This window comes from Scomber scombrus, chromosome 16, assembly GCF_963691925.1.
Source record: "Scomber scombrus chromosome 16, fScoSco1.1, whole genome shotgun sequence".
NCBI lineage: Eukaryota > Metazoa > Chordata > Actinopteri > Scombriformes > Scombridae > Scomber > Scomber scombrus.
In genome coordinates, this window is record NC_084985.1 from 15,770,589 (window position 1) to 15,841,928 (window position 71,340).

General features: G+C 41.2%; 1 protein-coding gene across 1 annotated transcript; it reads left to right on the forward strand.

Moving 5' to 3' along the window:
* The first annotated feature begins 927 nt into the window (after window positions 1–927).
* Window positions 928–54,873, forward strand: runx1t1 (RUNX1 partner transcriptional co-repressor 1). The gene is made up of 11 exons (XM_062435592.1): window positions 928–1,057; window positions 34,822–34,959; window positions 37,040–37,281; window positions 39,650–39,739; window positions 44,001–44,182; window positions 47,963–48,225; window positions 48,951–49,039; window positions 49,691–49,886; window positions 51,062–51,130; window positions 53,484–53,674; window positions 54,553–54,873. The coding sequence occupies exons 1-11, from the start codon at window positions 1,030–1,032 to the stop codon at window positions 54,871–54,873; spliced, it is 1,809 nt and encodes a 602-aa protein (XP_062291576.1). The 5' UTR covers window positions 928–1,029.
* Window positions 54,874–71,340: the final 16,467 nt, after the last annotated feature.

The following is a 71,340-nucleotide window of genomic DNA, read 5'->3' on the forward strand; positions in this document are numbered from 1 at the left end:
CTGAGAGAGATAGAGATACATTGTGTGTGTGTGTGTGTGTGTGTGTGTGTGTGTGTGTGTGTGTGTGTGTGTGTGTGTGTGTGTGTGTGTGTGTGTGTGTGTGTGTACTGTATAGTGTGTGGCCATGCATTACACAGTACTACTTTTTGCACACACATGCACTCTTTTGGTCCTTGTCCATGACACTTCACTGCTGTCTATACGAGTGCTAATGAGAAGACTAATGACTCCCCACATAAAGTAAAAAATATACTAATTCCTAACGAAATCATATATGATGGTAGGCTTGGGCTTGTGCCCTTGGGTAAAAACTCACTGGGAGCTCTTGACCCGAAAAGCTTCGTGAGTCGCTGATACAGTAGAAAACACTTCGACTTGACCTGACCCTGCATTTTCCAACCTGTTTTAGGACATACAGATGCTGGCTGCTGCCCAGTCGCCTCCTCCTCCTCCTCCTCCTCCTCCTCAGCAGCGCTTCAGTCCCGCCCACCGCCACCTGGCTCAGCTGCTCATCGCCGACTGGAGGCAGAGCGCCGCTACTCCTCTTCCTCACGCCAACGGAGAAGCAGAAAACAAGGAGCTGAAATCAAGGGTGTATGCATGTATCTTCTCATATTAAAAAAATGATTTCTACAATCTAGATCGTCTCGACGCTTAAAGGATTCTTGAGGAAAGTGCGAAAGACGGGTCGATATCAGACGGGTGTCCTGCGCACCACAGCATCCTCCCCTCTCCATCTCTTTCTCATCTTTCCTCCTTCTCTGCCTCTACGCTTTTACAAGACTCCCGGCTCTCTCATCCTGAATTTCCCCAGTGACTGATCACTTATCGCAAGCCGTGAGCTACCCTTTTTCTTTTGTCGGAGTTTGAACCACATTTCCAAGCTGCTGGAAGTACACCGCCAGAGCCCCTGAGAGCTGGCTGGACTCTGTAGCGTTCGTGTTCCCGACACAAGCGGATCATCGAGGGGACCTTGAGTGGAGTCAAAAGGACTGGAAATTATTTAGCCCTCTCACATCAACGTACCGCATGGTGGGAATTTCTGACTCCTTTCAGTGTAAGTGGCCTCTTTTAACTGCCCCTCTTGTCATATTGACTATATTTACCAATTTCGTCTTGGCTGAGTTTTGTGCCCTCATATAGATATCTGTGCGTCAAAATTTAAATAAGAACACATGAAATGCCTGCTGGGCTTTAACAGTATTTCACACTTTTGATTTGTGCTTTTCTTTCATACATTTGAATGCGAAGTAAGCATCTGTGCTGCTCCAGATGTGAATTGATATGTATAAAAACACAATGCATATCTGAACAACTACATTATCTCATAAAATACTTAATCAAATTTGTTTATTGCATTTTTATGATCTGCGATGACAAATCTATCGCACAAGCGAACAATGCGCGTCTCTGTTGTGCGTAATAATGTGTATGTTATTGTTACCTACACATTTTATTGTAATTGGAGATTTAGTCTGAGCTGTAAACATTATTTTTTATTTATTGAATTTACTGCCATTAAAGGAATTTAAGTTGTAGATTGGCTGCATGACTAACCTTACACTATTTATATCATCTTCCTTACTGCAACAACAGTATCAACTAAAACCCACTATTGTGTTTAAGGACAATTTTGAAGAGCAGTTCTTTCTGTTTGTATAATAAAAAAACAATTGCCTCTCTAGACAGAAATTACCGGTTTAGTTTGTTTAAATATGGACACCAGCTTGCGGCTGTCGCTGTCTCCATAAAAACTGATATGAATTCATGGGCTTGCGCCCTGGTTGGAGAGTTGTTCTCGGGCAACAGGCAACTTAAGTTCACGGATCAAGTTTAGTGACTCCCTGTCGACTTCTTACGACCCATTTCTAAGTGAAATAGACCTCACATCAGCTGACAATCCCCAGAAGGCACCGACATGGTCAGTTTTATGTAGGATGGCGTATGTCGCCACTCCTCAGACCGGGTTAGACAATGTTGTGTCACTGCTGAGGCAGGTTTTAAAATCAAAACATAAAAATTACACTCGATGATTTCACTAATTACTTCTCCCTGAATGAACAGAACCAATATTCAAAAAATTCCTGACCATTGGTTAACACATTATTAAAGCAGCTCAACAAAATAATATTTGGTCATAATTCATTCTGTTCCAAGAAATTGTGGTTGTGGATGTTTTCAGTTTTGGTGGAAAGATTTTGGATGCAGCCACATTGTAAATCCTCTCAATTTAGAGAAGAGCCTCCCCTGCTCCTCTCCTCTCCTCTCCTCTCCTCTCCAGCCCTCTCCTCTTCTTTCCTCTCCTCTGCTCGGGCGTCCTGGAAAGCATTTATAGAGACTTTGCTTTTGAAAACATTCTCCGGGGCTCTGTCACAACTGTCAAATGCATCTCCTCAAAGCCATGTGAACTTTCTATCTTCACCCGCTGCGACTTTGTCATCATCACATAACTGAAAAGCGTAAAAAAGAAAGAAAAAAGCCAGACAACTGTTTTTTTTTATGTAATTGCGTAGGGTTGAAATTAAGGGGTTTGGGCTATATTTTACTCCAAGTGGGAATCTTTTCCACCGACTGGGAAAAGAGGAGACATGCGTTAGGGAGGGAGGCTGTTGGGGCACAACCTGCTGTAGATACCCGACGGTTCTCACGACTCGGATTAAAGAGGAAGGAAAATACATCTCGCAAACCCACAGGGTTTTGGATATATTTTTTTACGCATGCCAAATGGTCCCATGCAAAGATTTATAGGCTTCTTAGAGAGTGATTGTTAAGTTATCTTACTGTAAAAGCGTGACCCACTGCAGATGTAACATTTGCTGAGTGAGTAAAAAGGAATAAAATGTGCACATATTACAATGCAAAAACGAAAAAGGTAAAAAAAGGAAAAGGAGTAGAAATCAAATAAATAAATTGTCTTCTGTGATTCGAAGACACTCGCATTTTTATTAGGGTCGTAGCATAATTATGCCTATTTGTAACCTAATTACTAAGCACATATAAGAGATCAGAATTCAGATTCAGTATTATCAAGGTGCTTTTTTAATCATCATTAATTATAGTTGTAATATTGATTGCAGTGATCATACTTTTCTGATTAGTTACCCTGACTGTCATTTTCGGTGTCATTTGTTGTTTTCTTTCCATTCTTTAACAACTGGGACCTCCATTAAAGTAGTGACTTGACTGAAAAGACCATTACCTGGAGTGTGTGTGTTTACAGAGATAAAGAGAGAGAGAGACAGAGAGAGAGAAGGAGTAAATGAAAAGTAAACAAAGCTGGTGATGAGGGGAGAGTAAATGATAAGTGCTGTTTGCAGGTTATCACTGTGTGTGTGTGTGTGTGTGTGTGTGTGTGTGTGTGTGTGTGTGTGTGTGTGTGTGTGTGTGTGTGTGTGTGTGTGTGTGTGTGTGTGTGTGTGTGTGTGTGTTTTGGTGCATCCACATGCACGTCTGTGCACACTGTATAAACAGGCTTGTATTAATGTTAGTTGCTAACTCTCTGTGGTCCAGGCTCTGCAGCATCAGCTAGCACTTCCAGGGGCCATCTGCCCAGCCACCAGCCTGCCTCACACCTGTTCTCCCACCCCCCTCCCCTCCCACCTCCTCCTCCTCTCAGCTCTCAGGCTACAGGGTCAAATGCATCAGACCGCTGCTCACAGACACGGACGTGGCCTTGCAAAAATGATGGCAGCCATTTTATTCTCGCCTTCACACATACACACACAGCCACAGAAACACACACAAACACGTATATACCTCTGGTAGGCAGGTTTGAACAACTGATGCAGAAAAAGACTGTTTGTGTGTGTCATACGTTTGATGTAGTCTTTCCTTTATGCAGCCACGGTGCTGTTTTATGCTAACCACATCTAATAGCTTTGTAGTGGTTTATACTGCATCCAAACACAACTTTTAGATGTGACTCAAACAATGATTTACTATTATTTCAGAGAGGGAAAAACAAAACTCTGATTTCCCCTTTAGCATCAGAGTCATATTGAAGCTCCAGTGCAGTGATGTAATTACAAAGCATTTCTTTTAAGTATGACACACAGACGCTTGGACGTGATCCAGGTTTGCTATACGGTGAATAAGTGATGATGACTCAACAGAGTTAATATGCCAGCTACATCATGAAGCCCCCTTGTGTATTTCCACATCAGCTGTAAGGCTTTACTCTCTCTTAGCTACAGTATACACTCTCGCCCAAGCCTGTTAGGTTAGATGATGTAGTGGGAAAACGTCCTGATGCCCAGAAAAATGGTATCACCTGTATTGTTTCAATATGCCCTTTTAGTTTTTTAGCAAAGGTAATTAGAAAGTTCAAACAGTGCAAAATGATCAGCATCTTTTGCTTGGAAGTTGGAAGTTCTTGCCTCTGATAAGCTACTTAATTTATGGACTGGCTACAATATTCTCCAATGGTTGGATCATCTTAGTTGTTTATTTACTTGGAAAAGGTGAGCTCTAAACTTTAAATGTGTTTCAATTGGCTAATGTGCACATCACATAACTGCAATGTCTTGACTTGAGTACAGTCTGGAGGGTTTGTTGCTATCCTGTTAAAGAATAAGTGAGGAAAACTTTCAATATCTATTTTTGATTTAATTTAGGGGGCTGCCGGGGGGGGGGGGGGCAAATGTCATCTGTAGAATGAATACTAAAAATCCACTTCACCATGCACTCCTTCAAGATGTATAGATCTGTTCTGATTATTCAGACCCATCTATTACCAAGTCTCAGAGTGAATTATAGATGGAATCAGGGCATGTGTTTGCATGCACATTCATACGTACACACAGATGCCCTTGTCAATCGATAGGCCCATTGATGGTTATCAGCGAGAGGGCAGTTCTCTTCACTGCTTATTGAATTTCATCACCCATGAAAGAGCAGCAGTGGTATAAAAGGACTTGCAGGTATGTGTGTGACTTTCTGCGTTTGTGTGTGTGTGCTCACAAAAAGCAAGAGGTCTTTGTTTTATTGTAGTTGCGAGTTGGCCTTTACACCAGCTTATTTAATGTCAGAGTCAACAGTGAGCACTGCAAACTGATTTTTATTGGCCTTGTTCGTGTTTTTACTTCAGATAACATGAGACTTATAGGGCAAGTGAAGAAGAGGCCAATAGTGCAGCGTCTGACAATTCATCAAGTTTCATGGTCGCATTAATTCTTTATAGGTTTTATATCGTCATTTCAAGCCATTTAGGAAACAAATAGTGAATTGATAATTGATCAGCTCCTGAATATAGCCAAATCCAACTTCTTCTTCTAATATAAATATGGTTGTATTACAGACGTGCAGCTGGGTAATATGGTTTTTCAGTTGTTATGATAGACAGCTAACTGTATCTACCACATAGTTCACTGCTCTTGGGCTAAAGCAAACACTTACAGACGTGAAAGACAACACACACGATCTTTCACACATACACTGCTCTCGCTTTCCTCATATAGACTGGGATTGAGTTGCTAATTAACTTCACTTTCTTTAACTGTATCGCACACAGGCAGTCTACTACACACACATTCACACACGCACACACACACACGCACACACATGCACACACACAGAATCTCTCTCTTAGGCTCCTTCTCATGATATCTGTCCCCCCTCTCTCTCTCCCACTGTTTATTTTCCTGCCTCCATCTGGAGTCTGCTGATATTGTAATCGCCCTAATGCACATTGCCTTCCCCTCTCTCTCTCCCCCTGTCCCCCCTCTCCCTCTCTCTCTCTTTCTCTCTCTCTCTCTCTCTCTCTCGTTCTCTCTCTCTCTCTCTCTCTCTCTCTCTCTCTCTCTCTCTCTCTCTCTCTCTCTCTCTCTCTCTCTCTCTCTCTCCTCTCTCTCTCTCTTAACACACACACACACACACACACACACACACACAATGTGCCATCCTGACAAGCTCCTTTTCTTATTCCAAAAGATAAGCTACTAGATGTGGTTCTGTGTGTGTGTGTGTGTGTGTGTGTGTGTGTGTGTGTGTGTGTGTGTGTGTGTGTGTGTGTGTGTGTGTGTGTGTGTGTGTGTGTGTGTGTGTGTGTGTGTGTGCGTGTGTGTGCGTGTGTGGGTGGGTGAGAGTGCACATGCAGGTGTCTATACAGTAAGCTTAATGAATACACACACTCTGCCAAAGGTAACGATAGTTAGTGATGTGGAGAAGCGATAGTGTGGCCAAGTGAAGATGTTAGCTGTTATCTCTCACCTCCTCGATATTCACCTGTCACCCAATTTACATTTAAAGATTAGACAGGGGAAGGGAAGGGAATTCAGCAATGGTTGGGGATGTGTGTGTGTGGTTTTGTGTGTAACTGTGTATATATGTGTAGTTACATGTCTTTTGTGAAGGTTGGTACCAAAAGGAAAAGTGTGTACGTGTGTGGGCACACGTGAAAGAAGATTACTGCACTGCCATCTCTAATAGCTTTTGTTTTGTGATTCAGGAGAGGTTTGGGATGTTGCACAAACACACACATGCTCACACACATGCTGAGGACACACAGACGGGTTTGATTGATGGCAAGTATGAGCTGTGAAGCTGTGCGATTAGGAGGCTTTTTTCTCGCTAGTTCACGAGAGGACAATTGTTGAAGAATAGACTAGCTTGCTTTGCTACCAGTCCATAAAACCTGACCATAACATTTGTTTTTGTCCTTTGTGTATGTATGTGTGTGTGTGTGTGTGTGTGTGTGTGTGTGTGTGTGTGTGTGTGTGTGTGTGTGCGTGCGTGTGTGTGTGTGTGTGTGTGTGTGTGTGTGTGTGTGTGTGTGTGTGTGTGTGTGTGTGTGTGTGTGTGTGTGTGAGAGAGAGAGAGAGAAAGAGGTGAAGGGGTGAGCACAGACAGACGGCTCTTAAAAACAAACAAACAGGCAGGCAGAAAATCTGAGAAATTGACAAAGAAAGACACAAAGAAAGAGGAAGTAGATGAGAAGGAGGGAGGGTGAGGGCTGGGAGAAACCTCACCTAAGCCCCGTCACGCTTTAGCAGTTTTAATCACCTAAACCAAGGTTGCTTCCTCCATAAAAATTTTACATTGCTAACGCTGACCTGCATGTGAAAATAATTCTCTTTCTATCTTTCTCTTTCTGTGCATGTTTTTTTTAATTTATTTTTTTTAAAGGATATAATTTATGATCTCCATCCCATCTTATCAGCTCGGATACCCCCAATATTTGATTTACAGCTACGTTCTCTCCCATTAATTTTGATGTATGGATTTGGAAGGTACACTTTATGAAAAGGGCAGCCGCTGGAGTGCAGCCCCGGCTAGCCTGGTAAAAGAAGTGTAATTAAGATCAGCAGATAGGGAGAGAGAGAAAGAGAGAAGCATGGATCAATAGATGCAGACAGTGGCCCCTCTGTTTTTTTCTCTCAGAATATTGACGTGTTCAGTCAATTACAGCTGGAGAGAGAAGAAGGAGAGAAAAGAAGAGAGGTGGATGTTGGAGGCTGTGTGTTATGTGTGTGTTAAAAGATGGGCGCATGCATGTGTTTGCATACAGTGAGTGTGTACACTCTATGTGTGTGTATATAAATGCGAGGAGGTGCAAACAGCCAACGCACATCTGCATTTAAGATGTGTTTCTTTAATATTTCTAATAAAATACAGCCGACAAGTGTGGAACAGACACATGCACTGTTGTTTTAGGACTTCCAATTGCGTCAAGCCTTTTATCTACCATCAGCCGATACAACTAAATCATTGTTTCCTTTCTTTGCTGGTTAAAATCACACCACTACAGCCAAATAATGAGGCCCTTTTCTTTTGTGGCTGAATTTGACTTGCATGATGGGTGTTGTAGGAAGAGAGGGCTTCCAGCTGTTGTCAGTTAGTGTCACAGACAAACAGGGAGATGGCACAATGGGATGACGGTCGCTCCCTCCGTCCGATTGTCTTGTTGTCAAACCGACAGCAGGTGCCTCAAATGATAAACGCCAAGTGTCAATTATTTCGAGGAAGGGCCATTATTGAAATTGGTTCAAAGAGAAAGAGGGAGAGAGAAGGAGAGTAGCAGAGGAGACAGTGGGGGTTACATAAAGAAATGGATGGAGCTGATCCATTTTCTCAAAATGGGGCCAAGTAAAAGCCCTATTTTGTTTAACTTCTGGTGCATCCTGTCCTCTAGTATTTTCTTCCTCACATATCCCCCCAGTATCAATGAATAGATAGAGATCTCAAGAGCTACCTCCCGTCAGATGTGTATAAGTGTTTGTGTGTATGTTTGTTACAGAAAACCATAGAATTAGGAGACATACTGCAGTATAAAGCATGTCTGTCTCTGTCTGTCTGTCTGTCTGTCTGTCTGTCTGTCTGTCTGTCTGTCTGTCTGTCTGTCTGTCTGTCTGTCTGTCTGTCTGTCTATTTATCTATCTATCTATCTATCTATCTATCTATCTATCTATCTATCTATCTATCTATCTATCTATCTATCTATCTATCTATCTATCTATCTATCTATCTATCTATCTATCTATCTGTTTGTCTGTCTGTATCTGTAGTGTCATCTGATATACATTCATGACCCCAGCTGCTCTTATAGATTTGCGATTGACAGCCCTTTCATCAAAGCATCTGTTCTTCCCCTCTGTCATACTCTCACCATATGGACATGTCATCCTCAACTGCGCGTTTCATAGTAGCATAGATGATGTGTCTCCATGGTAACCAAACTCCTCTTTTAGAAATATGATATGAATTTTTTTTTTTGGTCCCACACGTACAAGAATGTCTACACACCCTGGTGTCTGTATTGCAATGTACCTTGACATTTATAGTGTTTCATATCGAGTTGGTCGGCGTGATAGTGAACTCGTGCAGACTCGATACTGCGGCACTCTCTGAAGTTTTATGGCTCCTACAGAGTATGGACGTGTTTGTCTTCTCTACATGATAAAGCCATTTGTGGAAGAATCCAGGCTTTTTCCAGGATTTAAACAGCTCCAGATTGCGGCAAAACTCTTTAGTCCTGGTAACACTGAGAATAGGTTAGAACAGACGAGGGAGAATGGCTCTCACGGAGCAATAAAAATCCAGGAGAGAGCATAAATCCATCTCCCCTTGTAAGGTCCAAAATTTTTTTGCAGATGTTTCAAGATGTTTGGCCCAAGTGATGGTAATTTCTTGCCCATCTGTCTTCTCTCCTCCCCCTATGTCTCTTTATCAACATCTGGTTTTTGGTGCGGCAGGGAAACAAGTATCCTTTATAAGCCAAGGGTTCCCAGTTCCCCCTCTGCTTGTGCTATTAACTTAGCCTCAACTACTGCTCTCTCTCTGTGCACACATATTCACATATGCTAACCATTAGAAAGTCATACCATTCAGAAAATGTAATAACTTTCAGTTAGAGGGGGAGATAAAGTATTTTGCTTTTTTGTTCTCTCCACTTTTTCCATAACTGCAAAGAATTTTTGGGTTCTGTTTTTTATGCCTCCCCTATGAGAGAACAAATTACTGCCTAGATGTTAGTTTGAGGATGCTTTAGTGAGAGGAAAGCCCCTTCCCTTTAACCATTTGAGTTGGACCCTTGGGTCGCTGTCTGCACCTCTACAACCCACTGAGGGTTGAAGAACATAAAGCTGCTACTCGGGGCGATAGAAGCAGAGACACATCGCATCAATTCACTCGTTGCAAGAGGACACGTTTATTTGGGATTCTGTCTTTGAAATGAATACGCAAAAACATTTCGTTGCACACTTAAGCAGTACAGCAAAACTAAGATCTTAATTTGCGATTTCCTCTTTGGCAGTATTAAATTGTCCACATAATAATTCACAGCTGCACAGGGATTGCATATTGTGGCGCAGCTGCAACTTTATGTTTGCGAATTCAACCACCTCTCACACATAGAGCTGAACTGCACATCTTATCCAAACACACACATCTATAAGCACACGCACACACACACAGGTGTGCACTCACAAAATCGCTCTCTCACATGCTCTCAGACATTATAGTAAGAAGTTGAATATGCAGACAAAGACATACAGCTCAGCACCATATGGCAGGGTTGTCAGTCTAAAATGAAGGCCTGCCGAGTGCGCTTTGAGTGTGCCATGTAAGATGGGGTACAATGTTCCTGATGTGTGTGTTTGATAGGGAGAACAGCATTTTGTGGATTATACAACATTTCACATTAACACTGATATACACATGCACACAAATAATCCCTTGATTTCTGTGTCTGTTTCTTATAAGCACAAACACAACATCTGCATGCTCTCATTCCACCACATACCCTTGTCCTCCTTTTTTTTTCATTACCCGCTTTACAAAAGCATGTTCATTCTCTCTGCCAATTAGGTTCTATTAAATCAGTGCTCTTACTGTAACACAACAGTCCTCGTTGAATTTTAACACTAAAATGCAATGTCAAATACATTTTAAATACACAGCATGTACTATTCTCACATTATGTTTAAGCAAATAAAAAATATATTATAAGCAACTAAATTTACATAATTTCACTAAACCAGAAGTTAATGATAAAATATGGTTTTCATCATAGTTAAGCATTCAAAACTGTGCACAAAATGTTTGCGGACAAACCTGCATGTGTGTTTTTGTTATACCACACACACACACACACACACACACACACACACACACACATACACACACAGGCTTTTTGGATAAAACAGGAGTCTTTGGTTTTGCCACTTTGCCCAAGGCTACAAGACACAATCAGACAAAAACATGTACCCGCACGCGACAGATGCCCCTAACTGCCAAAGACACTAATGCATTAGTCGTGCACTGCCCCCGGGCTTTTGCCTGGTAGGACAATAACAAGACCAAGTCACCAGCTGATCAAGGGTGCAGGACACGCACACAAACATGCTGGTCTGAGCACATGTGTGTGTTTCTGTGTGTTTATCCCAATCCCATGTTTGTTTTCCATTACCATATGAAAAGGACTACACTTGTGGCTAAATCTATTCAGTTGGTTTTAATAATTGAGTACAGCCTCCCTAAAAGGACACATTTACCTGTTGTCTGTTTCGATAGATCTCTATATTTCAACCTGAAATATTGGAATATGTCATTATTTTACATGTTTTTTATTTAAGTGTTTAGTCTGTCTGCATGTTTGTAGGTACCGGTGCAACCACCATGTTACCAAAAATCAGTAGGAGAATTTCTTTGCAGGTAATAATGGTGTGTTGATATGAGAATTGATCCTGGTGTTGACTGCTTTCGTGTTTTGTAGACATATGTTTGCTCACTGCATTGTGTGTTTGGCGTGCGTGCGTGCTTTGTGATTACAAAGAGGTGGGGAGCTGAGAGTTGAGACTAGGGAAGAAGGAAGGTGAATGTTGACAAGGACAGAGGTGAGATGAAACGAGATGAGGAAAGAGATTAAGATTGTTACCAAAGGAAGATATCCATCATGTCAGAAAAGGATGTAGACATTGCCAAAGTCATTGAACAACTTATCCATATTATCAACTTTTTTAGCATGTGTGAAATACTTAATATAGATTTTTGGGTGATAATTAGGATTTAACATTAGTTGTCCATCGTCTGTTATTGATTTGTCATTTAATTCTTGTAGACTGGACAGACTGTCAGACTTTAGGAACCAGTTTTGAGTGAGACCCGTGGGAACAGTCCAAAATGGGATTCTTGTGTTTTGGAATGAAATCCAGCTTATTAGGCCGGGTGAGTGAGGTTGTGTGTTTGTGGCTCTGATGTAAGCCTGTTTGCCCGTGCCAGTTGGAGAACAAGACACTGCAAAATAGACTAAGTGGGATACAGAGAGAAAAGCAAGTGGGACACATTTGTGAGAGACTCTAAAAACCGCTGGAGACCGATGCCAGAAGCCACAGAGTCAAGCAATGGAGACGGAGGTAGTGACAGACGACTGAAAGAAAGAAAGAGAGAGATACCTCGTACAAGATGTTAAAAAACATTTATGACTTTCTAAATTGCTGAGCTCAGATACAAGCTTCAGCCTTCAGACCTCTAATGTATTTTTGAGATTCTCTGTCTCTCTTTTATCCAGCCACTAATGCTAAACTGCTAAACTGAGGCATTTGAGCATTTGGGGAAAAATAACACATGAAATCAGTCAACCTATATTTAACTAGTCCATGTCAAGGAGTTCACACAGAGAGTCTTAACCACAGCTACATGTGAGCCACAGTACACACTATATATAGTTGCTCTACTGTAATAGAAAATTATAGTGCAAGTGGGGATTAAGAGGTTGGGAAAAATGCTGTATTCATGGTATGTGGAAGAAAGCTTTTAAAATGTGACATATCCTGCAGCTACAAGAACTTCTTGCTTTACAATTGATTGCTGGTGTGAGGCTGTCTCATTTCATGAAGATAGATATAGAGGCATACAGATTCTTTTTATTTTTTAGAGGGCAAAGACAAAGCAACTCCTGCGCGCTTATGTGTGTCTGCGCACTGCGAGGGGAGCAATTTTCAATGTATTCCTTCTTCTCATTTGAAATGTGACAGTGTTTTCATTCACACCCTGCAAATTAAATCAGAATATATACCAGAATATGAATGTAACACAGTACAGTAGGTAAACTGTATTAAATTCATGAATTCACAGTGCCTAAATAGGGATTTAAAGAAAATGAAATGAGATTCGTAATTTGATCAATTTCCCTGAATGTATGTGTTGCTAGACTAATATAGAACTGATTCTCTTTCAGAAAAGACAGCAACGATATTTCAAATCCCTACATAATACTCAGGTAATGACTGTTCAACATGAATACATACACACAAGCATATAGACTTTGACATCCCTCTGTCCCCACAAAAATCATCAATTCTGATACTGCTGAGTGGTTTTGATTCAGGAAAGGTCATACAGTCTCTCTCCAGCATCTGAGAGCAGCAGTAATGGTGCTCTTATGCCAGAGGAAAAGGCAAGGACACAGTGTTTTATTTTACCAGCCTGAAACTGTCATGGCTCGTCTGGTTCAGGGCAAGAGAGGTGAAGAACAAAAGTTGGTGAGAGGAGAGTTACTTTAATGATGCAGGCACATATATCTTATTAAAGGGTAGCCTCCGGTTTTCTTCAAGTGTATCTTAATACAATACCCATGTGCCATACTGGATGTATATCAAAAGAGATAATGGTCACTGCAATCATTCCTCATGATCATAACAAGCTTCTTTCTTTCTGTTTCTGTTTCTCTTTCCATCACTTAAGTGTCGACAGTAGGCTTCTTCTTTTTTCTTTTTTTCTTTTTTTTAGCAATTTTTAGTTCTCACCCTTTCCATGCACTCAGACTTGTATGCGCATACCTGTGTGTGTGTCCTTTGACAGTTTGGAGACCATAGGTGCTATACTTGTTGTCATGGAAACAGGGGGCACTGTGTGTATGTATGTGTTTCAATGGAGACCCCCAAAATAGAGCAGGGAGCAAGTTTGGTCAGTAAGACCACGCAGGGCCACATTCAGACCTCTGTCTGTCTCTTGCTTAATTCATTTCTTCCACTTTTTGGCATTTGTCTCTGTCTCCCTTCCATTGATAAGGGAATCTGTGCAGACTGTTCTGACTCACTGTTTGATGCCCCAGGCAGTGTCTGAGGAAGCTAGATAGGACAGTCCACTTACCCAGGGCAGGAGCCAGGACTGTGGGGTCAGGCCCAGGGCTAACGGCCCCACCGCCACCTTCCTCCCTTCCCTCCTCCATCATTTATCCTCCATCCGCCTTTCATGCCACAATTGCTGTTCTAACTTTAGTTACCTGAAAATAAGCAAGCAAAAAATCCTGGCCCCGGAGAGAGAGAACTAGTAAATGAGTCCATATTGTGTGTGCGTGCTGTTGTGTTTGCATGAGACACACAAAACTGTCCCCTTCACACACATCCTGACCCCGACCAGCCAACTATCCCCACCCTTCTCTTCTCTCTCGCTCCTCTTGTGTCTCACACACACACCACCGCCCCCCTCACCCCCCGAGGTTCCTTCTGGTTCCCTTTCTGGTTCCTGACCAGTGGGGCTATCTCTGGATGGCCAGCGGTTCCTCTCATTCTGACGGCCCATTGTGTGGCGAGTTGGGCTGGGCTCTGGGCCCCGGAGGCCGGGAGGGGAGCCAGGAATGGCCTGGTTCCTGTTGCTGTACTAGTTAAAGGAACTGTGGCACCGTTTCCATTAGTCTATCATAACTGCTTTGAAACTGATTGTACAGTAGGGTTATTTTTGTGGAAACAGCTACATCCCTGTGAGTTGTTTCCTTTGCTTTTGGAGATCTGTTTAATTGGATGCCTTGGGTGTTCAAATATTTTAATAACAAAATTGGTTTCACAGATCTGGGTTTACAGGTAGAAAATCTGGTCCAAAAATGGATGGCTTTCCTCTGTCCTGCAGAGTCAAACTAGTGATGACAGATGTTTTTTAAAATTATACCACTCTCAAAATACAGCAGCCACCACTTAGTCACTGAGTACACAATCTAATGATCACACACAATTTAGTACATGCGTGTGTCCCTCAAATGTCCGCACAGAGTGTGTAGAATCTGGTATGAAGGAAAACACACACAAGACCAATGTACATTGTTGCAGCTCTAACAGGGAGTTCAGTCCACTTTGTACCTTGTGAGTTTCTCTCCTTTAGATAACTGACTCACTGTGATGTGTTTTATGGAGTTCTAGTGTACTCTGTTAATTATGAGTGCCAAGTCAAGCTGTCACAGTGTTTCACTATGAAAAGAGAGAGACAGAAAGAGAGAGAGAGAGATAGAGATAGAGAGAGAGAGAAGATGGGAGAGAGTTGGCAGGTGTACAGATGTGTCGTTAGCGCCACCTAGTGTGACAGAAAGAAGAGAATAGTAACTCCTCCCTAAGACAGACTTGCATTACTACATTTTTTTCTTGCCACCTTCCTCTTCGTTTTCTTGTTCTCAACCACCTTTATCTATTCCTCTCCTTCTCTCCAGTTTCAATCTTGCACCTCAATCTTTCAACACCCTGGCACTCCTTTTTTTTGTCTGCTTGTTTTGTTTTGTTTTTTTCTCTCTTTCTTGCTGGTGCCACTTCTCTCACCAATGTCAGTCGTGCTGTCTTGTGTACTCTTGCGAAAAATCAAAAGCTCCATTCTTCTCGTGTCATCTGTGTTACAGAGGAGTGGAGATGTGAGCTCTCTCCTCTCCTCTGTCTCCACTGACAGCCACCTCTCCACTTTATCATTGCCAAGCAGATCAAATTGGAAATGGAAGGTGGCCATGAGTGAGGATTCATAGAACTGGTTGAGTTTGCCAAGAAATGAAAAAAGTTAGCGCCCTATTGTGATCATATGGTTTATTTGCTATAGATCCTTGAGACGCAGGGTAAGTGCTTTCAAATTACAGTTCCTTAGATGTTAAAATATACATATTGATATTGCAGAGAGTCTTCTGTTTTTAGGCACACATAAATCAAGCATCTGTGTGAAAAGATATTGGATTATCTGCCAGTAATCTGCAGCTATTTAGTGCCTTCAGGTGAGAAAACAAAAATGGTTTCTGCATAACCATTAACACATCTTGCAGCAGTTAAGCGAGTGGTTTGGTAGTGAGCCGCTGAGATTGGAAGAATTCAGCAACCCATCCACCCACTCACATACACATGCAAGCACACACACACACACACACACACAAACACAAACACACACACACACACACACACAGGCCCGCACACATGCATGCACCCCCTCGCAAAAAAGTCATTTGTTCTACCTCATTAGCATGTATTGTGGTGAGCGGGCGTAACACACTGAAAGGTGAAATGGGTCCGCCATGAATAGCACACCAGTCGGCAGAGGAGAGGAGAGGAAAGGGAGGTGGGAGGAGAGCGGGGGGGGGAGGGAGGGAGGAGAGTGTCCAGATGGCTGGGGACCTGCCGCACACGGGGGGAGTCTCTCGCTCTTTTTTTTTTCTCCGCTGATTGCACCGTTTCGACTACACTCACTTCCACTTGCTCTCTTTCTGCAGCTCCCTCTTTTTCTCACTTCCATCAACACACACATACACACAAAGGCCAGGCCCATATGTAACATCCCTTCCTCCAGAATTGTTGTTCACATGCAGCCCTTGTGCACACGTACGTACGTATATATACACACACACACACACACACACACACACACACACACACACACACACACACACACACACACACACACACACACACACACACACACAGCTTCTTAAGCTTCTTTGCTTACAAATAGCAATATGTGACCAGGAGGCAGAGAGCAGTTGAGTGCAGCCCAGTGGAGCATCTGATGTGGCCCATTGCACTTCTAGACAAGCTGGTTTCTTTCTTTCCTTTTTCGTGTCTTTTAACCACCTCATTCTTTCTCTTCATCCATCCTTCTACCTTCCACCTTGTCATTTGACCCTCTTTTTTCAATTGCTGTCTCTTTTATGTCCTGCTTTCCTCCTCTCCTCTAGTACATGTAAGTAAATAATGACTTACATGTACTAGAGTTTGTTACATATACTAAATGCTTACCATAAAGTCTTACACAATGTGGACATATTTCACATAGCCTCCTTTTTCAATTCGGTGGCTAGCCTATAACTACGTTTGATATGCAATATTGAGACTCTGTTTCTGGCGAGTTACATCAGATTGCACTAAAGCTGAGGCCATCTTTGGTCGATCCTTTGACTGAGAAAGAGCAGAGCGAGAGAGAGAGAATCACAGAGAGGAAGAGTACTGACATTTGCCCCGATGTTCCCTTTTCCTTTTTTCTCAGGATTGTGTGATGCTGCCAGAATATCTGTTAATGTATCTTCCCATCTGTGTGTGTCTGTAAATCAGTCTCCCAGTCAGTCACTAACTCTGTCTTTCTCATCCTTCTCCTGTGATTCTGTCTCCACATCCATCCCTCTCCCACTCTACTCTACACTTCTGCCTCTTTTCTTATGTCTCTCTCATATGATGTCTTCCCTGGGTGTCTGGTAGAGAATCACTAATGGTGTCCACTGGGGTGTAGACTGTGTGGGGTTGTGTATTCTGTAGGCTGTGTGCACACGCACGCACACGCACACGCACGCACGCACGCACGCACGCACACACACACACACACACACACACACACACACACACACACACACACATCCATTTTAGATAGCACACAAGCAGGGGTTAGTGGGTAAAGAGACAAAAAAGGGAATAGAGGGAAGAAGGCAGACATGTCGGGGTGTGTGGTGATGTGGTCTGCTGCTGAGCGAGTCCAAACACAACCCTGTATTTACATCCTTTTGCATGTCCTCTTTTTGCATATAGCTAGAGCTCTTCCTGCTTCCATTCCTCTTTTTTCTCACACACATCCCTCAGTGCCATTAAACCTACATATGTCAAGTGGCCAGAGGCTCATGGGACTTCAGCGTGTGTGTGTGTGTGTGTGTGTGTGTGTGTGTGTGTGTGATTGTGTGTGTGTGTGTGTGTGTGTGTGTGTGTGTGTGCGTGCGTGCGTGTGTGCGTGCATGTGAGCGTGCATGTGTGTGTGTGTGGTGTGTGTGGTGTGTGTGTGTGTGTGTGTGTGTGTGTGTGTGTGTGTGTGTGTGTGTGTGTGTGTGTGTGTGTGTGTGTGTGTGTGTGTGTGTGTGTGTGTGTGTGTGTGTTTCACTCCATCACCCCCACTATTCAAGTCCACCTCATTGACTCATCATTGAGTGGGCTCTCCAAAGCCCTATTGAGTTTATCAAGTCTTCCACAAAAAAGTCACTCCCATTCTTTCTTAGTGAAGCCAGCTACCCCCCGTACACACACACACACACACACACACACACACACACACACACACACACACACACACACACACACACACACACACACACACACACACACACACACACACACACACACACACACACACACACACACACACACACATACACTGACACACACAAGATGGCTCTGTCCCACACAAAACAGCCTCCGCTCTCCATTGAAATCCCCTTAGCAAAACGTTTTCTCCTCATCAGCATTGTGTGACTATTCAGTTTGTTAATGCGCCTGTACGAAGAAAGCCTTTTATTTGACTGTTTTGAATTTAAGCACATATATTAACTCATATATTGAGAATGACTCTTTAATTGCCTGAACAGGAGGTGAGTGTGTGTGTGTGTGTGTGTGTGTGTGTGTGTGTGTGTGTGTGTGTGTGTGTGTGTGTGTGTGTGTGTGTGTGTGTGTGTGTGTGTGTGTGTGTGTGTGTGTGTGTGCGGGGAGGGGGGTTAGGAGGCAGGAGAGAAGATGAGAGGATCTATGCTTAGGATGTAGCAAGCTTGCTTAAAGTCACAGTGTTTGCAGTATCTTGACAAGTTGACTTGTTTAATATTTGAATAAAGTAAGCCCTTGATGCTCATTCACAGACACACTCACACAGAGAGAGAGTAATTTAACACAGCACGAGTCATATCCCACACAATTGTAAATGTGGTATTTGTAGTGCGAGTGCCTTGAATGTATTTGTCCTGTTAGTGCTCCCCTTTTTAACAAAAGTGTTCAATTGGCAGGGAATGCCATTATAACAAACAGGTGAAATTATAGGTATTACAAAACATAAACCAATGCAAACAATCATCACTATTTGGCCGGAGAGTTTTGCAAAGCTTTTGTCGCTGTAAGTTGGATTATGTGTTTTGGCAAGCCGCTCACTAAAGTATTTGTTTGGTTTCCGACGTCTGTTGCTGTTATTACATGTTTTTGTTGCGGACGAGATGGTGAAAGTGGGACTGATTCCAGGCAATCTGAGACAGAGCAGTGAGAACAAATGATTTGAAAAGAGGCTCAAGCATCCAGAAACACTGTGCTTCCACACGTATGAAATGATTTCATCGCTGCTGCGAGCCAATAAATCCATATCAGGTAAAAAAGCTTCAACCACTGATTGCGTATAGCTTAACTGTGCCGGCTGATACTGGTTAGCATGGTAGGCTTTCCTGGCACCAGTGTTGAAAATAATCAATAACAGATCTCTGATTACATTAACTGGAAGGTGGATATGAAGTGAAGCTCCAACTGATGTTTATTGAATAAACTAAATCCAGTGTATCAATGTCTGCTTATGAAGGAAATATGAGCTTAAAGAGAGACGTGAATAATTTTTGGGGCTACAAGTCCTAGGGGAGCTGGTGAAGCTACTGCTGTTGTTTATCAGCACACCACACACATATTCTCTCTCTCATCTGTCTCTATCTCCTCTCTCTCGCTCTCTCTCTGTCTTATTACATTGCTTTATCCGTTTCTCTTTCTCCTCCATTATTGGCATTTTAAGCAGCTCACTAGGGAACGTGAAGCTTGTTGGGGATCGGAGGGATTTCGATGCCTTTTTCTCTGTCCTCCACCCTCCTGAACCTGAGACATGGAGCATGAGATTGTGTGAATGTGTGCGCGCTGGTGTGGGTGTGCATGTGTGCAGATGCCTGCAAGCTGACAAGGAGTGAAAGCCCAGACATATGTTAATCAGATGTTGTGATGATGGCAGAGCAGAAGGAGCGAGTGAGAGAGGCAGAGAGAGCACTGGAGGGAGGAATGAGGGGTGAAAAGAAACGAGGAGCTTTTAAATGAAAGAGAGAGAAAGAGACAGAGAGGGAGAAAGAAAGCAACCACGAAGGGAGAAGAAGAGAGGGATGTGTAGGGAAGAAATAAAGAGGAGAACAGAGAAAATGACAGGAAGTGGTGTGGTGATTCATTTTATAACTGCAAAAACCACTGCTGAGAATTGATCCAATCCATTAGTTTAACTGAATGGACTTATGCTATAAGTTTGAGGTCACTGAACAAAAATGATAAATGTTTCCTGTTGGTACAGAATACATTACACATACACAGATTAGGGATAAAAGTAAGCATTTCAAATTCATCATATAAATTAACCGTATGCAATATTTACTGATTTCAGTGTAAATGTATCTAACACATGATAATATATGACAAAATGATAGTCTAAATCAATAATCACATGCAAACTGTAATTCAATTCTAAAAAAAAAAAAGATAAAAATGTATCATTATTATTCATCTATTATTAAGATTTCTGATGCAATGCATGAATATGTTTCATAATTATTTACATACAGTTACATGTTTTTCTATTTAGGTGCCAGATGTTTTGTGATGTTAGGCCTTAACGATACAGAGAATAAATCTGAAGGATGTACAGAGGCGGGGAATTGAGAAACAGTTAAGACAGAGAAAAAGAAAAATAGATAGAAATAATTAGAAAGAGGGGAAATCCATGAGGGAGAGAAGAGAAGAACAGTGCTGGAAAGAGGAAAGATGTGGAGCATTGCTACTCAAGAGGGTTCAGAGGGGGCCAGAGAAGCAGCAGCAGACGGCTGCTCCAAATGGATTTTCCTTGTTTGTAATGAGGCTACTTCTTCTGCTGCTGCTGTGGTATGTAGTTTTTTTTTGTTTTATTTAGTGGGGGAGAAGGGGGGAGGGGGGATGCGGGGGGCAAAGACGAGTACAAAGAGAGAGCTGAGAGGTGAAAACAGTTGGAGGTGGTAAAGAGAACACAGGAAGGAGGTAGGCCCACTGAATTAAAAAGATGATTGAGAAAGAGGCTGTGAAGAGTAAGAATAATAGGAATGGAATAGTGTTAAATCGTAGATCTTTCTGATGGTGTTACGCAGAGGGAGGAGGGACGAGCGAGGAAGGAGGAGGAGGAGGAGGAGGAGGAGGAGGAGGAGGAGGAGGAGGAGGAGGGAAGGATAGATGGTGGGAGAAACAATCATTTATTGCAGGTAGTGGCGGCCAGTGAGAGGGAAAGAAATAAATGGAGCGAGGAATAGGAAGAGAGGGGAGATTTGTGATTGAAAATATTACAGCTGTTGTGTTGTAGAGGAGAAAAGTAATAGCTTGGTGGTATTCAAAAAGTCAAGCTGTTACACTGTGATGTAGGAATAAAAATAGTAGGATAAATGGAACAGCATCTGGAAAAGAATAATGATTTTTTTCAATACATACATACAAATGAACTAATTGTATTTGAACATATTCAAGCACTACAAACGAAGGATACTGGCTGCATGTTTAGTATTCATGTCGTTCATTGGCCTCCCTTTTCAAACAGTGGTTCAGAGGGTTTAAATGAGAAACATATGCAAGAGAGCTTCACCCAAGGCTAAACTCGGGTAAAGACAGTGACCTGTTTTAGCTTTTCTTTGATGTGAATTCCACGGTTCTGAACTCATATTACCTCCCCATTTCTCTTCTCCTCCTCCTTTTTATTTTCCTCTCTCTTCTCCTCTTGTATAAATTCAAACTGCTGTTGTCACTCACTATATTGGTTTCTCACTCTTGTTCTCATTTTCACTCTCTGCTCTGAAAAGGAACAGTTTGTCAGTTGACTGAGATGGACTAGATGTTTCTTCTTCTCTTCTCACTATTTTCCATATTGCACTTGGTCTTTGTGTGACGTTTTTACGGATCAGCTGATGTGTGTTTGTGTGAGTATGTAAACCTAAGTACTGTATATTCATGCATACACAATATACCACTTAAGGACACAGCTGTACATGGGATAGAGAGACTGAGCAAAAGAGAAAAGGAGGTTTAGAGGAAAGACTCTGTGGACTCTGTGTCCAAGAAAGAAAAAATAAAAGACTTGTCAATGTAATGACATGTCTTAATCTGTTGTGCCAAGATATAAAAAAAAAGATATTAAGTGTCAATACACAGGTGGTCATGACATAACACAGGAATCTGCGGCTTGGAAACTCATCCAATAAGATGAGACATGAGGAGAGAATGTGTGGAAGGGAGGAGAGGGACTGAGAGTTTATGAAAGCAAAAACAAGGGCAGAGAATGAAGCAGAGGGAGAAGTCAGAGGCAGCGCACAGATGGTGAGCTGTCAATGTCCGACTGTGTGTGTGTGTGCGTGTGTCTTTATGTATGTGTGTGTGTGTGTGTGTGTGTGTGTGTGTGTGTGTGTGTGTGTGTGTGTGTGTGTGTGTGTGTGTGTGTGTGTGTGTGTGTGTGTCATACCATGCATATTTGTGTGTGCTGCATGTATGTGGTGTGCATGTCTGCCCTTGCTTTCTTGTGTGCATCCATGCATGTGTATGTGTGTGTGTGTGTCTTTGCCCTCTGAGCGGGGAAGAGGTACTGTATGTGCGCATAGCTGTTCTTCCCAGATGGCACTGGCAAACAGACACTGCAAGGCTGGCAGAGTTGGCACAGCTACCCAATGCACAGTTGGCACCGCCAGCCACCATGCTCTCATGTACTGGGGCGAGGGTACCTGCTGCCAGCCACATAAGCTCATTGACTGACTGGCAGGCTGTCTACCAACTGACTTATTCATGTTGGTGAAGTTTCTCTGTCTTGGTTTGATCCTAAGAGTGTCCTTTCACCTTAAATGAACACAAAACCTCCTGCTTCCAGGAATTCATTGTTCAGAAGCAGCACTTCATGAATCTGTTACAGCTGCATCTCATGAAAAAACAGAGTCAAGGCATGAAGCAACATCAGATTGCCTGTCACAAGAATTCACATCACACCTTGAGCATTTTAAACGGTTTCAACTGTGCACAGCTGCATTCTAATTACACTCTGTTGATTCTATTGTTCCAGCAAAAGCTTTCATGTCTTAATTTCATTGTCAAATCATTAAAGAGTGATGTTTCTTAACACATTCCTATGATCATGCTGATCTATAGGCCTCTGCTGGCAGGTTGCCAGCACTGGAAGCTTTCCAGCACGACGGCTTGATGTTTTCTCTCCGTGTGTCGAGACAACAAGCAGATACATACAAGGCTGAATAACTACTGAGGATAAAGCGCCGCTGTGTGTGTGTTTGTTTGTGTGCATGTGGCAGATGCACAGGAATGTTTGTCTGTCTGTGTGTGGGCTTGTGTGTGTAGCGGAGTGGGAGTGGTGGTGGCAGTGCTGCATGTGTGTGTGTGTGGGTGTGGGTGTGGGTGTGGAGTGTGGACTTCATACTTCCCATGCCTTAAACAGGAAGTGTAAACTAAGCACAGATGTATTTGCGTGTGTAACTGCAATCCTCTGCTGTGTGTACACTGTGTGTGAGTGTCTATAAGTGTGTGTGCCTCTGAGGAAGCAGCTGTGCAAGCGGCAGCTTGTGCCAGGTCGGGAACACTTAAGCAGAACCGAGACACTATGTGTGTGTGTGTGTGTGTGTGTGTGTGTGTGTGTGTGTGTGTGTGTGTGTGTGTGTGTGTGTGTGTATCTCTATTCTGGAGCATATGTGTGTGCACGTGTGTGTCTGTGTTGTTGCATGTTTGTGTGTATGCTGGGGCTGGGGGAGTGTATGTGTGTGTGTGTGTGTGTGGGGGGGGGGGGTATTTTGGCCACCCATCTGTGCTAGGCTATTTCGCTACTGTTTCTGCAGGCACACACACAATCAGTCACACACACACACAGAGCACTGTGCCAGGCAAGCTGTTCACTAGCTGGCGCTGGCAACGCTCCAGAGAGAGTGGTGGCATCCATCTGTAGCACTGGAGAGCGGTTAGGCTGTGTGTCTGAGTCTGTGTGAGTCTCTATGTGTGTGTGCGTGAATTTGAGTTTATGCCACAGAAAAAACAAAAACAGTGGGATTGTCTTGATGATGCTAATAGTGGTGTCAGTGATGGGTTTAGGGACAGAGTTCAGAGTTTTACTGGTTAAAAAACTGCTGTTGTTTGTGGATGTGGGAAGGACAGTAATCTGAAGCACCTCCTGCAGGGCAAAGACTGCAACATGTTTCCTGTAGGACAGAGTTAACTTTTATTAGTTTTGAGCAAATTTTTACTGTTTATTACTAAGGCTTGTAGCCAATTAGAAATCAGACAAAAAAAAAATCTGGTTTTACATAAAATGATAAATGTTGGTACCATTACTGAAGTGCAGTCTCCTAGTTTGTTAACAACATTGAGATGCAAATAATGTTGATATCATCACCTTTACCAGTGGAATATTAAATTGAGATGATACATTTATGCATCATGCTGTAAACAAAAGACTCATCTGTTTCAAACTATGTATGTCAGAGCACCTAAAAGTAAATTATTAAACTACTGATGGTCTCAGGTATTTTCATATTGAAATGAAATACAGATAAATTGGATTCTGCTTTTAATTAATTAGCCCGATACCACCTACCACTTATGTGTCACTGATGTTTCAAAGGTTGTGTATGTCAAAGCTTTGGTGTGAACTGGTATTCTTGCCCATTTTGAGAACCTCTCTCCTCATTTGTCAGAGGACTCAGATGGCCGTCTGTCGGCTGACACAGAGGTAAGACAGTGAAAGGTGAAACGCTAACAGTAAAGAGTTGAGAAGAAAGTGTGTAATGGTTAGATGAAAGAAGACAAATACACATTGCTGACCTGGAATGGTCATGGTGGTACTGCATGTGTGTGTGTGTGTGTGTGTGCTGCCTTCGCCTCCAGCCATACTCAGTCTCTCAGAGCCATTAGCCATATCACAGACACACACACACTATGTAAGCCTGGAAATGCCCTGATGCGAGGTCACACCAACCACCACTCTCTGGCTCCCTGCTCACCAGATGTGACTAAGACCCCGTTTTAAACATCTTCTCCTGCAGGGGAGAGGAGAGGGAGGGGTGGAGAAGCAGAGGGAGCGTAAAGAGAAAAGAGAGTAGCGGTTTCAGAGAAGGGGCGGTAAGGGGTAAAGGTTTTTTTTTCTGTTTTGCAAATCTGGTTCTACTTAGCAGGCCCTGGAACACATTTCATAAATTGCAGACATATTTTTTCGGAACGGTTTTGGGGAAGATAGTTAACAGGCAGTAATTTCCAACACATGGCGACCGTCATGTGATATTTTGAAAACACAAGGCTGACGGACCGGTTCCCTCCCCCCACTGTCCCCCCAGGAACCCCCCTCCATTACTGTTAGCCTCTGCCCTCTTTTTTTCCGCGCTCATCCTCTGCCTCTCGCATTTGATTTCCCCATCTGTCTCTCATAGGTGCTTAATGTTATCTCTGATTCTCAATCTCTTGTTGTCTGTGGTCATCCATCTTTCTTTCTCTGTATCTCCACCTCTTCTTTCTTATCGTCTTCTTTCTCCTCCCTCTCTCTTAAAACTCTGTTTTCCACATGTTTCCTTAAGCTTTCACCCTGTCTGTTTTCCTACCCATCACACACAGTAACTGCACTCTAACTTAGCAAGCATTATATATCACTCCATCCACCCACCCTTATTCCATCCTTCTCTCTCGGTGCGCCTCTCTCTCCCCACATAGTAAAAAATAACTGTCATGTAAAACATGAGCGCCTTTACTGTCTGTTGAAAATTGATTTTACTCCTGAAGACAGGGATATGATTCCTTTTAGCATGGACACACACACTCACACATACAAATTGGCTGCAGAGAGAGGTTTCCATCTAGCTTATGGGGGACAAATGGTAGAAGGCAAAAAAAATACAAATTGCCACTTGGCTGTGGGTAGCGGTGTGTATCAATGTGTTTGTGCTTAGAGATAGAGTGGATGCATCACTGATTTTAAATTGTACTTGTGCTACAAGGGTTAAGCAGTTCATAGAGTGTTTGTGCACATGTCTGCACAGTATACTGTATCCCGGCACAGACAGCAGAAAAGCTTTGTGGTGATAAAACTTACAGATATAAAGATACATGGCTTACAGTGAGAGTCCCATAATGAGGTTGTTGTTGTTTACTACACAATTTTTATTTTTTTATTTTTTCTTCATTAAAAAAAAGCCAAGACTGGTAACCCACTGGCTATGTGTGAAGTATAGAAAAATAAAGCCATGTGTCGTCAGTATCCACAACATCAGGATGTATGTTGAGTATTTTGTGCGATTCCCTCTCTGTTGGCGTAGAGTCCTGCCTGGGAAAACACCCAGATTCATTGGGTTCACTTGGCCCTGTGTCAGCATGGCATCAGAAATGAACCAAACTGTATACAGGCTGGCTTCCATCAAATGTCCAAACAGAGCTCACCAAGGCTTACATCTGATTTGTATTGCTCCATTTTCCCCCCAAACGTAACATTTATATCATTATTTTGACATCATGTTGTTAATGGATGGCAATGACAGACCAGTTTTACATAAATACAATGCTTTCGAAAAATGTTTAGCAGCACCAAGCCCTACTATGGAAAAATATTTGGTTGAAATATGTTCCTACTGTAGTCTTATAATATTGAAAAAACTGTACATATCCTCAAGTTTTCTCTTCCTTTACATATCTCTGAACCTTCTACTTTACTCCTCCACTTGCTTATCTACCACACATTCCCATTGCCTTTCTTTCTTTTACAAGGTCCTGTACTTCACTTTTGCCTGGCAACAAGATGAGGCAGGAATCGGTTCGATTTGAGAGGACGCGTAACGGGCACTGTGAATCATTTTTATTGTTCCTTAACACTTTCTTCCCCCTTCTCTCTGCAAGAGAGACTTTATTTCAACAGATGGGTAAAACAGACATTACTATAAATCTATCTTTTTGAAAAAGAGTGAAGGACTTCTAATGTTATACACGGCATATGTTTTATTGTCCAGTGTGTACGTGTGTGTGTGTGTATAGTCTGAGGTGTGTTTCATTTGTGTAATTTTTGTGTTAGCATGTGCGTGTTAATGTTTGTGTGATGGAACAGATGGTGTTCAAACCTTTGTGTGTGATTGAGAAATCTCCTTATGTCTTTGCTGGCTTGAAAAAGTGTAAACACACAATGTTACACTGAGAGAAAAATATAGATATGGTGGAAGATGCAAAGAACTGTCAACCCAGATCAGGAGCAGATCTGTTTGCAAAGCTCTTGCTGTATTGTACCATCACTTTTTCGCTTTCGTTTACACGTCATATACATACTATACAGTCTATGTATTTATGATATTAGGGCAAGATAGTGTCATAATTAGCCAGAGTGACAGCAAACTACACTTACATTTAGTAAGGGACAACACAGTAGTTTCCCTGCAGTTTGTGTTTGTTGTATTGCTATATGGTTATTTGTAATGCAGTGTTGTTTAATTGAAGTTATAACAAATGTGACAAGCTTAATTATGCCTTTTTGTCATGATAAAAAAAAGTTATCACAGTGACCTTTAACCTCGACATTCCTATAGTATTAATTAGTCTCAAGGTGGAACTTGCTAGCAAGCCATATTTCAGATAATCAAATTCCCAGATATAACAAATTTCTTCATATGATAATATGGCTGGAGAGGAAAAATGTAATTTAATTAAGATTGTCAGTGTGTCCAAATAAAAATCTTGAAAAGCTCTGCCACTTGGCAAGTCAGAACAATATTAGGTGCTACCAGGTTTTCGTGTTTTTGTTTTATTCTCGTAATTTGAGAAATTACTGTCAATATCAGCCTCAAATCACAAAAATGTTTTACTAACATTAAGGCTTTCCATGAGCCCCCCATCCCACAATTAATAAAAAAAAATTAAAAATGGCATATTTTTTTTCCTGGAAGTTACTTTTAGCACTTTGATTTAACAGATCGACACCAAGAACTAAAATAGAATAACACAAAAAAGCACAGAAGCAAGCTAAATTTTGAGGGATAGAAAAACATTTGAGGTGTGATTAAAAATGTCACCAGGTGGTTGAGCAAAGCCCTTATCCAATGGAGCAACATGTAAAGTAATGATATTAGCATTGACTTCTTGAATAACAAGGACAAACCTGGCATGGAAAACTACTGTGCCAATCATTTAATTTTGCTAGGAGGCGAGATGAGGCAACAGCCACCAGTGAACTGGAACCAAAACTAGAAGAATGTGTGTTGGCAGAAGGAATAAGTGAAAGAACACAGAGCAAAAACAGGGGCAAGACAGACATGAAGAAAATGAGAGAGAAAGACAGGGAAAGCGAGAGATAGATGGGAGGAATGTAGTGAGGAAGAGCAGAAATAAGGAGAGAGAGAAGTCCAAAGAAAAGCATGATGGTGGTACTGATCTCCTCTGCATCCTGCATCTGTGTGTGTGTGTGTGTGTGTGTGTGTGTGTGTTGGTGTGTGTGTGTGTGTGTGTGTGTGTGTGTGTGTGTGTGTGTGTGTGTGTGTGTGTGTGTGTGTGTGTGCGTGCGTGCGTGCGTGCGTGCGTGTGAGTGTGTGAGTGTGCAAGAGAAAGAGAGAGAGAGAGTTGTGCTGCACTGCTTGCAGTATGTGCATGCTTCCTTGCAGCTGTGTATTTATGTATGTATTTGTGTATTTGTGTGTTTGTGGGCTTGCGGTAGGGCGTTGCATCCATACATCTTCTTGACAAGCGGGTGGAGTTTGATAGGACATGCTCTGCATACTGCTCCATCTGGCTGCCGATGACTGTGTGTGTGTATGTGTGTGTATGCAGGGTCCAAAAGAGGGGAATGATGGAAAGAGAAGAGGGGTTACGTCACTTGCATACCGATAGATTTCTCTTGTTTCTCTGTGTACTCGGCCTGAATCTCAATCTTTTCACCTGTCCCTCAACACATCCGTCCTCTCATCCTCACCATTTTAATCTCTCTCTCGTGTCTGTCCCCTGCTCCCTCTCTCCACATTTGTACCCAGCACACAGAGCAATCACCACAAGCTACTATCACACCATCTCTGTATCGCTTCATCTATTCCATTACCTATCTGTCCTGCTCCCTCTCCTCACACACTATTGTATACCGTGTGTGTGTGTGTGTGTGCGTGTGTGTGCGTGTGTGTGTGTTAGTATAACACACCCAGAGGCACCATTTTGCACAGACATTGGCATGTTGTGGACATTAGTGCTCAATTCACAGGCTTCCCACGGCTTCTTCGCCTCACGTTTTTTTCACTTCACCACCTACATATCAATGTGTGCGCTGTCTAGATTATACGTTTGCCTGTGTGTGTGCAGGACATAAGTGGGTCAGTCTATATGCATTTTTCCATTTAACTCCATAATGATGATATCTTATGTCTGACTAATACAATCTTGTGCTCACACAGGCGCCAGCGCACCGTAAATTGTTTATGTCACAGCCGCCAACTCTCGAAAATTCACCCAGCGTGATTGAAATCCATTGTCGTTTTGAAGAATAGGATTTGCCTGTGTGAAGTACTCTCGAGTGGCATATTACTGCCACTGTTATCACATCATTTTCCGGGTCTCTAACTGTACGATCATAGCGCATACATACACGCATGCAAACACACGCATACGCACAGAGGCAATTCTAGCTTATGAAGTGTGTAATAGAGATTGTTTGACCCTGTCTCCTGATGATAGATTTTGAAGTCATTGTAGTCTTTATGAATAATCTAAAATATCAAGGTTAGGCAGTGTTGTCCTCATTTCCCTGTGATTTGAATACGAAATGACCTCATAGTCTTGTGTGTGATGATGAAACCCACAAGGTTTTGATATATCATTGTATTTTTTGGCCTCAAGCTGTGGGTTAGCCAAGTCCTTTTCTGTAACATATCGAAGTGTTTCTCAGGGACCACGTTCCTTCTAGATATCATTCATTGCAACAACCTTGTTTTAGGCAAGTGATGTAACTTGCATGTAACCTTAGAAAAGGCGTGTATCACAAGTCAGCGGGGGGATAAAAATCTCCCTTCTTTGAGCTTGGCTGAAAGAAGGTATATAAGCAAGAGCGGAAGAGAGAGACAGAGAGAGAGAGAGAGAAAAGCGAAGGAAAAAAGAGAGATTTTGCAAACATTGCAAATGGGTGATGTAAGTGTGAAGACATCTTTGTGAGTGGCAGGTAGTTGTCTGGGCTTCTGTCTCATTTTGTAGGATTGCATACTGAGTCAGAGAGATAGATTGAGAGATAGATAAAAGGATTAAAGGCGTTACAAAACAACTACAATTCAACTTTTGCTTTGTTATTTTAACAGCAGGCTTTTGTACGTCTATTTGGAGATAAGAGAAGAGGTTAGCATATTCAAATTCTGATGTTTTAGTCTCAAATATTAACAAAGAGCACATGGAGTAAAGCCGAGAATTTGGTGGTTTATTCTCTCTACACAGTGCTGTTGCTGTTAGTGTAATCCTGACTTTATGTTGTCAAAGCAAATACAACTTTGTCTCTCCTGGGAGCTTATAATTCAGTCAGATATCTGTGTAATTACCTTTGACACATATGATATGATGTCTGGCTAACAATACACCCAATACATTTAATGAAGTATCATTACAGCTCTGACAGTCTCATGGGTTTCAGGCAACCCGTATTACAAATACTTGCACCGAGAGCTCTGTATGATGCTTTAGATAAAACCGCACATCAAGTAGCTGTTGTGAGACGTTAATTGCTGTCATTCATGAATACAATCATCAAAAGTTTTGGCACCTCTGCCTGCATGAAGTGCACGAGTGAATCAACAGAAATTTGAGAGGCTCTTCTGTTCCTTTATAGCTAATGGCTGCCTCTTCAACAACCGTCCTCATCCTCTTCAATCCATTAATTCCTGGACAACAGTGCTTCTGAGAAGTCGTAAAGTGAGTTAGGGAAAGTCAAAGCACTCATCACCCTTCTCCATTAAAGCTCCGCACATCAATACCTGTCCAGTCCTGGAATACCATCCATCCACTGCTTTGCCCACAATATGAAACTGACGGGGCAGTAACAGGGCTAATAAATGGACAATACATGTGCATTAAATTCAGCCATTAACCTTTAACAGATGTATTAGGCTGGGGAAGTGGCTCAACTTTGTTTTCAAGGTTGTTTAAGGATGCTTGTTCAGGTGGTGCTTTTTGAATTGAATTATGCATGAAGTAGCTTGCTATTGTTCAGCCTTGCTCTATTGCTGTAATAAAATGAGGGCTTGTCTGGCTGTTGTCTGCACATGTATTTTTATCTTTTAAAATACGCATGCCGTATCCGCTCATGAAGATGGATAGCGCCCAGTCATATGCTGTGAGCTGTTTTCAATAATGTGCTTCAGCTGTAAGATGTATTTTTATTTTTCCCAAAGACAGAGTAAATGCCTTGTGGAGGGAGTATTGCTATTGATTCAAGTGGAATAGTAATTGTTGAGTGAATAGGTGGGTGCAGCCCTTGTTGGTTAGTATGAAGCTATTGATTTTTATTCTGCTTATATGCTTTACAGGGCTCTCAATCAAATTCAAAACAGAGACGATGTTGCTTATAAATCACAAAAGCGTGTGTATGTGTGTTCGTGAGAGAGAGAGAGAACATGTTGTAGCCAGTATGAATGTGTATTTACTGTGTGCATGGATTTCATGCTAATTAATTATTTATCCTTCATCTTCTTCACCTGAGGGACTGCGGATGACTTTCAAATGCTTCCAGGGTTTATATTTCTCTCATCTCCACTAGACAACTACCATCCAATCATAACACTGACCCAGGTGTTAATCCCCAATTACAAGCCTATAACCAGCCTCATCTTTTCACACTGCCGCAGGGCCTGCAATACCACGAAGAAGTTCAGGTGGATCCAGACTTTTGTGCTTTTTTCCCCACTTAACATGTTTTACATTGTGCTTTGAATGAACTTTAAGTTTTCATTGTGACCAAATGTTCAAAGGTTTGTTTTACTTCATTTAAATGAGTTATGTCCTAAAAAGTGATGCTCTAGCCTTGTCTTAAAATATCCCCACTTTGATTAAATTTGGAAAAAGAAAGAAGAAGAAAAAGAAAATAAATTATGCTGTATTCATTGCACTCTGGGGACTGCTGGAGGTCAGTATCTGATTCCAAATTACATTGTGGTGATGTGAGTCATTTACTCTACCCATTTCCTTATCTAGTCATAAAGATGGCGGTAATTATAAAATGATTTGGATCCTAATTTGGTGTCAAACTATCTAACTATAGATTAAGTGAACTGTGCCAAAAATGACCACACAATTAGAAAAGTCAATATACAGAAATATGGAAAGAGCGAAACAATTTAAGTACAACCATGTGTGATGTGGTGACTTCTCTCTATTTAACTTGGGCTCATTAAGTATATACATGTAAGGTCTTTGTGTTTGACTGGAAAATGATGAATTACCTTGGGTCCTGTCACTCTGCCGTCTTTTTTAATGACCTTGTATTTTCATACATCAAATTTTAGGCAGGCATACAGGATATGATAGCTGGCAGCCAGAGGTAAGACTATATGTTTCCACTAGCTACTCTGCTATATCCTGAGTTTATAAAATAAATAATCCAATCCAGACTTTTTACTGTGGTGAAATTAGAGTAGTAAACCTTTTCTGGTTCTGGCCAGGTTTGGGGGATGGAGTGTGTGTGTGTGTGTGTGTGTGTGTGTGTGTGTGTGTGTGTGTGTGTGTGTGTGTGTGTGTGTGTGTGTGTGTGTGTGTGTGTGTGTGTGTGTGTGTGTGTGTGTGTGTGTGTGTGTGTGTGTGTGTGTGAAGAAATAAGTAGAAATAAGAAAGTAGAAATAAGAGAGGGAAAGAGTGAGTTACCAGAAGATCAGCACAGTGAATAGACAGTTAATGGTTTGGATAGTGTCTCTGTTCTCTCTGTCTTCTTTTCATATTGACTCTTCCTTCACCTCCATTCCTCTATTCTCTGCTTTCCTAATCACTCAGTTTTTTTCCACTAGTCTCGACTGTGTATCCATTCATGCTTCTCTCCTGCAACTTATTCAGTTTTTCTCTGCCTTTCAGTTCAATCCTCATTTGCCAAGTAAGAGCTTATTTTATAGAACGACAATGATAAGCTTAAATTTATAAATTCTCTATAACATTTTAATTTCTGAAACATTTTGCAGTAAAACCAAACAAATTGTAGACGTTTAGTCGAAACTGGATCTATCCCAGTAAGTCTAAAGGGGCCTAACTTCAAGCTGTATGGCATCTAGATTCCCAGTCCTGGTCTACATCTCCAAGTACATCCTACCAGTCCAGTTATTTATCACCATTTAACAACAAAGATGTATCCTGATAGTAGCATATTGGTTTTCAAATCACTTCAAATCACTTCAAAGCAATTGTGGAAGACCACTGAAGACGCCTGTAGAGGCAACTAGTGTTTTTGCAGAAAATAGCTAAGAAATTAATCCTCACTTTCTGTATGTCACAGTACCTCACAGTAAACCGTTAAAGCTCAGAGAATGTCATAGCCATGAAGCTTCATGGTGTAATCACCATGTATGTATATCTTGTATACTTCCTGTGACATGATTTATTGTTTCATTCAGTTACACTATATTCCTTCCACTTATTCCTCAAAGGGTCAAAATGCAGAATAAACAAAAGTGACCTAAACGTTCTGGAAATGGAGTTATGGGCGCTCCGTATTTAGAATTTCAGTGACATTTCCATCTCTCACTCGCCTGCCTACTAAAGCTGAGCTAGCGTGACTAAAATACTTAGTCACAGTGCACCTCAGCAGCAGCGAGGCAGAGTGTTACTGAGGCTTGGACCAAGCTAACAGGCTTAGGCCATCCTGTCTCTTTCACATCAGTATTTCTCTTTCATTTCACCTAAACTTAACACTATGGATCCAAACAGTCTGCAGAGAGTAACACTATCATTTATGTGTCTTCTATTGCATAGACTTTACACATTTAAGTCCACAAACATTGAGGGAATATATGCAAATAGACGTAGTTGCATGCAAACTATAACGGCGTGCATATTCATCAAGCAAAAATACACTCAAACAAACACAGAGTGTTTGATGTCTCTTTCATGAAAATAATGTCAGGGACCACCCTGTTTCTGATACATGCACCCTTACTACTCTGATTACAGAGAGTGTGTGCCTTTACTGTGCATTTGTTTGTGTGTAAATCTTTGAGTCAAGGCACATGGATTCACTCCATGATACAGCTATGTGATCCCAATGTCAAAGATAGTACTTTTGTTTCTCTAGCGGCTCCTCCCTTCCCTCCTCTGTCTTGCCTGCACCCTTTTTCCCCTCTTTGCCATTATTCTAATCTTTCACAATGTGCCACAGTGTCAGTTGATGACAGTCTGTTGACTCTGTGATACTGTTGGTTTGTTTCTGCAGTTGTTGAGAGAAGCTGTGTATCTTATCCTGCAGTGTATGGGCTCAGCCCTCGTGCCAGTGCAAGACTCTAATAACGTCTTGTTGTTGTTCTCAGACATTTGATGTGGTCAGTTATCTGCTAAACACAAAGCAACTGAATTAGGTCCAAATAGGCGTATCATAAAAGAAATATTATGTTTTGATAATGTTCGAAATTCCTCATGAGTAGCGTGAGTATATGCATACGATGCGTCTAATCTGAAGTGTGGAATAATTTCAATTTAAGAAGTGAAGAATAAAACAGGAGCATGTTAGTTTGTGTTTCTGCAATCTGAAATTAGCTCATTGACTAGTTGGTTGTATTCTGTTACTGTCCTCAACAGATGTGAGTATAGTATCCAGAAATACAGGCATTAGGAGAGTGTGTGTGTGCGTGTGTGTGTGCGTGTGTGTGTGTGTATGTGTGTGTGTGCGCGTGCGTGCGTGCGTGTGTGTGTGTAATGAGCACTACGGTCGTTAGCAGAGGAGGGGGGTTTGCTGTGTCGCCGTTCTGTACAGCGGGCACGCAGGATGGCACAGATGGTGGTGGAATGAGACCCGTACTCGCTGCAGATTTATGCTCCTGTTTGTCTGTGAATCTCTCCTTTCTCTCCTCTCATTTCTCATTTGACAGTCTGAGCATATGCATCAGTGTCATTGTGGCCAGATACACAGACATATGATGTGGTGAGCCTGAGCCATCTATTTCCAGATCTAGTCTGTCTCATGTACCTCACAGGCGCTTTGTTATCAAATTAAATCCTGCTGCTGTTTTACGTCAAGTTATGACATAGTTCATGTCTAGGCACACAGATGTGGAAAGTGTTGCCTTGAACTGCAGCTTATTTCCTATGTTAAGCTATATGACCGTGTTATGTTTCTTACATTGTTATAATCTTCCCCATGTCTTCTTTGTCTTCCTTTCAGATCGCACTGGGAAGCGCTCCACCATGCCCGACTCACCTGCGGACGTCAAGACACAGTCCAGGTTGACCCCCCCTACCATGCCGCCCCCACCCAGCACACAAGGAGCACCCCGCAACAGCTCCTACACCCCCACCACATGTGAGTAAAGCAAGATTTATAGCTCTGCATTAAGAGGTTATGGCAGCAACAGAGATATCTTGTAAGGCTGCAAAAACTGTTGAGCAAAAAATGTTGTCTCCAACAGTACAAGTTTCCAGAAGTGCAAGTAACATCAAACAAGCTACTGTATAGGAAGGCAAAGTAATCTTCTGCATACCGTAACACACATCTAGCAAAACTACTGCTTGCTGTGACCATCACTCTCTGTCACAAAGTGAATAAAAGACTGTAAACACAATGAATGTGGAGTATATAATTAAAACACCATAGAAACTGATGATGTACTATACATCCATATAATTAGGGACAGACTAATCTGGCTTTCTTAGTGGATTTCTAAGTGGATTAGGTACCAACATAACCAATCATTAAACCAACCATAAAATATAGTTTCTGTGTTCTACAACAACATAAATGTCAGTGTTTCCACTGCTAGTTACATTCATTTAGTAAAAACAGACCACCAACTCAGCAACCCTGACCTTATCTTACCTTACATAAAAAGAATTCCTTAGGCATTCTATACAATGAAGAATAGATATTGTAAATGTGGGGAGAGAGAGCTCAGATATTGATTGATGATCAGTATCAGCAGATACGCTGCACTGTGGTATTGGAATCTGTATGAAGAGAAGAAAAGTTAAGGAGATGTGCATCCCTGCATATAATACAATGGTGGTAGTCTCGGCAGGTGCTTTGTGAGGCTGAACTATAAATCAATTCCAAAGTGAAGACAGGACGCTGTACATCAGACCGCAGAAATTCCACCTTAAATCACACATGGAAAATACACAGCAGCACACACTAAAACTGATCAGATACACCTGCGCTCACACATGGGAAGACATTAGTAAACCCTAACCCCAAAATACCATCAGCATAACAAGTTGCATTAAGCCTTTTCAAATTGCAGTCATTCCCGACAACTCCCCCCAACAAATTCATTAACACCCATGCTTACAAACCATTGGAGCTTTGCCATGACGTGCACATAGCCTGTGACGAGCAAATTACACCCCAGTATTCACTTAGAAGTGCATACTTAACCACTTGCATGAAGAGCACTAGAATCAAATAATCAAAGGCCTTGCCGTTCAAAATAGAGCTCAGAGCCCTCAAGTCTGTGTTAATGGTGCTGGTTCTCTTCAACAGAGGCATTATTTTAGTCTTGTTCAATCACTTACTCTCTCTGTCTTAGTCTCTGGTATTTACTTTCTCCCTCTCTTTTTGTATCTGTCTCTCCCTCTCTCTCCCTCTCTCCCAAACACTCACACTCCACAATTAACGTCGGGGCTTCCGTGCGATGAGGGAGGAAAGGCCCAGCTCTCTCATTACGCATGCTGAAGGTTTTAACAAAGCAGTATGCTTTGATTTCCACCCGACGTAATTGTTACCAGATGCAGTTTGAGTATCTCGTCTCTCTCCTCTCTTTACAGTGGCGGCTTTGGACGGCAGCCAGAGGGGGAGTGAGTGGATCGCTAGTCAAAACCTAATCTCATTAGAGAAAAAGCTTTATGCTGCCTTGTATCTCTTTGTACACCAACTCCCCCATCACACACATAGACACGCACACACACAGAGCTCCCGTGCTCTTGCACGACAGGGGGTCACACTGTCCCTGCTTGTTTAGACTGCAGGGAGGGAGGGAAAGTAAGGAGGTGCAGAGAGGCAACATGTCTCCAAATGCAGAAATATGTTTTTTATGGGAGGATGCCGCAAAGGATCAAACACATAGCGATGATTGGAAACAAATGTTGAGGATTGCGAATGTTTTTGAGGGGATGTAAATCATTTCAAATCAGTGGTTAGGTCTCCACGAAGCTGACCTATGTTGTTTTCTTTGTTGGTGATTGTTAAAGGCACACTCCAGATTTTAGCTTATTTTTGGTGTTTTGTATATAGCAAGAGAGAAAAGGCAGTGATACTTTTGCACAACACTGTATTTCTATGTAAATTATATTCATCAACAATTATGACTTTTAACAGCTTATAAAGTATCAATATTTGTCATTTTGCTGTATGTTCTCTTAACAGTATTCTTTGTCTTTGTCTCAATCAGTAACCAACGGCAGTAGCCACTCTCCTACGGCGCTGAACGGTGCTCCGTCACCTCCTAACGGCTACAGTAATGGTCCAAGCTCCTCCTCATCATCATCGCTGGCCAACCAGCAGCTCCCGCCAGCCTGCGGTGCCCGACAGCTTAGCAAGCTCAAGCGTTTCCTCACAACTCTACAACAGTTTGGCAATGACATCTCACCTGAAATTGGCGAGCGGGTTCGCACACTAGTGCTGGGCCTAGTGGTGAGTAGCTACTCTGTATGAAAGCTTTAGATCAAAGGGCTTCTAGAGTGAAAGTTGACACCAGGCCTTAAGTTAGCAGCAATATAGTAAGTGAATCAATTAGTATGTTATTTGAGAAAAATGTGTTCTGCATGCCTGCAGTACCAGATGGAAGAGGTTTACTGAATCACGGAAGTTTAAATAGTTTGGGGTTAGTTGTCAGTCACAGGGAAGAATGACTTTGAAGTACCACTGATTATGAAATCTCCCTGGGGATTTTTTAAGCCTTTTATTACCTTATGTCAGAAACCTCACCCACCTGGTCCTTTAGACATTATAGTAAAATAAACACTTAGAGAGATTTTCAAATCTCGGCCTCCTGAGTTGACATCCATCAGTACTTTGCAGCCCATTCTTCAGTGTAACACAGCGGCTGGTGAATCTAATGTAGTATGTTCAAACCAGAAGACTACCGTCTTGATTTACCTGATCCACTATATATTAAACTGTATTACATTTATTTAAACAAAGCGCAACATAGTGTATGCAACAACATGGAAAACTAGGGGCGGAGGGCAATAAGGATCAGACTTCTTACTTTAACACCAGACTGCAACACAACAGAACAAAACTGAAAGTGTAAAAAAAAAAAAAAGTGTTTTCTTCACTTGAGGGTCTGCATTACTAATACTGCAAAAATACTTATCAAGCCTGCAAACATCAAGATACATATTTCCAACAGAGATTTGATAAGACGGATGTGTTTTTCCAGCTTAGCTGACATGGTTATATCAAGGCTGTATCATCGAGAGCAGTTGGTATAAAATACATGTGCAAATCTAAAGATTTACCACACGTCTTTGTGATCTGTGGAAATTTGAGCATAACAAGCAGGGGAATACAGAAATAGTGATTGAATGTTGTGCAGCAAGGAGGAGGAGGAGGCGGAGGAGATGGGGGGAGGAATTTTTTTAATTAACCACACAGAGCATAGCCTCTTTTCGGCTTCACTATGTTTATTTTTCTCACCGTCTGTATATGCACATGCCTCTCCTGTGTCCTTTTGGCTTGCATACCTCCCTCCCACATTTCTCTCTCCCCCCTCTTCCTCTCTCGCTCACTGTCTCTCTGTCCCTCCCCCTGCCTTATTGAAAAGAGTGACACCGTTAATTAGCTAGTTGTGTGCCGGGGAGAGGGACAGAGAAAGACTCAGGAGGTTTCACTAGCTGTCAAGAACAGCCCCTACGCAATCTGGGCGAACAGATGTAAGGCTGAATGTAACAAAATTCAGGTCTGGGAAATAACGCAGAGTGTGGGGAGGAAAAATAATATCTTCTCCTTTTTTATGTTCTCTGTCTTGCTTGATTTTTTTTTTCTTGTTTGTATTTTAGCTTGTTATATAGAAGATTCTTCTCCCATGTGCATGCTAACCTCTTTCTCCCTCTTTTTTACTCCTTCACTATTCTCTGCATCTTGGGAATACTTCATGTTGAAAATTAAAAATAGTGTTGTTGCTGTCTTGTCGTGACATCAATGCAAGTTAGAAGAAGGAGAGACAGAAACTAGCCTTTGTTTGGGTGTAGAGGGTTGACAAACTGAAATATGTAACCCACTTTTGACCTCCCATGGCTCCAAACACACACTCATACACACCTCTTGTTTGCAACCATAGAAAACATTCAAATACCTACTCACAATAAATATATTACCCCATTCCTGTCTACTGCATATTTGTCTGATCCACCACATGCTACTGTAATGTATTTTGGTCATTTTGATCAATCCAAACAAAGTTCAGTTACAAAAACAGATGTTTAATTTCTCAACATCATGTTAAAAACATGTATTATTTTACTGGTAATTAATTAGCGTATACACTGCAAGAATCACCCATCTTGAGTTTTGTCAGCTACTATGAACATAACAAATGAGAAGATTTCTGTGTATCTTTGTATAAAAATCAACAAAAATTACCTCAAACCATTCTACTGTTGTAAATTAAATGGATATGTAGGTAGTTAGTTATTAAAATAATCCAATAATAATCAAATTCATGTATCAACATCCACCAACACTCATATTCACACCCATGTTCAAAAAGAGCACACTTGGTAAAAACTTAAACACATTTGTCCCTCATGCAGCATGTTTTTCTCTTGACGATGTGACTCAACTCCTGCATGTGTATTTGTTTTGTTAATTGAGGGAGATGTGTGTCTTTGTTTTCTGTGGGTCTTTCACTGTGGCCTGCAGCATATGCTTCCTATTACAAAACCCGAAACATTCACTCCAGGCCAGGATATAGCTTAGCTTCCAAAAAGTAATATTATCACGTAATGCCTTCCACATGGATTCATGTGTTTTCTCTCTGTCTCTCCCTCTCCTCCAGAATTCCACACTAACCATCGAAGAATTTCACTCCAAGCTCCAAGAAGCCACCAACTTCCCCCTGCGACCTTTTGTCATACCCTTTCTGAAGGTAGATATTTTGAATATGCAGTTTCTACAGAAGGTTTGCCTGCCTGCCTGTCTGATCTGACCAAATCTGGAAAACAGTTAACAAGCCCAGACCCAGATGTGCATACTTATATTCATGATATCTCTCCCTATTATTGTGTGGTATCTTTGCATCTTTATCGCTGTCTTGTATCTAACCTTCACTTCTTTCCTTCGTGCTTCTTACTCAGTTTCTCAGCAGTTTCACAAGACACTGGCTTTCTCATTCTGTCTCTCGCATCGTGTTTTTTTTGTCTTGTTTTTTTAACTTGCTCTTGCTCAATCTGTTTCTCCCTTCTAAAATATTAAACCTAGCATAAGTCATTTCAGTGCTGAGGTTGATCTGCCTCTTTTTAGCTCTCTCTTTTTATCCAGCAACTTTATACAGAATCTGTCTGTGTAATATTTCAACTGAAAAGAAGGTTGTCTTTTTTAAAGAAACTTACTTAACGTGTGCCGGAAGGGAGCAAAATGAGTGTGGTTTTGTGCTTCTTTGCATGAACAACGTCCCCTTTCATACACTCCTTTTCAGCCTCCTCCTCCTGCTTCTCTCAGGCTTGTTTTGTCATCGATTGTTCATCCCGCAAAGCCACATCTTCCCATTTTCAGTCATTCGCATGACATTACCAGTGGCAGGAGCTCTCTCTTAAGCACTGGTGCCTTTGCTTCAGCCCATTTGTCACAGGTCACCCTGTTTTAGTCACAATAGTGAACCGTATATCTCTTTATTCTAGTCTCAGAGATAAAAATGAAGAGGGATTGTAACTCCAGGTGAAATAGTCTTAAGGCGAGAGTGGTACTGGTGGTATGATTTGTTTTGGTAGTCAAAGATGACAAATGGGACTTGGGTTTATATTGAGGGATGTACTGCCTACGTTAAGATCAAGTTATGGGGTCTAGGTGAAGCAGAGATCAATATCAGCCCTGTATTGAAAGAGCAGAGACAAGCCTAACATTTAACACAAAGCTCATTTGTTTCTATTACACACCTCTGGAAAGACTCTTTCACATTCTCAGTTTCTTTCCACCTGTTTTTTTCCTCTTTCCCACCTCAATCCTCTCCTGTTTCTCTCTCTACCTCTTCTGTTTGTGCCTGAGTGACAGGTATGAGGGAGGCTAAATGTTATTTATGAAAACAAGACAGTTGGTCCGCCCTGAACATGAGTCATCTCACTTTACTTTGTCTGTGTGCACATGCATGTGTACATTTGCAGATGTGTGCAAGTCTGAATTGACATTCACAAGCCTGTATTATCCACTGAGGTTCTGCGTGGATGTGGGCAGCAGAAATTGGTCCCATTAGAACCGCCAGTTAACAACACAAACAGGGACTTTGTGTCCTCCCTTTTTTTTTAACCTACATCCCTCCTTTATTCTTAAGTTTTCTTCCTCCTTCTCTCTCTTCACCTTCTTATTCAATCTTCCTTCATATCTTTATCCCTTTCCTGTCTCTGTTTATGTGTCGTTCTCCATTCATCCATCCATCCTCCTGTCCCTCCTTCCCTTCTCCTCTCCTCGCCAGATGGTTAGTGTATCACTGGGATGGCTGCGGAATCAAAGATGCAACTGTTTTTTCCCCCTCCATCGCTACTTCTCTGCCTCTCTCTCTCCCCAGTCTAATTTTAGTGTCTACCCACTGCGGGGCCTTTAATGCCAGCTACCATATGGTAGCAGAGAGCTGTTGGAGGTGTGGGGGAGCTTTTATAGGTGCGTAGAAGCACAGCTGCAACAATGCGCGTCAGGGCTCAGAGTTTTTCATTACGCTAATGTTAGATCAAGTCGACCCCTTCAATCCCCCCCACCCCCACCCAAACCCACTCAACTCCTTTCCCCTTCTCTTAATACTAAACCACAAATTGGTTGGGACTCTTTACTGGAAGGAGGCAATCATAAACCACACAGCGCCAGTGACGTGATGTGTTGGCGGGTCGCCCGCCACATGAGACAACAGGCTAACAAAGTAACAATGTTTCTCTGTTTTTAAGTTAAAGGTGTGCTTTTTTAAGTTTGCTCTTGTCTTGGTTGTCAAGTGTTTTGTTTTTCTTGTGTTGTGTTGAAGTGTCAGGAGTGCTGCGAGTGGGAGCCACAAGAATAAACACATTTAACTAAGCAGAGAGAGAGTTGTGATAGGAAATAATTGAAATAGGACAATACAGACATGCAAAAACTAAGTCACCTAGATTCTCCACCAATGGAAAATTACACAAAAACAGAAAGATGATGAAGTGCAGCATATCCTGAACGTGGCACAGTCTGAATAGTTTTTTTGGCACCGTTTGACAAAATGACAGATCCAGTATTTTCACTATAAATCATCCTTGCAGGATTTTAGCTGTGGCTGCTGAAAAACTACTTGAAATCTTCCTTTTATGCAAGTGCAGATGTTGGTTACCGTAACTACACAGAAGCAGAGGCAAATCACCACACTTTATCATATGAAAAATTATCCGGTCTCTTCAGTGGTCTGCATTTCTTGACTCAGTCTTTTTGTTAATGCATCCCACATCTCCGGCAATTAGAATGACCTCTAATAAATGAAAGATGAGTTCACCAGGGTCAAAGCAATCTATTTAATGCTCTTTTTTCAGAGGGTAATTACGATCATAAACTATTAACGGACCATTAACTCGGGCAGGTAAATTGAAGGCCACCGCCTGGCATTTCTTTTACTACAGCCAGTTACTGGAGAGGGATATTCGTATGATTATGAAACATAAATACTCCTTAAAAACTCATAGCTGCGTTTTAGTAGTAAGTAATTATTATTTTTTTATGCAGTTGGCAAAGACATGATTGAATGGTCAAAGAAATAGAAGCAAATCTAACAGCTAATTTAGGACAGGAGGGGAAAAAGAATAGAGTGAATAAAAGCCTATAACATGAGAAGATTATACTGTAAGAATGGGAAACAATAAGTAAAGACAAAAGCAAAGCGAGAGACTTAGAGAGAGATTAAGTTGAGGACAAAACAAAGATTAAGACACTAAAAACTTACAAAGATGGCCCCTCCAAAGGCTCCTGTGATGTACCTTGCCAAAATAGCCCCCGTTCTCATTCTGAACCTCACTGACGCAACACTTTCATCTTCTTGCTTCAAAATGCACCCCATCAGATGTCTTTGAAGTCAATGCTCATACCTGCATGATCCTGTAACTCCGCACAAGAAAGCAGACCCCCTTGTTATGTCAAAGAGATTCAAAATAGCTACTGTTTCTTTGAAAAATGAATGTATATGCCAAAGAGAAACTCTTTTGGGTGTTAATATATACAGTCTATGGTGTTAATGCACTCTTGGATCACAGGAAGTGGCAGTGGTTCAGTGGTAATGAGCAAACACAGGAGAAAGTGGATCTCTTGTTACCTCAAATTGATGTTTTTGGAATTTTAAGGCAGTAAGAAGAATCTTTAATCATAACATTACGTTTGTATTTTTTGAGTTTGAGGCTTTCTGTTCTCTCTGAAGGATAGTAGCTGTTTATGTTTTATTAAATATGTATGATTTGATGATGACAATGGTAAATATTTTGGGGGTTCTGGTGGGGACTCCCTAAAAATATAAAGAATATCCAGCACTTCCTCTTCTATGTGCTTCTATATGTCGTTATTAACAGTCCAATTAGCAACTTGAGCCAGTCTAGACGACATTTTGGCTAATCTCTATTAACAGCTAATAAAAAGCTAAATCATTTTCAGATGATAGCCAATGGATTTCAGGATTGCTCTCGGGCAATTTTCTCTGCTGTCTTTGCTCTCCACACTACTGTTTACCTGCATGCATCCACAGCCTGCTCAAACCTGATTGGTTAATACTACTTGGACTACAAATGGAAAACAGAATGGTTTTGGTACCAAAATCTTGTCCCATGGCCTACATATTATGCATTCATATGCAGATATGTGTTTATAGTGGTTACCTTTGAAGCGACACAACTGCTTTTGCATTTGGGTATTTTTTGCAGTTTCCACTTCAAGATGTTTGACACATTTTTAATACAAACAGCTCAGCTCAGAATCTGACAGATTATTGTTACTGTTTCCCAAATTAGCAAAAAAGCTAAAAGCCTCTTAGAAAGAGGAGTGAGTGACTAAGCAAGTGACTTGCTTATGGTTTTACATTTTTTGAAAGGCAAAAAGGTAGATGAAATATTTATATTCTTGCTTTTCTTCCCAGGATACAACAAACGGATGTCAGTATTTTCTATAGCACACATTTGTTATATTTCATTTACTGTTTTCATCTGTAGGCCAACCTGCCACTCCTTCAGAGGGAGCTCCTTCACTGTGCAAGGCTGGCGAAGCAGAACCCAGCACAATACCTGGCCCAGCACGAGCAGCTGCTCCTGGACACCAGCACCACCTCCCCAGTAGACTCCTCTGAACTCCTGCTGGACGTCAACGAAAACGGCAAGAGAAGGACACCAGACAGGTAGATGAATCAGAAAATGGGGACCAATTTGGAATTATGATTTTGATATTTTGTGAGTCTAAAATTGGGATTGGATCATTACGGGTGGGAATGTTGACTTTATGCAACTACCAGCTCCAAACATTAAAGCAGCTGATGCTTTTTACTCCTCTATTATTTGAACTCATGCATTAATCCCTTTGAGTCTACTGGCATCCCACTGAACCCATACATTACTACACAGACACAGGCTGAGCCAATGAAAGGCAACAGTGTGATGTGTTAATATATGTACGGGGAAGTGTCTGTCAGTGCGCCACAAAATCTTGTGATGTGCTCCACTGGTCATCTCAGCTCCTGGCTCCTGCTCTTAATGGGCCAGAACTGAGGAGAGAACCCGATATGAAAAATAGACCTGGCTACACCCAGACACACACACACACATATACATCCTGAAGATATAAAATAAGAAGGAAGACAGCTGTGCCTTAAAGAAAAGTGTTGGTGAATGTGTATGAGAATTTCTGATATGTGGGTTATCATTTACTTCTATGCTTGATTAGGTGTGTAAGTGATACACAGTATGACCCCGAGTGTGTGCTCCTCTCTCTCTCTGCATCAGCAACTCTTCCCACCCCAGCCAGCCAAATCATTACACCCATTTGTTGTCACAGACTTCGGTAATGACTCAATGTTCCCTGCTCTAATGGACAAGTACTGAGACCTGTAGACCACTTTCCAACAGTCTTAGCCCAAATCAGCAGAAACGGAAACAAGAATGAAACCCATCCAAGCTGACAGCAAGCGTGTACGCAGGTTTAAGACTGTGGCTGATTCCCAGCCCAATATAATACATTTTAAATGGTAGAACTGGAGTAGATATTCACAAGATTTTTTACTTAATGGCAAAAGGTTTGTGAACATTTGTATTTGTGCTTTGTTGTAAGTCTATGCCTGTTGTTTAAGTACAATGTAGTCTTTTGAAATAAATAGTAATTCCTGGGGGTCTGCAATTTTTAATACAGGCAAAGGAGGGTGGAAAATGTACTTTTTATATTTGCTGAGAGACAAAAATGTCGAATGCAATATTAATAAATCTCACCTCTCTTTTCCCCCCAACAGTCAGATAGGCAGACTTTTTCTGTAATACCTGCATATTTGCAGGTTGTCTGGTGCATAGGGGAGTGAGCTTAGGGGAAAATGTGTGTGGTGTGTGTGTGTGTGTGTGTGTGTGTGTGTGTGTGTGTGTGTGTGTGTGTGTGTGTGTGTGTGTGTGTGTGTGTGTGTGTGTGTGTGTGTGTGTGTGTGTGCACGTGTGTGTATAAATGTGAGTGAGAGAATAAGTAGGAATCTGTATTCAATGAGAAAATGTGTGTGCGTGTGTATGTGTGTGTGTGTGTGTACACGATTCTCTATCTAGTTTGAAAGCGAGAGGATGGTTCATGAATGTGCACCTCTGCATGTCTCTCCCTGTGTGTGTGTGTGTGTGTGTGTGTGTGTGTGTGTGTGTTTGTGTGTGTGTGTGTGTGTGTGTGTGTGTGTGTGTGTGTGTGTGTGTGTGCGTGTGTGCGTGCGTGTGTGTGTGTGTGTGTCTAGGGAGATGGGGTGATAACACATACAGATGAGGCTCCAGCACCTATACGGCTGGCTAAGCACCTCTTGTTTCTGCTTACCTCTGCTCTGTATTCCCACTTATTGGAGCCCTGTGTCAGAATATTGGAATTTGAATTGGAATGCTTAATCACAGACAACAATATGCTATCAGTTGGTCCAGATTAATCCCAGGGTTTGCAGGAGCCAGACCAGGAATATCACAGTAAAAAAGTAGTGGTAGTGTATACCGCAAATTCTCTTATAAAAGCCAATATTCAAATAATAGCCAGAGGTGCAAAATTACCAATATCTTCACTGTAATGGCTTGCATGGCAAATATAGCATCATTCAGCATATTTTCTTATATGCAACAACAACAACATGCAACACATCATACACAAAACTCATAATAGTTTCCCTTGCTTAAAACGTATTCTCTCTCACTAATTGATTAATCAATTCCAGTACAAATCACTTCCACTTTGTAATTTCTGTCTTAATGTTAAGCTATTTTAGAAAGGCTTTTTACTAAAAATGTGATCAAATTTACTTATAAAGCAAGATAAATTATAAATAATATGTTGGTCTCACTTAACAGCCAGTCTCAAATAAAGACCTGCTTCTTTTCTCAGTTAAGAGGGAAACAAAATAAAGAGTTGCCATCCACTCTTTGAGAAATTACAGTGTTTGTATACAAATGTTCTTCATCATGAGATGCTGCACAGCCACGTTGTTATCACATTAACAAAGAGAGGATGTGGACTCAGTTTCTAAAATGTTAAAATAGCATGTGTGTGTGTTTCTAAGAGAGCAGAGCAGGCATCCAGACAACATTCAAATCATTCAGTATTTATGTTTGCATCTATATGTGAATAAAAATATATGAAAATGTGAAGGCATGGGCTGGAATGTGGATGCAAATTTGCCATATATGTATCTACAGTTGGTAAATTACAGAATGTGCGTCAGTGCCTTGTATAGGTGACTGTGAACATGTGTGCACGTGTGTACTCCAGTGCCTGTAGATATGAACATTGTTGCAGCAGGAATGCTGGGGAAGAAAAGAGTGTGTTTTTTGTTGGGTTTTTTTTCTTTTTTTTTGGGGGGGGGGGGGGGCGGCAAGAATGGATGGATGAGTCGAGGGAGGCAGGGAGAGACGGACGGATGGAGGGAAAGAGCATATGGAGTGCTGTGGATGAGCATTAGGAGCCCATAAAAACAGCTCATTAAGAAGTTCAATCTGTTCATCGGAAAGAGAGATGGGGAGGAGGGGGTGAGAGAGAGAGAGAGAGAGAGAGACAGAGAGAGACAGAGATAGCGAGAGGAAACTGAAGGAGGGGGAGATTGGCAAGATTTAACTGTGAACTGACAAAGCTAAGAAAAAACACACACACACACACACACAGACACACATGTGCAAGCATGCGCACACACAGACACACCTGGCTACATTAATCTTCAGAAGCAGGCTAACAAAAATCCACATGATCCCCTGGAAGCTACTTGTGTGAGCACTGTGTGTGTGTCAGTAATTTGTGTGAACATGCATGCTCAAGTTATACTGTATGTGTGCATTTGTATGCATAGATATTTCTACAATGACAGAATTTCAAGATGATTCCCAGAAAAAAAATGTTCATGCCAATTCCTTTGTCTGTTAGCAGGTCAACTCAAGCATTTACTGCATGAAAGGGGAGAACTGTTGTTGTGATGATATATTTCAAGTTTGGCGTGTTGTGATTACGGCCACAAACAATTTCGCAATCAGAATTTTTTATAAAATATCCGACTTCCAAGAAATGAACTTTGACGTTGCCATCAAAGTGATTCTAGTGATTCTAGTGTCCTCTCTCCTTTCAACTTCACTTATTTCCTTGTCCTGTTTCTCCTGATCCATTCATGCCTCACCAGGCCTTTTGTTATCTGCTGAGCTGTTAAGGTAACAAAAATGTGGTCAAGTCTGGTAAGGGTTAGGGTTAGGGTTAGGGTTAGTTTAATTTAGATGAGTGGCCTGAACTCACCAAAATAATAATGCAGGAAGTGTGAAATAGTTCACCTTTCATAATGTATTGTCATTTGGGATCCTTGCAAAAGAGGTAATTTCCATTAAAAACAAATGAAAACCTCACTGGAAGAAGAACGTATAAACATACAGTGCTAGATGTAGTGACAATGAACTCATAACTCAAAACTCTCTGTCTCCACCAGAACCAAAGAGAACGGCTTCGAGCGAGATGGTGCCCTGCACCCAGATGTTCACCCCAGTAAGCGGCCCTGCACCATAAGTCCTGCACAGCGCTTCAGCCCGTCCAATGGGCTCTCCTACCAACCCAACGGCCTGTCTCACCCGGGCCCGCTCCCTCCGCAGCACTACAGGCTGGATGATATGGCCATAGCCCATCACTACCGGGACACCTACAGACACCCTGCCTCCAATCATCGGGAGATCCGTGAGAGACCCAGACCCATTGGTGAGGACACTGGGAAATATATGGGCATGGGTGTGTGCATACATTTGGATACTGACACACAAACCAATTCCACTAAATAGCATACTGTCAGAGCTTTTACTCTGTAGTAGTACCAAGAGAAACATCAAGAGGATTTCATACGAAAAGTAAACAGTTACAAAAGTTACATCATTTTAACATCACTTCTGGGGCTTCCCAGCTCTTTATATACCGCTAAGATCAGTCATTTTAATAATAATGATCATCAAACAGTGTCAACCTCAGCGTGGTGGATGCTTGTTGGTACAGCAAGTTGACAGACAGTCTTTTAGAGCACATCCAACCATTCTGCTGCCCCAGAGAGCACAACCCAAAGTTGAGACCTCAGGACTAAGCTGTGATGAAGCTGTATAATGACGACTTTGCTCTGTTCTAAAAATAGGAGAGACATTTACCATGTCTCGCCATGTGATGGATGTTTATTGGACCAGAAGCTCAGTCATTTGAGTTCTGCCCTCAGGATGGGAGAGAGCAAAGAAGGGGGGGGGGGGGGGGATGGATGTAGATAGAGTGTCAAACAAAGACCACATGAAGGATAGATGAATGGGAGCGTAAGGGAGTGATGGAGTAATATTACATTGATCCTTTTTGTCATACTGACTTGCCCTTTGTTTATCTTTCTATCTCTCTGTCTATCTATCTTGTGTATCTGTTTTCTTTCTTCCACTCCCTCTTTCTTTCACTAGGCATGCATGCGGGGACCAGGCAGGAAGAAGTGATTGACCACAGGCTGACAGACAGAGAGTGGGCTGAGGAGTGGAAGCACCTTGACCATGTAAGAAAAGTAATAACATTTTTATATTACTATACCCTACAGTTCTGTCAGTAAATAACAGAGATTTGATGGATTTTAATTTTAGTCATATTAAATTGTAATATCTAACATTGTACTAAAAATCTTAGTTACACTGTAGATCTATAGTTAACAGAATGTTTTATTCATCTCTGTATACAACTTTTTTTTTTGTAGACATAACCTTTAAAAATGTGTGAAATTAATCAAGTAGAGATGACATTTTGAAGGAATTAACTATTACTAAAATAAATGTGGCTTTATTTGTCCCTTCAAACATACACTCCTAATCTAGTGTCAGATTTGTGATTTGCTATTTCACCTAATTGAATTTGGTATGCAGTGAAGACCAAAAAAGCAATCATGTAATGTGAATACAAATATATGTTTGATTGAAGTGATGAAGTCAGAGGCACTAGCATTGTCCATGATAGGTGCGACTTGACAAACCTGATCAAAATTTCTACAGAGAGTGTAAATACACCTTGTGTTTGATTATGAAAGTCCGTCATACAAATTACTTTAATTTGGAACTCCTCCCTTCCACTACTACACCCTTGCTGATTTTAATTTATCGATCCATCAATGTCTATGTGTAAACTCAGCGCCTTGTCCGCTCCCTGTCTCCTTCAGCTGCTGAACTGTATCATGGACATGGTGGAGAAGACAAGGCGCTCGCTGACGGTACTGCGGCGGTGCCAGGAGGCTGATCGCGAGGAGCTCAACTATTGGATCCGACGATACAGTGACGCTGAAGAGCTGAAAAAGGGTGCTGCTAGTGGGCAGTCAAGGCAACAGAGTCCCGCAGCACAGGACAATGCAACACCAGGTAGGGTATAATGCATATTATATATAATACATTTGATTTAACGGCGCCTCTCTGGGCACTCAAGGACACCATACAATAAATAAACAAAACAGATAAAAGACAGTGTAGAACAGACAAAACAGAGTAAAGTGAGGTAGTGCAGTGCAAGTTAAGTGGGGTATGCAATTGTAGATAAGTGTTTTTTTAGCCTCAATTTGAAGAGAGGGAGAGAGTCCAGGTTCCTGATGTCTGGAGGAAGTGAGTTCCAGAGTCGGGGGGCAGAGTGGCTGAAAGCCCTACCAAGTAGTGTGTATGAGATACCGGTGGAGATGAATCTGTTGAGGAGGATAGTGTGAAAGATTGTGTTGAAGGCTGCACTCAGATCAAGGAGGATGACAATAGTGAATAAACCAGAGTCGGCTGCCAGGAGGAGGTCGTTAGTGATTTTGATTAGTGCAGATTCAGTGCTATGGAGGGGGCGGAAACCAGACTGGAATTGTTCATACAGGTTGTTCAGGGTTAAATTTGAGAGGCGATCTGTGTGTGTACAAGGCTGCTAAAAGGTCATGATCCTGTAATTTTTGAGCTTTGTCAAACTTAGTAAACACTTTCATTTTAAGCCCTTCCAAGACAATCCACTACTTTTAGTCTGTCTTGGAGGTTTTATATTGAGCTGCATTTGTCGAACATTGTTTGAAATATTATTTCCAACTACTTTCTTGATCCCATTCACATTACATTTTTAACTACTGCAAATTCAATCTGTCATTTTTCAACCCTACAATGAATCAATACAATCACTGTGTCTAAAAAGGTCTAAAAAAAAGTCTAAAAAGGCAGTTATTGAAATTGGACTCCCCAAGGGGTTAATTCTTGTGGCACCTTACAGCAAGAGGCCAAGAATTAACCCCTTGGGGAGTCCAATTTCAATAACTGCCTTTTTCTACACATCATGTAGAAATAAATATATGTTATTATAATTAAACTGGTGACCTGTTGTTGTACATGTGGAAACCTAAGCCATGTTAAATCACTAATTTTTTGAATCAGTGCCAAATAAATGGAATGTTTTACTTTATTTTCCTCAACCATTTTGAAGAATCATCAGAGAAACCAACAGCTTATACAACATGTTGACATGCAAAACATTAGTTAATTTATCTGACTGCTAAAGCTTTGTCTTTGCGTTTCCCCAGAAATTCACAGGGAGTTGCTGCAACGGCCTGTGTCTGGCTACGTCCCAGAAGAGATCTGGAAGAAAGCTGGTGAGCAGCACCTCCATGCCTGCCATCTTCACACACACACCCACACACACACACGCATACATTTTCATGATCTCTCCAGAGTTTTTTAAGACGTCTTTTTCACCCTGATGAATCACTCATTTAAACCGCATTCTCCCTCTTATTCCAGTGTAGTCTACTGTCTGCATCCCTCTTTTTTTTTAGACTTGAATTAATGTGTCATATTTGATACAGCAGGAAGTTTAAAAAATAAGAGTGTCAGCACAACACTGTGCACACTCCAAATATGATGTCAGATCGTAAAATTATTTTATTGCACCAGTCAAGTAAGGGACATAAGTAGCTTTTACAGCTGCTTCAGTGGTTCTGCTGTTAAAAGTACAGTAGCAACATTTGATATCTCTTTGCTTTCGGCTCTTTTGCAATCCCCTTAGTGACTTACATTGCAGCTATTCCATTTGACAAAACTGTAGTAAAATTGTCATAGAACCAGTTAAGATCAAGTACTGAAACTAATTTGCTGCTTTAACAGTTTTTATTAGCTGCCATTACATTTTTTTGTGTACACAAACAACATTTTTTAAACTCATTTAGCACAGCTACTATCACCATTATCGCTGCCCTGAAAACCAAAAGAATTTTCCATTGAGGGTTCAGTGCTTGAGGAATCCACTTTGTATTCACCGTCAGTGATACAGTATATCTGCTTTTTAAACCCCTCGGAGAAAAGAAATGGTCCCCTTGCTTGACCAAGCATGATGTGTGAGATACTCAGAACAAGTAATATGCATTTAAATTGAATTGAGTATCACCATCGGGACACTGCCTGCTCTCCAGTATTCTCCTACCCGCACCAGCTTTGATCGATCTTCCATGTGAGACATTTGGTGTGTAATCACAATTCCATGCACAAGGCATGTATCACATGGCACCAGGGCGATTTCCATGACTTCAACAGCACAGTAGGTTAAAGACAAAACCACCCTGGTTTAAAAATGTAGCTCAATCACAACAGAGAGAGTATGTCTCTGTCTTTAGGAATGCACAAATTCTGTCTGACATTGAAAACACAATTTTACATTTATAATATAAGTGTAATGTGTACAAGGGAAATGAAATAAAATAAAGCATATTTTCCTAACATAAAGATGTATTTATCTTTTGTCTGTAGGATACATAGTGCCAGCTATTATGCATTCTTCGCCATATTTCCACTATCCTTTTCACTTCAGTCGCATATATTCTGGCTGAGGAGAGACTGATTTAAATGTGACCCAGGGAGGATTGCAAAATAGGATTTTTAACACAATGGAGTGCGGCGGTGAATACATCTGTTTGAAATGGGCAAAATGTTTACAGTTGGTGATAAATATTCAAGCACCTTGCACGGTGTCCTACCGGTTTCCCACTTCCCCCTCACCGCGTGGGCCTCTGGGATCACAATGGAAATGCATAATTTAAATATAAATTGCCTGATTTGCATACACAATTAGTCAAGTTACAGGCTTGATGGGAGCAAACAAAAAACCCTCCTTTTGCTTTGACGTTCGGTTGGAATTCCACCGCTTAACACCCGCACGGCAAGGTTATTCATTCCACAAAACAAGTGTAAAATAACACATCTCAAAAGCACATTTTCTGAGTGATTACCTGAGATTAATTGGCTCACACTGTTGTCTCGAAGATATTTTTTAAATGAAAAGGAAAAGATATGTTTTGTTTGCTCATCTTCAAATAAGATCATTTCAACTTTTGTAAAATTCAAACATCACACATTGACCCATTAGACTAGAGGATCTTACTAATTAAACATGCCACAGTCACTATCAAAAGAGTGGGTTTCACAGACATGATGGGCTGATAAATCTTTCTTCCTGAACACCTGAATAATTTAATGAAAGCAACTTGTGAATCTTGTGTTAATGTACCAATAATGCTATCTTTACAACATTTTGATGTGATGTCTGTCTGTTTTCTTTGCCATGTGGAATAATTCTCAATAATGTTTTCTTAGCTTGTGAAAATAAATCTTTTTGGGGAAAAAAATCTTAGATTCCACTGTTGTCACATGAATTTATTTATTATTTTTTTTTTTTTCAGAAAATAAAAGTTTAAAGTGTTTGGAATGGCAACTGCGTATGATATAGTAGTTTTAAAAATAATAGGGGGTTTTCTGAGACATCTTTCCCATTGTATTAAACAGAAAGATTCCACATTGAAAAACTAAATTTTCTCTATATAGTAAAAAGTGAAAACATGAAGGAATTTACCAGTATTGTTTATGAAAATAACCCCCAAAAGCCAGGATAACATATTGTGAACTACATTGCAGGTACCGGAGGCTTGACTTCCTCTGTCTCCACACTCTTTCCAGAAGAGGCAGTAAATGAGGTGAAGCGACAGGCCATGTCAGAACTGCAGAAAGCTGTGTCAGAAGCAGAGCGTAAAGCTCACGAGATGATCAGCAGTGAACGGGCCAAGATGGAGCGTACAGTAGCCGAGGCTAAGCGGCAGGCAGCTGAGGACGCGCTCTCCATAATCAACCAACAGGAGGACTCCAGCGAGGTAGGAGCATAGAAACACACGTCCTCTTATTGTTTGGTAGTGAAGACATTGTTTCCTTTCTTTGTCGTTACCTTTGGCGCCAGCTGTTTTAGTGATTACCAAATTAGAAGGATGATAAGATCTTCTCTTTCAAAGAATGTGGTCCCGTAAGTAGAAGTTACATTACAGTCAGGAGATAGTGTGAGGGAGAGCAAAATAAAGCAAAGCCAGGTCAATCAAGTATCTATTAGCCGTGCTTTCCTTCTTCCCTTTTTTCCCGACATAGTAGCCCCCATGTTTAGAAACGTGTTACCAATTCAGCTGAGTGGAATAAAGGGAAGGAGCTTCCATTTGCTAATCACCATTGGAGACCTTGGTGTTTAATCAGTTAAGTGAAAGGGAAATATGGCTCACATCTGACATTAATTGCAGAGGTGGTGTTTATGAGAGAAAAACACCCCAGAGGAGAACTTTCAAAAGCTGTTTGTAACCTTGTTCTCCTGTTTCCTGTAGATATGCAGCCTCCCTGACATGCTCTCCCTGCGGTTTCCAAGATATATAAGAAGCCCAGAGTGTAATGAAAGATGGGTTTTTGATCTGTCTCTTTTCAGCTTAAGAGTTATAAAAGCAAAGACTTGTTCAGTTAGTGTGCAGACTGGTGCACTGATATCTATCGCTAATCTACATGCTGTTTTCGATACATTAGTTCTGTGTTTAATTCAGTCATCAAATACATGATTATCTTTTGTGTCAATAGACATAAAATAAAAGGTTTAACAGTTTAACAATTATCAGAAGTTCATCAGCTAAACTGGCAAATTGTCAATCTGATTGTGAATCCTGCTGCTGCGTTATTTAACTTTGTTATTAATTTAACTTTATCGCTTTCTGTCTGTCAGAGCTGCTGGAACTGTGGCCGCAAAGCCAGTGAGACATGCAGCGGCTGCAACACGGCACGCTACTGTGGCTCCTTCTGCCAGCATAAGGACTGGGAGAAGCACCACCATGTCTGCGGTCAGACCCTCCAGGCCCAGCAGCAACAGGCCAACCAGCAGCAGGGAGGCGTCCCAGGGTCAGAGACCCCTGCTCCCATCAGCTCCTCCGCCTGCACCCCGAGCAGTGGGACTGGTAGTCCGGCTGCTACCCCGCCTGCTGCTACCCCCCGCTCATCCACCCCAAGCACCCCATCCTCCTCTGCCCTGGATGGAACACCACGCTAGGGGACTAACACGGAGGATGAGGGCGAAGGCCTCCGGGGCGTAACAGCCAGCCCTCAACCCCACAAACAGCATGACTGTCTACATTGCCTTGCAAAGATACTAAGCTAATGTGGCTAACAGAAAGAGATGGCAATGCTTCTGTCTATCTTGCAGCGTAGTCATAGAAAGAGGAGGAGGAGGTCCATAATCAGGTCATATTGACTTGCCATGACTTTAAAGAAACACAAAGATATTCTTTGTTTTGAATGAATGAATTTAAATATTGACATCCTTTTATCGTTACACTTGCTATTCTTGTTGTCTGTTTGTCGTTGTGCCTGTTGTTGTTAATGTTGTTGTCATTGTAGCTTAGCCTATTTTTTCTTGTAAATATAAAGAGACTGAGCAGAGATAGCCGTGAACTCGAGACAAGTATATCTGACCTCCCCTTTTTAAAATGTTTTTATTTCCCATCCCAGAATTAATGTTTATTTCCTTCCTGTACCTTGGACATGAGACTAGTCAACCTCAAGAAAACATTTTACCAAACAGCATACCAAGGGAATATAACTAGCTAACAGAAAGACTGACGTCATCAATATTCTTTGTAAAGAAAGATATCAGATTTAAATACCCTATATGAGATACTGACGGATGGATAGATAAACAAGTTTCTGCCTGGAGAGGGGAGAGGTAAGGACTGAATACCTGGCCCACAGACCGACTGCCATGAAATGGGCAGATGTGCAGCAGATTACAAGCAGAGCCAGCTGTTCAACCAATGTTATTTCCCTCTCACTTGTAATAATATCCAGGTCAGTGGGCTGGGAAATACAAATCCATCTCCCCGAAGGATGTAAAAGGAAGAATTCTTGGACAAGATACAAAACTTTGCCCACTGCACATGTGGAAGATGTACTGGCTACTATTCGCACATGCCTGCTTGGTGGGTCACAGAAGCTATCAAACAGGAAGTGAAGTCATCATCCCGCTGGTGAGACTGAAATCACCAGGACAGCAGCCGGTGGGCCACTCAGAGCTGAACTCTACAGTATGGAGAACTCAGTAGGAAGTTCATTCTGCGCCCCAGATGTTCCCATCCTGTCTCAACTCTGAAAAACATTTTCATCTTTCTTCATGTTCTTATTCTTTTTCTGTAGATGTCATGGTGTTAAAGACTTCTGTCCTGTGATGTCACCAATGGTTATTTATTGTATATGTGTTGGACAATTGTGACAATGCGTAGTACTTCGACCAGTCACAACTCTAAGTCCTTCATAACTCGTTCCCTCTCTCTTCCTGTCTCCTTCTCTCTCTCTCTCTCTCTCTCTCTCTCTCTCTCTCTCTCTCTCTCTCTCTCTCTCTAGCTGGTGCAAAAAGAGATAAAAAAAAGAAGTGTTATCATTTTTCCAAGCTGCTTTTCTATTCTGTGTGTAAGTGGTAGATCACCTGTAGTTCTATAAGTTTTACTTCCCTTCGTCCTCAAGAAAAGACACAAGCTATATCTCAGAGCTGCTACTTGAGTCCGACCCAGATCTTTTCTGAGAACTAGCATGTTGCGCGGAATGCTAACCTAAATGTTTTGTACAAGGGACATACATAAATGTATTTGCACTGTCACAGAGGTTATTTCGGCATGCTTCTTTTCAGCATACTTGTGTTGTCAGTATAGAGCCATAATTCATCAACCATTTTGTATCTAGTGATAGCATTATCTTTTACATTTTTTGTGGTGGGGGGGTTGGAAAAATGTAAAATCACCAAATCAACATACTTTTTTTTTTCAACATGCTAGCAAAAACGGCCATAACATTTTTTTTAATAGTTGCAGACAGTGCATGCACATTACTGAACGTTTGTTAAATATTTGTTATTTTTTAGAAAAAACAAAAAACAACCAAAAAAAACTTTAAAAAAGAAAATATTGTAACAAACTAACTTTCCAAATGCAGAGGTGTAGACTACGATTGACAGCTTTAACACTGCAAAGCACCAGGTAACATACAGTATTAACACAAGAGATAAACAAAAAAAAAACACCAAAAACAGCCAAAGACTGACACCAAGGACCAAAATCCTGATTTAAACGATTTTCGAAAGAGGTTTGTTCTCACAAACATTTGGTTATTTATTTCTGCAGGTGTGTTCACGCATTCATGGAACAAACCAATTTAAATGTCATAAAAGTTGTTTATTTTAATCTGTTCTGGAAAGAGCAAAACCAGTGGCACTCATCTTGCATTGTGAAATGAGAAGGTGTGAATTCAACATAAACATTTCACAGCAGTGTTGCATTTGAACTGGAGCAATAATAACCAATGAGACATGAACCCTGATAACTTCTGTAATCATTTTCAAAGAAATGTTTGAGCTATTTTAAAAGATTTTATTCTTGTTTGCGCATTTTCTCGTTACACAAATGTCAGATTAAGTGCCCATTTCAGCTTTAAGCAATTAAGTTTTTGATTCTTGAAGAGGTGAATGTGAGACTGGGCTTTCACACCAATGCCATTTTGCAGTTGTTTTATATTTATTTATATCAATGCATGTCATTTCTTTAAAATTTTGGGACAGATAATCAGTTGCAGCTTTGTTGTAAACCTTCAATGTAAATCAAACAAACCTCTCATTCGCAGTAAGAGAGCACTTACCCTGACGCACACAAAGGCTCTTCACCCCAAACACCCAAACACCTTGGTGCTACACAGAAGCGCGTTACAAATTCTGACCTCAAGGAACAAGTGGAGGCCCATAAAGGTTCTGGGCAGTTTGCTCCCTCTGTACTTCCTCATCCCTCTTGTCTAAATAAAACACACCTGCATTCTTGACTCTATAGGGTTAAACAATCCAAAAAGGTGTCTGACACCCGACTAGCAACTCCTCAGAAGCTGTGAAGAAACAGCCAAGCTGTTTTTAGTGTATTTGAAAGTATACAACAAATAATGTGTGTGTTCATCATTATCAGGGCAAGCCTGGGTTAAAAAAAGAAAAAAAAATACTAAGACAAACATTATCGCTCAATAATTCTTTGAGAAGCTCTATTTTTTTCTTTCTTCTCCCTCTATGTGTGTTTTGCTACAAATTCCTCGGTGGCAAACAAGTCTCACTCTACCTCTTACAGCACGATAAGAGCATCAGTCACGGCGCTGATACTGGTCTAGTCGAAACCAAATGGGCACAAGAGAACAGGAAAATAAAAAATCCAAAGTCGAAGCTCATACAGCTGCAAAACCATATCACTACTTGGTAACAATGCAGACCTCATAAATAAATGAAACATAAATGAATAGAAATGAGAAAAAAACTGAAAAAAAGTTTTGTTATGTTCCTTTATGCCTGTGGCGTTTCTAGAGTACATCAAGAGTTGTTTGAACAGATTTTAAAAATTGTGCTCATTTTAAAGTGTTGTCGATTCCTATTTCGACAATACAAGCTAAGGTCACAGATAAGAAATGTTGTTTCTCTCTTGCTCTTTTTTCTCCGCTGTTCCCCCGCAACCTTTTTCTTGTCTTCTCTTCTCTGTTGTGAAGACATGCTAAAGTGCTTGTCGACTTGTCAGTTGGGATAAATTCAAAAGGGGGGAAATACAAAAGGCAAAGCTTGTAAAAAGCTACAATAAAACACTTAAGGCTATGAATTTAGGCATGCCTGTTTTTCACAATAGGGGGAAATGTTATTTCAATTTCCTACTTATCAAGAAACATTGGGGAGGTATGTGGGGCCAACAGTGAATAGCAAAGGTCGTAGCATTAATTTGGGGGAGTGAGTTGATCTTCGGGGGTGGGAGGGTTTTTTGCGTTCTCTTGAGAACATTTATTGTGAAAAAAAGAGCTCAAATGATTTGAAGTTGTTGTGCAATACTTAATTGAGACATGAAAACCACAGGTTAGTGGTAGGCTGACACTGGGCGGTCTTTCCATCGCTTAGAGTCAGTGTCCTCTAGAGAGCTTTCCAGTCTACTATGTCAGAACTGTGGTTTCTTGTTGATTTTATTTCTTTTATTTCTTTATTTTTAATTCTTTTTTGGGCTGTAAACTATGGTCTGTCAGTCTGTGAAACTTTGCAGTATAATTCTGGTATTGTTGTTCTCTTTACGGTGTAATAAATATGTTAATACCTGCCTCGGAGACTTGAGACTGATGTTCTTTCATTACAGCAGCAGTATCCAAGATTGGTAACAGATTTGGATACTGTTACCAATCTTACCAAGCCAACATTAACATCCATGTCCTTGTGGCTTAATCTAGATATATACTCTAAAAGAGAAGGATCAGATGAGGTGTTGGACCAGTGTTAAAAAACTGAGCTGTTGCCTTAGAAGGTAGGGTGTAAAGATGGATTTAAGTTGTCACGGGTCTAATTATAAAGTTGAAGTTGTTCCAAGAAATGAAAGAGGTTCAGGAGGAATCCAGTGTATATCTGCGTCTGCTGTTTTTTCAGAACTTCCCACCCACTCCTGTCTACCCCATTAGCTAATGCAACATATAGATACTGTACACACATGTGCCAGATGTTCCCCTAGTAGAGTGAACATCCAGACAGTAAGAAGTGGAAAATCAGTTGATGCTGATGAAGGCTGTATAAGTGAAACCTAAATTATGACTGCTAAGTACATACACAGATCTTTCATTTTTCCATATTTTTGGCTATTCCTTCTCTTTCCACGTTTTGGACCTCACTTTTTTTTTTAATGAGGGTCACATAGACGTAGGATATGTGAAACCAGCCACTAGGGGTGCACAAGCCAATGCATTTTTAGTGCTGGTCCAAAGCCTAGATATTTGGGGAGGGTTGCATCAAGAAGGTTATCCAACGTAAAACCTAGGACCTTCTGGGGGAAGGAGAAGGAGAAAAGGAAGGCATGTGCAAAGGAAGCAGCAGAGGAGGCAGGGTAGAAGTGTGGAGATGATAGTCCGAATTTTGAATGTTGGCACTACGACTGGCGAAGGGAGAGAGCTGGCTGATGTGATGGAGAGATGAAAGATAAATATACTGGGAGGAGGAGACCAGGTGGAAGGAGAGTAAGGCCAGGAGCATCAGAGGTAGGTTCAAAATGTTCTACCATGGTGTGGATGGGAGAAGAAATGGGGTAAGAGTAATACTGAAGGAATAGTATGTCAAGAATGTTTTGGAGGTGAAGAGTATCAGACAGAGTACTAAGTATGAAGCTGGAAATTGAAGGTGTTGATGAGGAATGTTGTCAGCACATGTGCCCCACATGTTGGGTGTGAGATGTTAGATAAAGAAGATTTCTGAAGTGAGTTGGATGAAGTGGTGGAGAATGTTCCCAAGGAGGAGAGAGTGGTGACTAGGGCATGTTGGTGAAAGCAACAGAGGTGATGACGAGGTGATGGGTAGGTATGGTGTCAAGGAGAAAAAAGTGGATTGAATTTTGTGAAAAGGAGGGAAATGACTGTGGTGAATATGTATTTCAAGAATAGGGAGGAGCACAAAGTGACATAAAAGTAGAGGAAGGTACACACAAGTGGACTATTTATTATGCAGAAGGTGCAATGTGAAAGGATACTCGAGACTGCAATGTAGTGGCAGGGGAGAGTGTAGCTAGGCAACATCCGTTGGTGGTCTGTAGGTTGATGTTGGAGACCAAGAAGAGGAGGAGAGTGAAGGCAGAGCCAAGGATCAAATGGTGAAAGTTAAAGAAAGATTATTGTTGTGTGGAGTTCAGGGAGGAAAACAGATGCTGGATAGTAGTGAAGAGGTGCTAACTACTGCAGAAGTGGAGACAGAGACAGCAAAGAAGAATCTGAGCAGAGGAAGGAAGACAGTGACTTGTTAGTGGCTAAGGCAGAGGTGATGAAGGCAAAGGAAAAGGTGTATGGCAATTTGTATGAGAGGTTGGACACTAAGGAAGAAGAAACAGATTTGTACCAAGTAGCAGGACAGAGGGACTGAGCTGGGAAGGATAGGGTGGTGACAAATAGAGATGGAAATGTGTTGACTAGCGAGGATAATGTGTTGGGTAGGTGGACTTTGAGGGGTTAATGAGTGAAGAAAATGAAAGACAGGGTAGGTTGGGTGATGCTGGGATAGTGAAACAGGGAGTGTAGTGGACTAGCAAGGATGAAGTGAGGAAATGAAGAGGATGAAGAGTGGAAAGGCACCTGGTCCAGATGTCATAGCTATGGAAGCATGGAGATGTTTAGGAAAGGAGGCAGTGGAGTCCCTCACCCACAGCATAATGTTATGGGAAAGAGAGAGAAGGTATGGTATTGTATGAGTAAATTAGGAGTGGCAGAGGAATATGTATGAGTGGTGGTGGAGTCTCCATGGACTATGATGTTCGCTGATGATATTGTGATCTTTAGTGAGAGTAGATTGAAGAGAACCTGAAGAGATGGAGGCATGCACTTGAGTGAAGAGGAATGAAAGTCAGCAAGAGCAAGATGGAATAAATGTGCCTTAATGAGAAGGAGGACAGCGGAATGGTGAGGATGCAAGTGGTAGAGGTAGGTGGATGGTGAATGAGTTTAAAACTTGGGGTCAACTGATCAAAGTAACAAAAAAAAGTACCAGCAAGAGTGAAAGTAAAGGTTTACAAGCGGGTAGTGAGACCAGCTATGTTGTATGGTTTGGAGGCAGTGGCACTGACGAAAAGACAGGAGGCAGAGTCGGAAGTGGCAGAGTTGCAGATGCTAAGATTCCCATTGCAAGTGACAAGGATGGACAGGATTAGTATTTTAGATTATATAAAGTATATTAGCTCAGGTTGGACGGTATGGAGACAAAGTGAGCGAGGCGAGATTGACATAGTATGGACATGTGCAAAGGAGAGATGCTAGTTATAGGGAGAAGGATACTAAAGATGGAGCTGAAAAGAATAAGGCCAAAGAGAAGGTTTATGGATATGGGGAGGGAATACATGCAGGTGGTTGGTGCAACAGAGGAAGACACAGAGGACAGGAAGAGATGGAAACGGATGATTCATTGTGGTGACCCATAACGGGAACAGTCGAAAGAAGAACTGCTATGTGAATTGCTTTTACTTAGAAGAGATGTAATAGAACCTCAACTCCCAAGTTCAACCACCACCCATAAAATCCATCAGTACTTACAGAGGGACTTATAATCAGTGATATTGTAACAGAATAACTGGACTTCAAATGCATGTCTGCTCTCTCTTTCCCATGACTCCTTGATTTCCCGTGACAGACAACCTGTTTCTCTCATCCTGTCACATACTGTCCACAGAACAGATCCTAACAGAAAAGACAATATACGCACTGATTATTTGCCGTATTTATAAGATAAGGTCCATTTTGGAAAATGTTAAAAGTGAGCCTGCCAAACAGATGTAAAAATACTAAATGAAAACATTTTCATAAATAAGTCACACTCACAAGATAATAAAAAACAGATCAGTCATGTAAGTAGTAGGTAGCAGTCAGGAAGATGCCCGTGTTTTGAACACGAGAGCATTAACATAATTTATCAAATTAAGGTTGTTGTATGATTGCAGGGTTGATTGTGGGAGCGTTAAAAATTAAGTACATTGACAACGTAGCACTATATCTATTACATTTGTGTTTATTAACTTGAATAACTGACTTAATGACATATATGTTAGCTTTTTCAGGTACTTTTCAGATATCAGAATATCAGTATTTCCCAGTTCTAATTATGACATAAATGTTGATGTTGATGGGTGGGAGATGATATTTAGGGTAACTCGTGAATTACAAATACAAAAGTTGTGGCATGGTAACACCTTTCAGAAAGTATTTACACTTTCTGACTCTGTCTGATTGGCTATTTAAAGTCATATGCATTAGTTTCTATAATATCATGTCCATCTCGGAGAGGGCTTTCCACAGAACAGTGGCCTGAATATACAGTATATTGGACTGGTGAGCACAATAATAACAGATACAGGTGATTATCTTTTCATGAATATGTTTCCTGGAGATGCATGACTAATTGACTAACTCACTAATATCAGAATCAGATAAGCCCCTAATCACCTGATCCTCCTCAATTCCTGTTGCTGCTAGTTATGATTTATAGTTTGCATGAGTAGGACTCAGTGACAGAAGAAACCTGGACTCGTCTGAACCTCCTGATGTTCTGTTGCTGTTGATTAGGATTTACAGACCATATAAACAGGGCTTAGTCCTTGACAGAAGAAACCCAGACTCAAACTGATCTTAGTTCTGTTGCTGCCTATCAACGAAAACACCAAGGAAGGAGGGTGCCCACCTGATGACCCAGTGAAGCGTTTACCCCTACCCCCACTCATAGAATAATTGCTGATTATAATAATGGATTGTAAAACCATGTCCTATGAGCTTGATTCAACATCACTGACTCCAATATGTGAGATAGGCTACTGTATATCCAAGTAGAATCCTAGACATATGAAAGACTCTGGTTAGTGCAACAACCTTACCCTAAATGTCACCAACAGTTTAAATTAAGGAAAGTGATATACAGTACATTACAACAAAGCTGTTCATATATGAACATTTGATGGGGCTATTTATATGCTGTGTAACCTGTTGGAAAAAGAAACCCAACTGTTACTAAATATGTTGGAAGAAAGTGTTACAAATATGAGAAATATGTTAGAAATATGTTCTTTCACTGAGAATTATTTTTATTTAATTTATACATTTATTATTTAATTCATAACTACATTCTTTATTTTATTCTTCATTTCATTGATCATTTCATTTGATCTCAGAGGTCTTTTTGATTCAGTAGGTGGTCCTGTGAAGAAAAACTTTTAAAATTGATTTCATTGGTTCATTTCAGTTTAGCTGAGTTGCTATTGGTTAAGGCAACGTATGTCCCGCCTCCTTCACGTTAGAGACGCTGCGGTAGTGTGTGAAAAATACACAGAGAGCAGCAAGACGATAATTGAGACACAGAGGTTTTGGAGTGATGAAACTTTAAAAAATACACTTTATATTGTTAAAAGGAGGAACTGTGTAAACAGAGAAAAATCCGGTGAACCACTGAAGCGACCCTGGGAACATCTTGTGTTTGTTTTATTATTTTATTGTCCCGGTGAGTACTATCTGTATTAGTAAATAGCTCTGTGAATTAGCTTAGCCTCGTGGTGGGTTAGCTACCGAGCGGGAACATAAAGTCACAGTGTTGTGGTATTTTTCTAATGATAGTAAAGGAAAACGGGAATATGTGTGTAAAATGAGTATGTGTGCATGTTATTTACATTGTATGAACAGAGAAAGACATCATTTAGCTGAGTTTCATGGGTTATGAAGCTATATATTCTGTATATTACTGTGCTGTGGTGTGTATAGGTACGAGGTATCAGTAATCTGAGCATTTAATGGTGAACTGTGAGTGGTTTTATATTAATGGTTTTCACTACAAAACAGTGAAGTGGACATTTCATGTGTTAATATTGCGATGCAGCAGTTATCTTTTAACAAGTTAACAGTGAAAAGTTGCATTATACATTGATATTGATAAAATTAAACTGTACAGTTAAGAAAGGTTGAATAGATTTATATCAGCCCTGTTATGTTATACAGGCTGGGTTTTTTGGATACCCTGAGATCCTGGACCGTGGATTTGGAGTGATTCTCTCCCTGACGAGGGGGATGGCGAGCTACCCGTGTGAGCATTTGGATTGAGGAGGAACCTTTCCATTCTTCATTCTCTGTCCTGCCAGAGTGGTAGGGTTGTGGGGAAGGACTTCCAAGAACAATCGCATTGAACTATTTCTTTTGGGGAAAACATTTTATTTTATTTAGGGTGCACCCAGTTAAAAAAGACATTTCAAACAAGAACAAAAGTAACTGCCGACAGTGTATGTAAACTGTTTATTTTCTATGTATGTTTAATACAGTGTTTTGCTTAAATTTACCTGTGTTCCTTTTACTCATTGCGGTGTCCAATCTCTTCTTATTACTTTGCCCTGCGAACCTAGTGTGTACTTACCTGTCAAGTGGGTTACAGCTGCACCAACACCAGTACAATTAACCTCCTAACTAATCTCAGGTTTTTGCCTGACAAGATTGTGTTAGATCTCAAAGAACTGCAATCAGCTGCCCCCTTTTACAATGAATGACAGTGAAGCCATAAAACAGCTTGTCAGCTCTGGACGGTCTGCCTTTTTATGAACCCCCACACACACACACACACACATCTTTATCTCTGTGTTGAACCATATTGGAGTTGATAAAGCTTAGGGATGAGTTGGACTGCTGTGATATTCCTGCCACATTCTTCTACATAAAGTTCATTGTGACCAGGTCTCTTTTCTTCTCGCCCCCATCTCCCTCTTTCTTCCCCTGTCTTTTCTCACTCTCTCTTATCAAGCCAGGCAGAAGCAGACAGCAACTTGAATTAAGCGCTGGTCGGGGGGGAGCTGCTTGGAGCCGATAACAATACAAAATGGATTTTCTCAAACAGAGAAAAACAGCTGTCTCCATTATTTGAATGCTTCACCTTTCCCCGCTCCATTAATTGGCTCTTTGATCACAGGCAGAGGTGCACAGTGACTGATAAGGAATAGGTTATTAGTAAAGTAGCCTGGAGGGCCGAGAGGCGGCCGGCCGTGCCGGGCTGCAGGAGATGAGATAAAGGCGTGGTAATGCCGGTGTGAGAGAGTGATAGGGCCGTGCCGTCTGGCCCTCTCGCTCCCGCTTGGCTCACGGGCAGCGGGAAAAAGAGCAGCAGCAGGACTAAGTGTGATATAGCAGCTAATGCAGGATTGTGATTCAGCTTGTGGGGGATAAAGCGTGGGATCTGATTCCATAACAGTTTGCTCCTTTAAGTGGTAGATATTTCTCTCTGTCTCCCATCCACTCTAATAAACTCAAACTGTGTGACAGGAAAATTTCCTCTGCTCTTTTCACTTTGGCTTGATATGTGGTAAATGTTAGTCCTATGATAGCCCGCAAGGAGGAAAACTAGAAGGAGGGTGAAAATGACATTACCCCATCTAGGGGTTTTTAAAATATGGGCGGCTCCTTTGATGTTGCGCTGAGCTAAATTCACTGCATTGAATCTGATGGAATTTTCACTATAAGCCTGTTTATGTATTTTCTCACATCCATGGACAAGGGGAGATTTGCAACACTCCTCAGTGAAGGAAAGGAATCTTCAAGAAGTCACTATCTTGTAATCCGTTCTCTCCCTCCCTCTCTCTCTCTCTCTCTCTCTCTCTCTCTCTCTCTCTCTCTCTCTCTCTCTCTCTCTCTCTCTCTCTCTCTCTCTCTTCAAGAAATAGGACCGGAGGGGACAAGCAGGGTAGCCTATTTGTGTGTTGTAAAGCGTGGTAAGAAAAGAGGGGAAGTGTTGATATTAAATTACCGAACACAAGGTTATCTAGTTCCTGCACATGGCCAGGCTGCCCTGGGCCAAGGGTAATCTGCTAATAGCGTTCACACCGAATGACATTATTAAGGAACTGGGCCCATGTGTCAGACCTCTCTCTGTCTCTCTATCTGTCTCTCTCTCACATGCATACAGGGAACAGTAGAGAGGAAGAGAAAAACAGCAAAAGAGACAGGGAGGGGGCAGAGATGGATGAGGAGAGCTGAAGGAAGAGATAAGTACCAGACTGAGAGAGAGAGAGAGAGACAGGGAGGAAGGGGAGAAAGAGTGGAAGAGAGAATAAGTAGAGGGTAAAGGATATGATTTTTTTATCAGAAGCATTAGTTGCCTTGCAAATATCAAAGTCACCTACTAACCCTCATATGATTTATGAGTAGGTGAAAGCAAATGACAAACACTTTTGTGTAGGGGATTGTGACCCACTAAACCACTTACATTCCCTACTCATCTGAAGAAGGTTGCATTTAGTTAGTTAGAGCTTCAGTATTTGTCAATATACAACAGAGATCTACAGAACGAGATACCATGTGATAATGGTGTGCAAATATTGCACACACACACACACACTGTACCTTCCTGTGTGAGGGAATGCCCTAACCTCATGTCTCCGCAACTGTACAATGTATTCAGCTTTGGCATATACAGGCCAAGGACAAAAGCCCACACAGCTATCGGTGTCAAGTAGTGGCCTCCATACACAACCCAGCAGGTGAGTGGAGAAAAATACACACTTCCTTACATCCCTGGGGAACAGTGAAAACTCAACAAGAGGATTCAACAAGAGGAAAAAAATCTCTTTTTTCTTTACACTCCACTCCCTCTATCTCACCTCCTCAAATCTCACCTCTAGCCATGGCAGCAGCCTGTAATCCACCATGCAGCTGTTGTAGTTGAAAACAGCCACAGTTATTTCAGACTAATGGAAATGCAGATTCAAGCATACACGATCACATACACACGCTTGCTCAATTTGTAGAAATAAGCCTTGAACAGAGCTGTGAGTTAAGATCACATTTGGATCTCAAACATGCTTTTACATGTAAGTATATGTCATACTGAGTACTATGCTGTGTTGTGTTGCTGTCTGCAGTTGAAATCATTGTTTGTTGTGTTTTGAGTATTTTGTTTATTTACATGTATGTTCAACATGTATTTGCATGTTTGTGTTTAGTTGCTTTCTTTAGTTATTATTTTAGTGCAGAATGTTCTTAGTTTGAGTGTATTGACATGCATGTTTGAGTTAATTGACACAGGTGAACACAATGGAGGCAGTGATTGCAGACATGGAGGCAGGAGCTTCTGCCCAAAGCTGTGAGTTCCCTATAACCAGGTCACTGTCTGTTGGTGAGGCTGCTCACAATTGACATAACCCTGTCTATGAAGTGCAGACTGCTGGCTGTTTTTCTTGGTTCCAGGAGTGGAGAAGAGGGACCATTGGTGGTGTGGGCCTGACCGATGTCAACTGGATAGAGGGCGCTAGAGCAAGGACTGGGAGTACGACAGTGAGCCCTCTTGGACTGATTATTTTAAGACTTTTGACTTGCCTTTTCTTTTAAAGACCATCCCCCAATTAGAGACATTTGCTACCATAAGTTTTATCCTTTGTATATATCTTTGTACAATAAATATTTATTGTTGCAGCCTCTGTATTGTGGTTTGTATCAAGTGGTTTGTTTCTTATAGTTATAACAACTTTATTACAGCCACCTCCTTTCTACATATATTTTCTCTGAGATATGGCATATATTATATAAAGAATCTCCCACACACAGCAAACAATAAATCTTGCTCCTCTGCACTCTCTGAACTCTGAAATGATTTTATAATGGAAAATGCTGCCCTTTTGCGGCGCTTATAGCGCTGACTAAGGACCCCCCTTGACATTTTCAAATTCTCATCAAACTGTACATGATAAACAGTGTTTAACTTCAAGAACTGGCAGATCATCAAATCACAAATAATCAGCACTGCATCTCACAGCGACTAATCTCTCTGAAAGTATTTCTTTCAACCTCCATATTTGGCATTGATTTCGTGAGGCGAGCAAGTATGTTTTCACTTCTGTGTGTTTGGGTGTGGGTGAACATCTTGGTAGGACGTGAAGTCAGGAGGTCTCTTCCCGTGCAGGCAGCCATGGAGAGGAGATGATTGATGGCTAATGAGGGCTGAATGAGGAGTCGAGGCCAAACACACTGCATACTGCCTACTGTGGCTTTACCACATGATGGATGGCATGCTGAGAAACCGGACCCACACATACGATACTGTTCAAAATATAATGTATGTGGAGGTGCTGCAATGTGTGGTGCCTATGAAAATGTTGAGTTAGGACTTGTATATTGATATGGAAATATTTTAGGCATTACTGTTTTATATGTGTATCAGTACATCCTTCATTTAACAGGTAATACATTTTACTCTAACTGGGCAAATCACTGACGTTACCTGATTCTCGTCTATCTTTTCAATCTGTAAGTAACTTTAGAGCTTTTTTCTTATGTTGTATTTTCTCTCACAAGCCATTCTGTTCCACGTTAAACCCACCGAGCCAAATCACATCCAAAAACAGTTTACCATGACACACAGTGGGACATCACACTCCATCAGTCATCTTGAACCCCACCGTTCCCTGCACAGTGAATCCATCCCATACCATTCAAATATCAAGCAGAATTCTTCTATAGACACTGCATGAAGCCTCGTATAAACCCAGCAACATATGGATGGAAGGGAAATCGTATTTTATCTTCCAGGTTAGTTTGATCACTGATAAATCGTCTGTATTTGCAGCCTAACCTTGACTGGGATATAAGAAAGTTCAATCATGGGTTGTTTTCACTGTTGTGACCTCTAGAAGAATTTTCTTTTACTGTAGACATTATTCACCTTTATTTTATTTAATCTTTTTGTCTGCATTCTGAACAGAAATAAATTAACTTGTCCATTCATGTGATACAAAAAGGATGGTGTTGCGTTTCGTTGAAAATGGGCCTTTGAGCCGTAACTCATTCTTCACAGCATTGGAGGCACATAAAATACACTATCAAATATAAGTTACATATCTTGGGGTAAATCACAGCCATATTTAAAAAAGTGAAAGTCACTCACTGTTCACCACATTGAAGATTTAGAGTACCTGACCATTAAGAACCTGTATTGTTTCCAACCCTCAATGAAGCACTCTCAATCTCAACCTTTTTTTATTCTCTTCTTTATTCTTCTGTCTACAGCTGATATCCTGCTTTCTCTCTTCACACTTCCATTTATTCCTGTCTATCAAGGGACAGTAAAGAGCACAGAATAGAGTTTATGAGCAGATGTAAAAAGAGTAACAGTGACCATGTGTGCCTGATGGCTGGATGTGACAGCAGGATACAACTGGGCTCACCTCAACAGTAACACCATAGATTAGTACTGCTGTCCGGACAGAGAAGAAGACACCTGAAGCACTCCTGAGGAAATTTATAGCTTATTCCTGTGCATCCTTTACACCCCCTGGCTCCACTTCTCTCGTGTCTTCCCTCCGTCCTTACACAGCACCCTCCCCCTGGCTTCCCCAGCTGTTGTGCACCTGGATGTTGGCCTCGGAGAGCAATGGGAATGAATGCCATTCATCTCTCTGAGGGGGCATGTGAGGTTTGTTTGAGTGTGTGTGTGCAGTTCAGGACCGTGTGATCTTTAAGGAAGCAAAGAGACATGGATGGGTTGAGGATAAAACTAAATTACATAACACAGGACATGAATTTTAACAGTGGTCTGTAATCTTAAATCACTGTTATGAGTTAGAGATGTCATAACTGTCAAAGGTGCTCTGTTAAGAAAAAAAATGATGAGATGGTCAAAGGAGGTATGTTTTGTTATCTCAAGTAGCCCTTAAGGAAAAAAAGTCCAACCAACACACAGTTACTAAAGTTAGTGAACAGTAAACAAGTAATCGCCATCGCAGGGGCACATGGCATTAGAAGAAGACTGTAACCTACTTTATTTTTTACAACACTCTCTTAAAAGTTTGTCAGGGACTAAAAAAATCCACAGCACAATGCCAAGATACATCATCTCTCCTAGTGTGGTTCAAGATCTCCTAATCCCTGCACACATCTCTGAGAAGAATACAACACACTTGTATAGGATTATCAGTTAATTATTACAAAGATTACCTGCAATTTTTTCCAGGCTTGCCTTATTTGTTTCCTGCTGTCCTGGAAAAAAACGCATTCACAGTAGCAATACATTACTGAGTTCTAACATTTCTCCAGTGTGTTATTCTACTTATTATGTTTGTCCCAATTGCTTAAAATTTTTTTCATATTAATAAATTGAAGAGAGTTGAAGACAGCATGACAGGTTCGATGGAATATTTATTGTGGCACTCTTCATGAGGTCGTCCCTGAGGACAATATAGAATAAATGAATTCCAAAGGCATGTATTAATAAAAACGTTAAAATGTGATAGAAGCACCGCAGCAACATGTCAACAAGTCATCATCTTGATTAAGAGCTATTTATTGGTGAATGGTTTGCTTGTGAAATCAATTTTTCATTCTAAATGTCATACTTTTTAGAGTTTTGTGATGCAGATAGGCTGAGATATTTTGTTGAAATATACATGGGATTTCTATGCTCTCCCATGACACATAAATTTGATTGGTTTGGGAGGGGAGGAAGATGGATGAAGATTGTCCAGGGTTTGTTGTCAGGGGACCAAGGGAGGCTGCAACGTTGTTCTATCTGCGTGAAATGTTTCAGATCGGAAATGGCAGCTCCCATATGGATTAGAAACCTGACACAATCCGCATACTAATAAACAAAGTGCACACAGACAGAGACTGAAAGCATGCACATCAAGAACAACAAACACATTTATGGAAATAAACTGGCAAACCACACAGTGGGCTAAAACGTAGATACTCTGAACCAGATAAAGCATTAAACTCTATACCTGCAATTAGTCTGTGTCATGTTTCTGATCCAGCTCATGCCTGTTTTTTTTACAGGGCCCAAATGTAACTTATATGTAGAGATACTTTTTAGAAATGATATGCAATGGATCAATGTATGGTCAATGCTAATATATAATATATCAAAACTCATTGCTGAGTTTTTTTAGGAGTCTACATTCTGCCCTGCAGAGGTCAAAAGTAACTTAATGCACTTAAAGATAGT

What these genes read in the sequence shown, in the direction of transcription:
- runx1t1 (XM_062435592.1), top strand. Translation starts at nt 1,030, where the DNA reads ATGGTGGGAATTTCTGACTCCTTTCAGT. An exon ending in CTCCTACACCCCCACCACAT is followed by an intron (nt 34,960 to 37,039) that starts GTGAGTAAAGCA and finishes TGTCTCAATCAG; the next exon opens with TAACCAACGGCAGTAGCCAC. An exon ending in AAGAGAAGGACACCAGACAG is followed by an intron (nt 44,183 to 47,962) that starts GTAGATGAATCA and finishes TGTCTCCACCAG; the next exon opens with AACCAAAGAGAACGGCTTCG.